This window comes from Salvia miltiorrhiza, chromosome 6, assembly GCF_028751815.1.
Source record: "Salvia miltiorrhiza cultivar Shanhuang (shh) chromosome 6, IMPLAD_Smil_shh, whole genome shotgun sequence".
Lineage (NCBI taxonomy): Eukaryota > Viridiplantae > Streptophyta > Magnoliopsida > Lamiales > Lamiaceae > Salvia > Salvia miltiorrhiza.
The window spans coordinates 20,542,685-20,605,635 of NC_080392.1; the positions used below are offsets into that span (position 1 = coordinate 20,542,685).

At 35.9% G+C, this 62,951-nt stretch overlaps 7 protein-coding genes across 16 annotated transcripts; 5 read left to right on the plus strand and 2 right to left on the minus strand.

Annotated features, from left to right (window-relative positions):
• Positions 1-3,691: 3,691 nt before the first annotated feature.
• On the plus strand, positions 3,692-10,794 carry LOC130987425 (histone-lysine N-methyltransferase ASHH3). 7 transcript variants are annotated; one of them, XM_057910957.1, is made up of 13 exons: positions 3,692-3,963; positions 4,061-4,193; positions 4,312-4,423; positions 4,687-4,786; positions 6,484-6,562; positions 6,632-6,803; positions 6,879-6,959; positions 7,058-7,232; positions 7,955-8,006; positions 8,129-8,219; positions 8,533-8,581; positions 8,665-8,747; positions 10,487-10,794. In XM_057910957.1, the coding sequence occupies exons 1-12, from the start codon at positions 3,946-3,948 to the stop codon at positions 8,734-8,736; spliced, it is 1,134 nt and encodes a 377-aa protein (XP_057766940.1). In that variant the 5' UTR covers positions 3,692-3,945; the 3' UTR covers positions 8,737-8,747; positions 10,487-10,794. The 7 variants fall into 7 exon arrangements, 6 of the variants coding, with proteins under 6 accessions (XP_057766940.1, XP_057766946.1, XP_057766942.1 ...); XM_057910959.1 differs by having other exon boundaries at positions 3,693-3,963; positions 7,955-7,982; XM_057910960.1 differs by lacking the exon at positions 3,692-3,963 and having other exon boundaries at positions 4,055-4,193; positions 4,376-4,423.
• Positions 10,795-15,393: 4,599 nt separating this feature from the next.
• On the plus strand, positions 15,394-21,587 carry LOC130987405 (uncharacterized). Its single transcript, XM_057910928.1, has 7 exons — positions 15,394-16,216; positions 16,426-16,728; positions 16,796-17,079; positions 17,385-18,416; positions 19,251-19,419; positions 19,964-20,121; positions 21,009-21,587. Exons 1-7 carry the CDS (start codon positions 15,658-15,660, stop codon positions 21,249-21,251), a joined length of 2,748 nt encoding a protein of 915 aa, XP_057766911.1. The 5' UTR covers positions 15,394-15,657; the 3' UTR covers positions 21,252-21,587.
• Positions 21,588-31,849: 10,262 nt separating this feature from the next.
• Positions 31,850-44,855, plus strand: LOC130987404 (dual specificity protein kinase YAK1 homolog). 2 transcript variants are annotated; one of them, XM_057910926.1, is made up of 18 exons: positions 31,850-32,487; positions 33,769-33,968; positions 34,705-34,858; positions 34,948-35,057; positions 35,148-35,217; positions 35,305-35,387; positions 35,479-35,557; positions 35,645-35,685; positions 36,615-36,737; positions 37,869-38,019; positions 38,696-38,810; positions 38,904-38,986; positions 40,560-40,634; positions 40,950-41,024; positions 41,110-41,885; positions 42,646-42,804; positions 44,109-44,293; positions 44,440-44,855. In XM_057910926.1, the coding sequence occupies exons 1-18, from the start codon at positions 32,296-32,298 to the stop codon at positions 44,514-44,516; spliced, it is 2,748 nt and encodes a 915-aa protein (XP_057766909.1). In that variant the 5' UTR covers positions 31,850-32,295; the 3' UTR covers positions 44,517-44,855. The 2 variants fall into 2 exon arrangements, with proteins under 2 accessions (XP_057766909.1, XP_057766910.1); XM_057910927.1 differs by lacking the exon at positions 44,440-44,855 and having other exon boundaries at positions 31,884-32,487; positions 44,150-44,189.
• A 942-nt stretch (positions 44,856-45,797) lies between these two features.
• Positions 45,798-48,473, plus strand: LOC130987420 (RNA polymerase sigma factor sigA). 3 transcript variants are annotated; one of them, XM_057910950.1, is made up of 9 exons: positions 45,798-46,061; positions 46,323-46,903; positions 46,975-47,266; positions 47,357-47,485; positions 47,559-47,612; positions 47,703-47,780; positions 47,851-47,913; positions 47,998-48,110; positions 48,188-48,473. In XM_057910950.1, the coding sequence occupies exons 2-9, from the start codon at positions 46,371-46,373 to the stop codon at positions 48,294-48,296; spliced, it is 1,371 nt and encodes a 456-aa protein (XP_057766933.1). In that variant the 5' UTR covers positions 45,798-46,061; positions 46,323-46,370; the 3' UTR covers positions 48,297-48,473. The 3 variants fall into 3 exon arrangements, 2 of the variants coding, with proteins under 2 accessions (XP_057766933.1, XP_057766934.1); XR_009089726.1 differs by having other exon boundaries at positions 45,806-46,061; positions 47,861-47,913; positions 48,188-48,315; XM_057910951.1 differs by having other exon boundaries at positions 45,812-46,061; positions 46,333-46,903.
• Positions 48,320-49,773, minus strand: LOC130987441 (uncharacterized). Its single transcript, XM_057910982.1, has 2 exons — positions 49,439-49,773; positions 48,320-48,816 (listed from the first exon to the last, which is right to left on the minus strand). The coding sequence occupies exons 1-2, from the start codon at positions 49,584-49,586 to the stop codon at positions 48,623-48,625; spliced, it is 342 nt and encodes a 113-aa protein (XP_057766965.1). The 5' UTR covers positions 49,587-49,773; the 3' UTR covers positions 48,320-48,622.
• Positions 49,774-49,785: 12 nt separating this feature from the next.
• Positions 49,786-52,023, plus strand: LOC130987427 (uncharacterized). Its single transcript, XM_057910964.1, has 2 exons — positions 49,786-50,359; positions 51,129-52,023. Exons 1-2 carry the CDS (start codon positions 49,941-49,943, stop codon positions 51,769-51,771), a joined length of 1,062 nt encoding a protein of 353 aa, XP_057766947.1. The 5' UTR covers positions 49,786-49,940; the 3' UTR covers positions 51,772-52,023.
• A 3,604-nt stretch (positions 52,024-55,627) lies between these two features.
• Positions 55,628-57,552, minus strand: LOC130987437 (cysteine proteinase inhibitor 6). Its single transcript, XM_057910977.1, has 4 exons — positions 57,266-57,552; positions 56,988-57,207; positions 56,483-56,628; positions 55,628-56,005 (listed from the first exon to the last, which is right to left on the minus strand). Exons 1-4 carry the CDS (start codon positions 57,464-57,466, stop codon positions 55,871-55,873), a joined length of 702 nt encoding a protein of 233 aa, XP_057766960.1. The 5' UTR covers positions 57,467-57,552; the 3' UTR covers positions 55,628-55,870.
• Positions 57,553-62,951: the final 5,399 nt, after the last annotated feature.

A 62,951-nucleotide genomic window follows, 5' to 3' on the forward strand; every position in this document is an offset into this window, starting at 1 on the left:
AAATAGCCTATAGGTGTATTCCCCCCCCCATACACCTATTCGAGACCCCCCGGACCTAACACTTTTCTTTCTTTTTTTTTCTGCCATATTATTTCATTTTTTTCGGCCAGTATCATTAGTTTTTTTCGGCCAACATCTTTAGTGTTTTTTCGGCCATTTTTTTCCTTTATTTTCGGTTAGTTTGTTTCCTTTATTTTTGAAGACTTTGTTTCCTTATTTTTATGTTTTTATTTTGGAAAAATTTATTATTTATATAATTCGATTTTTTTTTAAAATTTTTGTTCGGTTTTGTTTTTGATTTATTTGTTTTTAAATTTAATTATTGATTTGTTACCAATAATTTAGTGTTTCTTGTTATAATATTTCTAGGTTTGTTTCCAGCTAATTTTTTCTAAATTAATATTATTATTTTTTTCAAAAATTATTTCTCCTAAATTTTGTGTTTATTTGTTTTTTATTAATTTGTTTCAACTAATTTTGTGTTTCTCCTTAAAATAATACTAGATTTGTTTTTGGATATTATTTTTAGTGTTACCAATAATTTAGTGTTACTTGTTCCCAAAACTATGTTTAACAAGTCGATTCAATTATTCATTATAAAATAAATATTTATTAATTATTTTAAATTAAATTAGTGATTTTGAGGAAAAATATAATAAAAGGAGGTGAAATGGTTGATATGAATGTATTTCGTTTGCAAGACTGTGTATAACAAGTCGATTCAACTATTCGTTATAAAATAAATATTTATTAATTATTTTAAGTTAAATTAGTGATTTGAGGAAAAATATAATAAAATGAGGTGAAATGGTTGATATGAATGTATTTCACTCGCAAGACTATGTATTACAAGTCGATTCAACTATTCGTTATAAAATAAATATTTATTAATTATTTTAAGTTAAATTAGTGATTTTGAGGAAAAATATAATAAAATGAGGTGAAATGGTTGATATGAATGTATTTCACTCGCAAGACTATGTATTACAAGTCGATTCAACTATTCGTTATAAAATAAATATTTATTAATTATTTTAAATTAAATTAGTGATTTTGAGGAAAAATATAATAAAATGAGGTGAAATGGTTGATATGAATGTATTTCACTTGCAAGACTATGTATAGCAGGTCGATTCAACTATTCGTTATAAAACTATATAACATATACTTGTAGACAATGTATTATAATATAGTATTGAAGTCGATTTGATAAAAATAAAAATAAAAAATGAACTACTATAGTGTAAATAATGAAGTCGAAATAATTATACTCAATGAAATGAAGTTGAATTAATTAATTGAATTAAATCAGTGAAGTTTTAATAAATAACGAATCATAGGATGGGGTTTTTCTCGGAAAGCTATATAACATATACTTTATTAAAAGCGATATAATAGTAAGAAAATGAACTACTATAGTGTGAGCAATGGAAAAAGAAAAATTAATTCAAGTGAATCATACAATGGGATTTTGCTCGAAAAACTATATAACATATACTTTATTTGAATATATTATAATGAAGTATTGTAATCGATATGATGGTAACAAAATGAACCACTATTGTGTGAGTAACGAAGTCGAAATAGTTATACTCGATGAAATGAAGTTTAATTAATTAGTGAAGTTGTAATAAAAATAAATTTTATAAGATATATATATATAATGAAGGAAATTTTATTAAAGTATAATCAATCCTACGTAGAGATTTTGCTCGGAATCTATATAACATATACTTGAATACAATGAATTATAATATAGTATTAAACGCGATATAATAATAAGAAATAATTATACTCAATGAAATAGAGATGAATTAATTAATTGAAATAAATTAGTGAATTTGAAAAAAAAAAGAATCATACGATGGCATTTTGCTCGGAGAACCATGTAACATGTAATATAATACAATACTTTATTATAATATATTACAATAAAGTATATGTAATATTGTTTTTTGAGCAAAATCTCATCGCGTGATTCAGTTGAAAATTTTCTGTTTCGTTAGTCACACTATAGTAGTTCATTTTCTTATTATCATATCGCTTTTAATAAAGTATATGTTATATAGTTTTCCGAGTAAAATCTCTACATAGGATTGATTATATTGTATTTTTGCTTTCAACTTCACTAATTTATTTCAATTATGTAATTAAACTTGATGAACGTTGAGTTTAATTATTTCGACTTCAATAAAATATTATAATACATTCTCTTAAAGTATATGTTATATAGTTTTCCAACCAAAATTACATTGTATTCACAATTTTTTTTTGAACTTCACTAATTTATTTTAATTAATTAACTAAAATTTATTTCCTATTGTTATATAGCATTTACTGGATTATTATAATACATTTAATCCAAGTATATGTTATTTATTTTTTCAATCGATGCCCCATCATATGATTAATTTTATTTTTCTTTCTAACGCTTCACTAATGCGGTTGCCACTACCGGACAAGGTGGCAAGGTATAACTCAAATATTATTGGTGTCTCAGGTTCAAATCCACCAAACACCTTTTTTCTTGTATTTCGCTTTTTTTTTTTAAATCATCTTCGAATTTTTTTATTAAATATTTGAAAAAAATATAAAATGAAAACAAATCTAGGAATACTTTGAAAGGAATCTCTAAATTAGTAGAAATAAATAAAATTAACATATAATTCGAAAAATAAAAAAAATAAATAAATAAATAAAATAAATGTCGAAATAAATCTAGGATTATTTTATAAGAATCTCTAAATTAGTGGAATCAAATCAAAGATTATTTATTGGAGAATAAAAATCTCTAAATTAGTGGAAACAAATCAAGGATTATTTTAGGATAATATCTAAATTAGTGGAAACAAATCGAAGATTATTTTAGGAGAATTTCTAAATTTGTGGAAACAAATCTTGGATTATTTTTAGGAGAATATCCAAATTAGTGGAAACAAATAAAAAAATATATAATTTTCGAAAAATACAAAAAATTCAGAAAAAATATTTTCGAAACAATAAAAAAATAATATGTGGAAACAAAAAAAAGAATATATAATTTTTGAAAAATACAAAAAATTCAGAAAAAAATATTTTCGAAACAATAAAAAAATAATATGTGGAAACAAAAAAAGAATTTTTTTTAAAGAGAATCATAAAATTAGTGGAAACAAAATAAAACACAATTTTAGAATATAAATAAATAATTTAATCATCAATAAAAATAAATAATATTAATTTTTTTTAAAAAAAGTTGGAAAATATAAGGAAACGAAAAACCGAAAAATTAGGAAACAAAAAAACCATAAATTTCAAAAATCATAACACAGAAAGAAAAAAAATAATAATAATAAAACAATATATCTAATAAAGGATAAATTAGTAAATCAATAAATCACTAAAAACCGGCCCATTTGGACTAGTAGGAAAACTGGCGATTTTTTGGAGGTGTATTGCACACTTAGTATCCAAACATCATTATTGCTTAAAGATTATATCTTAACTATCAAACACAAATATAGGTTACTTATCACTTATTATCTACGATATTTATCTTGATTTAAATTATCTTGTCATATCCAAACATACCTATCAAACAGTATTTAGTAATTTGTATCTAAACAAAAAGAAAAAAAGAAATTAACAATATTTATTGATTTGACCTAATTAACCCCAAGTTCGTGAACCTATCAATACAAGGGTCCTAGTGATACAAGGGACAATAGTGCCTTTTCATCTCTCAATTTTGGAAACCCTAGCCGCCGCACTGCACACGCAGGCCAAATCTTGTGGTTTCTTCGTCGTCGAAGACAACTGTCGGCGGCCGCTCTCTGCCGTTGCCGAGAGATTCGGAGAATTCCAGCGGCGTATTCTTCAATTTTGAAGTGTGCGAGAATCATAAGTGTTTTGCTTTACTTGATGATAGAAATAGCTCTCTGTTACTATTAGTTCCAATCGAAGCCCATGCCTGCAATGAAGAAGGTCTCTGTTTTTCATTTAAATTGACTGCTTATCCAAATGTTCGTGGATCTCCATTGTAATTTTTTCTTTTCTTTTTTGTGTTTAATTTATGTTGCAGAACGCTGTGTGCGTCGGGATTGGGCAGTTATTCAATAAATTGGTGAAGGAGATCGGAAGCCCAGTTGATTTTGAACTTCCCGAGTCTTTCAATAAATGGAAACCGACATCTTCTTACTCATATATCAGACGCAGTATGGCATTATCTTCTTAAATTTTCCGAATGTTCATTAAAGCCTTTTCTTTTCTTTATGAAATCCTCCGCTACTTGATAATTAATTTTCTTGTTGATCTTTTTTTAACCTATTCAAGATGTATATCTTACTAAGAAGATAAAAAGGCGGCTTGAGGATGATGGCATCTTTTGTTCCTGCAGTTCATCAATCGGGACTTCTGGTGCTTGCGGTAAAGATTGCCTCTGCGGGTAAGAACTCTATTTTTTAAATCTAATGTTGTGAGATCTGCTTCATCTCATTGTGCTTTTGATACAAGGTTTATGCTGCCTGTTTGGTCCAAAATATGGTAATAAATGCTATGAAACTCTCACCCCCATTGCTTCCTTTTTCTTTGCTTGCTTTCCTAGTTTGATATTCTAGGAATTTTATAGTAATTCGCCATGGATGTGTTAAGAGTTTGATGTGTCTAATTTGAATTTTTTCTTGACTGGTATGTCATCTCATGTCATAGTATGCTAATGTCGAGCTGTTCTTCGGGCTGTAAATGTGGGAACTCATGTCTAAATAAACCATTTCAACAAAGGCCCATGAAGAAGATGAAGACTGTGCAGGTAATGATTATATAAATGGTAAAAATGCTTTTTGTATTAAGTTATTACATTTGTTGTCTTCTTACATGTTTTCATTTTATGCTTTCTTTAAGTATACTGCTATATCTGATGAAATGTTAATCACTTGCGAGCTGGAATCATTTAGTAGATAACATTGTGAAATTTAATTTGTATCCCACCGATTGTTGATTCTTGCTGGGAAAACACTATGTGATGATCAGTGTTGTCCCCTTTGTGCTTTAAAGTTAATCTAGGAGGGTCTAGCTTGCTTGTAAATGTTTTCCCCTGAACACCAGCAGTATTATTTCCTTGTTCGACATAGTTCTTACCAAACTATTATATGCTGAGCTGATTGTCAGACCCTTGTCTGTTTTGTTTTTGAATGTTTCTGTATTACCTTGCTACAAGCCCTTGATTGTAGTTTATTGGTTTCTTTCTGTTTTTTCCAGAAAAGTGTCTCATGCTGAACTTCAGTACATTATTTTCTTGTATTCTTTGTTAGCATCAGATTGGTGATATGCTTCCTTGGTAGAGCCCTTTATTTTTTCTTATTCCTTGAAGCTTTTGTTTGTAGTTGGGATCTAGGATTCTTTTTGGACGTGAAATCTATATCTATATATTATATAAAAGAGCAGTATAACGGCTACTTTTTCCCACCAAAATTTCTCTCTCCTCATTTTTCTTTTTTTATTTTGATTCTTTTATAAAAATCGTCAACTTTGATTAATAAAAAGATATTCAACATGGATGTTAAATTAAAGATAACGAAAAGATCTTTAATTTGATATAAAAATTAAAAAAAAAATTAAAACGAATGAGTTATTATCAATTAAAGTTACAAAATTATTTTTTTTCTCTCTCATCTTTTATCTCTCCTTTCTCTTTTATAATTTCTTTTAATTATCAATAAAAATCAATTAATTGGTAATTGAACATACAAAATTGAAAATTTATATATTTTCAAATTCGTGTTTTTTATTGAAATTATATCGTGGATAATTAAAATTTTTTATTTAGATTTATATTTATATTTAAATTATAGTATATATTTAATATGCATATTTATTTATTTAAAATATCGTTCAGTTTCGATATTGATCGTGCATCGCACGAGTGGGCGTGTGCTAGTATAGATAGAATCAGAAGATGGAATCATTATGGGTTTGCAATCCTTAGCTGTTGTGTAAATGCTTTCATGCTCCAATAATCTGTACAGTGCTATCTCTCAGTCATTAAGGATCTTGCTTTAACATCTTATGATGCCCAAATGCATCTCTTACCTTAGTTTGTATTCCTCTGATTTCCTGCATAAGTATGAACTCTGTCATAAAAGCCTGCTCTAACAATAGTAGATACTCGCTGGTGTTGGTTTGTTGATGTATTATTATATGTTCTTCTGTTGAAGCTCCAGTCAAGTATATTGAACTGACATGGATTAGTACATCTACTAGCTATATATTCATGTCATTATGTCTGCTAACCAGGCACGGTTTGATTTATTAGTTACCAAAGTACATACACAACTTTGAATTTGGACTATAGAATAATTAGAAAACACATTCAATTGCAGGTCTTACTTTCATGTTTTCAATCAGATATTCCTAGGTTTGATTCTTTTTTATTGGGCTTTCCTTATCATCGTTGTTTTATTTTGTTTAAATGTTCATAAATTAAGTACTTTGAACTGCTTTTTTCAGACTGAGAAATGTGGAATGGGTGTTGTGGCAGAAGAAGACATCAATCAAGGAGATTTTGTGATAGAATATGTTGGAGAAGGTGAAAATCTTAAGTTATGCACACTTATAAAATCTCTAGGATGAATGCAAAACTTTTTTCATCTTGCAGTTATTGATGACAAGACATGTGAGGAAAGACTCTGGAAAATGAAACACCGTGGTGAAACAAATTTTTACCTCTGTGAAATCAATCGAGACATGGTTATCGATGCAACTTATAAAGGAAACAAGTCGAGATACATTAATCACAGTTGTTGTCCAAATACCGAAATGCAGAAGTGGTAGGCTGCCCCGTGTTTCTTGTTTTCCTTCTGAAATCAACTTGTTTCACTTGTATAGTGGTGACCCTTATCCAGGATGATTGATGGTGAAACAAGGATTGGGATATTTGCAACCTGTGATATTAAGAAGGGCGAGCATCTGACCTATGACTATCAGTATGGACACACATAATTCATTCTTAGCTTATATGAATTAATAAGTTCTTTTACTCTTTATAGCTCGTCTCACTGTTCCAGCGTAACGAGTCGAGCAGGTTTGTGCAGTTTGGTGCAGATCAAGATTGCCACTGTGGTGCTACTGGTTGCCGAAAGAAGCTGGGAGTTAAACCCACTAAACCTAAAATACCTTCAGATGCTGCTTTGAAAATAGTAACATGTCAAGTGGCTACAAACTGTCCAAAACTAAAAGCAGTTGTAACAAATAAACCTGTAAGTTTTTTACTTATCTATATGGGGAATAAGTATTACAGGGATCTGGAAATTGTCTCTAGCTTATTCATGAGCAGCAGCATATTAATCTGAGTCCAACAGATATAGATACACTATTATCCTTAGTTTCATTTTGTTGAGACCTGGACAAAATTGCAGTATTTCAACTTAATGGGAGGTCAAGGAACTTGTGAAGTATCTTTACGTCAAGAAAAAGGAACATTTGACTATAAAAAGTGTGGACAAAGACGAGGTAATGGCATAATGCTAGAATCCCTTTGGATGATGCAGCTAAATTAGAGGTCACTGAAAGATGGAAGATAGAGTGTACATATCAGTGTGAATTATTGGTCTCCGTGTGGGAACCAAAGTTTATGGATGCGGAAGCATGATGTTAAGGCAGAGAATGACATTTCAGGGTGTGAGAATAAGAAAAGATAGATCTGGTTTTAGAAATAATTAGAAGACAGGGGAACTAGGAATGTCCTTTATGGTGATACAGAGAAAATGGGTATACTAGTGCTATTACAAAAGCTGATTATGCAAGATAAAAATGTCTGTGGTTACATGTGTTTAAAGTTGAAGCCTTACAATGCGGAAGTTTTGGGGGATTCTTTGTCTTCATTTCCTGCTGTAGGTGTCGAGGGTGTTTTTCTTTAGATTTGACATATGCTCTTATCATTCTAATGACAGTCTTTTTCTCCTGTATTCTTTTTTGGAAGGTCTATATGAATGGAGTTCCTGGTATAGGTATGCTGCTCCAGCTACTCAATGGTTTAACCTTCTTTTTCTTTTTAATTTCTTCAGATTCTTATTAGTCCTATATTCTTCCAAGATCAAAATTAGTTTGCATTCAGCATTGCTGTATAGTTCAGGTTGTCATGATTTGTTTTCAGGATGTCTAAGTCAGGATCCTTCACAGTGGAAAAAGAGGCGTCTGAATTGCATCGGTTCAGTAATTAGAATTGATCAAATATCAGATAGAAGGTACTATGCAATCTTACATATTGGTGTAACTGGTAGGATCGGTAATAGTTCTTCAAGTTGGTCATTGAAGTGAATATGTAGTTGCAGTTGCTAACAGTTATGTCTCGTATATTTACTTTCTATGTCATATATGCATGATACAAGTGTCTTCAGTTGGAAATATGAACTCCCTTATCATGCAATTATGCCCTGCTCTATGATCTAAAAGAATGAGACTTGATGAATATTGTATTTGGTGTCAATGTTCTCAGCTGCCACTTTGCGTTTATTTTTTTCACCAGTTTTCTGAATACATATGCTTTATCTTGTTCAGGTCCTTTGGGATAATAAGACGCTTTGATAGTGATACGAGAAAACATTTGGTGAGACGGCGAGTTACCCGTGCAAAACATTTTTTCCAACTTGCATATTTCTTTATTCATTTTTGTTCTATTGTGATCTACAGATCATGTTTGAAGATGGAAATTCTGAATTCCTGGACCTGTCAAAAGAAGAGTGGGAATTTTGTAATTTCTGAACATGATTCAGGTAATTGCCATCCTTGCTCATCTGAACAAAAGGGATATTGTAGTTGATGGAGTTTTGAGTTAGAAAGAATTTTTGTCGAGTTTGAGTTAAAAAGAAAAAATTGTAACATACATGTAAATTACAAAATGTTAAGAGGTAATTACCATCCTTGCTCATCTCAACAAAAAGGATGTTGTAGTTATACGGAGTTTAACCTTGGATTTTGAGTTATAAAGAAAATTTGAAACGTACCACAGGTAGATTACGAAATGGTTACAGGGGTTAAGTGAAGTCAGGATAAGTTTTATACTATTTAGTATTTTTTGCGTTAAAACCAAAAGCAAAACAATATGTAGTTATTGCATCTGGTGAACCTATAAGTAGTACTGAGCTGGTGTCTGGTGATGACGCTTAGGGGGAGCTTATAAACTCCCTAGGAAACCATATAAAGCTTCATTAATAGTGTTTGGCAAAATAAGCTCCATGAGTTTATATAAGCTATATAAGAGGGTCTTTCAGTTAGCTTATAAGGTGTTGATAAGTGTTTGGCAAAATAAGTTCCTAAACATCTTATAAAGCTCCAATAATTTTTATGAACTTCCAAAAAATAAGTCCCACAACCCCCAACCTATTTTTCCATAATCTTACGAGCAACAATTAATTTACAAAAATAACCCTACTATGGTTTGTTATTTTCAATATATATTTCATTTCTTTTTAATTTCTTTATCAAACTAGGAATTTTTATTCTCTAACTGACAATTTTATCTCTAGCTCAATTATCTAAACACTTCGACAATTTATAAACTCTTAGGGGATGTTCAGTTTGCATGATTGATAAGATACATGATTGAGTATTTTTATCCTCAAGAATATGATTTCTCTAATCTCAAACAAAACTATAGCTCAAATGATAGAAATTATCGAGGGTTTTGAGATATTCCAAAGTTCCAATCCATCTTAGAGGGTGTTTGGCTGAGCTTATAAGCTCCTAAACAGCTTACTTCAAAGTGTTTGGCAAAATAAGCTCCTAAAGAGCTTATAAGCTTAAAAAATAAGCTCCAATAGCTTATAAGCTTCCCAAAAAATAAGTTCCTCTACCCCAACTTATTTTTTTATAATCTTATATGCAACAATCTTTTTACAAATATTTTTCAACTATAATTTATTATTTTCATCATATATCATTCAAATTTATTTTTCTTCGATTTTCTCTCTCTAGCAAAATAATTATCTCTCTAGCTTATAAGCTCAATTATCCAAACACTTTGACAACTTATAAGCTCTTAAAAATTACATCTTATAAGCTCTTGAAACATCTTATAAGCTCCAAGAGCTTATAAGCTCTTTGAAATAAGCTTAGCCAAACACCCTCTTAGTACACACAAGATATTAGCTTTTTTTTTTTCTCTTATCTATCTATGGTAATCCTAAAAAAGTAAACGCCTCCTTGAGATATTACATTGTATAATCTCTTGAAATGTCTTATACGCTTCTTAAAATAAGCATAGCTAAACACCTAAATTCTCGCCTTTGCATATGCACCGGCTAGCTTACAAGATTGGCATTTGCGAAATAAGGTTAATATTCGCGGGAATCTCTTATCATAGTATGAATGTTTAAGACTTGTGATTAGTCTCAAGTTACTTTTTATTACTGGCAATAGTTTTTTTTATGTATCTCATGATATTATTGGTGAGATTTAAGTGTTTTGTTTGTTTTTGGTTTTTGTTTTGTTTTGTTTGTTTTCTTTTTTTCAGGAGAGCTTCAACTATTTAGAGTAGATGTTGGAAGATTGTTATACACATACGATATGTATACTGTGGGCTCGTGAGGCCCTATTTTCTAGTAAATGTCGATTTTCCAATATGTTTCCATTGTTTGTAATAGCATCTGCAAGTGTAACATTTTCAATTGAAGCTGCATTATCAAGATTAGTTTCATCGAATAGTATAGTTTGAATGTTGACTTTATGATCATCCAACACATTTTATGGGAAAATCATAAATGTAAGTTAATTTGTACAAGTGACTGTTACCTTTATTTATAAAAATTGTTATTTTTACAATTATTACTAGTAAGAATTGTTATTTTTATTTGGAATACAATGTTATGTTTATTTCAAAATGTTATTTCTAATATTATAACACTGCTTTTTTCTTTTTTTTTTATTGACTTATATTATGACATGTTCCTTGAATTTTTAGAAGATCTGCAAGATCCTGCTATGTAAAATTCAACGATGAGCCATTTTATTGGAATTTTAGGTGAACTTTTTTTCCTCTTCACTTAATAAAACATTATAGTTTCATCTAATAATCTAGTCCACCTCATCCAATAAAATACCGCCATTTTATTTAAAAATTTGATCAGATGATTCATTATTACTTCGCTTGATTTTATATAGTATTTTCTTTGTCTAGAAGAGTGTACATGATTGTTGTTGAGACATGTTTTATGTTAAGTGAGTTTATAATAAGCCTCTAATCGAGCCGATCCAGCCGAATATTAGTGGGCTTGAGCTTGACTCATTTAAATAGTCAGGTGTTCGAGCTCGGCTCGAGCTCAATTCGAGCTTTTATCTTGTTGTTCGAGCTTGAGCTCGGCTTGTGTGATACTCGATAATGTCAAATTCGAACTTGAGCTTGAGCTTGATTTGTTAGATCTTCGTATACATGATGTTTGAGCTCAAATTCGTAAAAATTTAGGAAAAACTTCTGAAGTAATATGTTACTCGAGCTTGTCTCGTTTAAGACTTGTGTACTAGCTCTATTGAAAGTTAGTGAACAAATTCACAAACAAGTTTACGAATAATCGAATCCGAACATGTTCGCAAGCTTAACGGACTGAGTGCTGCCAGGCTCGAGCTCGACTCGATAAATTGTTTTAATAGCATAGTTTGAATGTTAACTTTATCGAGATTAGTTTCATTGAATAGTATAGTTTGAATGTTGACTTTATGATGATCATCCAACACATTTTATGGGAAAACATAAATGTAACTTAATTTCATTATTTTCTTGGAACAGTGTTATATACGTATTGCAATCGTACAGAAAAGCTCTTGTATGAGCATGGTGTTTCGGGAAAAGTGAATTGTCATGAGTAGACATTTAAAGGTTGTCTTACCATGTATTCGAATTTTGAAATTTTGGTCTAGTCATTAATCATTATATCATTAGGTCAATTTATACAAGTGACTCACTTTTATTTATAAAAGTTGTTATTTTTACAATTATTACTTTTACTCATAAGTAAGAAAGGGTTAACACCGCTAAATATGCCAACTATTTTTATTTTCGCATTTTGCATTAATTACAAAATTTCAGTCACAATGTCGAATTGGATTGATTCTCTTATGAGATTTCTTTGGAGGTTCCCCTACGGCTACCTTGTTACGACTTCACCCCAGTCGAAGACCCCACTGTGGTATGTGCTAATAAGCCCACCAAAAGCCTTTCTAACTCATAGATAGACATCCACAGGAGTAGTGGCTGGGTTCAGCATAACAATCTTTCTCTCGTTGGGCTAGGTCGTTGCGCTCCTGCCACCTCTTGTCAAAGTAGGCTGATGGGCAATGGCTTCGGTCAAAGCGGGTAGCCAAAGAGCTATTTTGACAGAGATGGGAACCGGGCTAACCAAGTATATCTTAATCAAACTATTAAGCGGTTTTTGAACTCTATGTAAATTTCCGGCCAATTTGAAGCTGACTTGGCAGTCGAAAGTGTGTACGTGTAACTAACTTACGATATTCTAAACGTCGTCATTTTATTTCATGTTTAATTTCAATAAGCCAGTGGAAAACGTCATCGTTTTGCTCTAATTCGATTTAGGGTTCTTAAATTCTAATTAAATTAAAAACTAACCCCCTCCTATTTTAGAAATTGCCGATCGAGGAAATACCCCTCTCTCTCTCTCTCTCTCTCTCTCTCTCTCTCTCCCCCCCCATGTCGTCTCTCCCCCTCCCCCTCTCGCCCCTCCGCCTCCACATATCATATACAGATTTCGATTATGATAAAATCTGTAAGCAATCATTATATAGAAATGTATTTGTATATTTGTGGAGTAAGAATGCTGATGGAGTATGTCTGTAAGGAAGATATATTTTTGCGGTGAATTAGGGCATCTCTAGACAATAGCTATGTGCGCTATTAAAAAAATGTTATTTTGCAACAAAATGTAACAAATTGAATAATTCTAAAAGCAAGGAGATTTTCGATCCTAAAAAGTAGAAAGCGAGCAATAAATCAACAGAGTCGCTGGAAAATCTTTGACCTAATTGCTTCGCAAAGTGTGTGAAAGAGATAGAGATAAATTGTAATACAGTAGAATTTTTGTATAAGAAATGGAGAGATTGAGATCGGATGAGAAGATTGACCTGTCCTTCAAGGAGGCATTGAATAAGGTGGTTCCCGCCGTGGAGGTGAAATAGGGGGAGCATAGAAGGGGGGGACTAGTGTAGAAAGGGTGAAAACAGTGAAATGGGGGAACACGGGGAAACGACATCGTTTAATACCAAGCAAAACAACGTCGTTTCAATACACGTAATTTAAAACTAATAAAAAAATCCACGTATTTGACACGTTGTCCAATTTAAGCCAAGTCATTTAAAATTTTAACACGTGGATATATTACTTCCCCGGAATACTTCACCGGATGTAAAAATCGCTTGATAGCTTAGATGGGATATACTGTGGCTGAAATTTTATAATTGATGCAAAACACGAAAATTAACATAGATGGGGTATTTAGTAGCATTAACCCCTAAGTAAGAATTGTTATTTTTATTTGGAATACAATCTTATGTTTATTTCAAACAATGTTAGTTTTAATATTATGACTGTCTTTTTTTTTTTAATGACTTTTATATTATGGCAAGATCCTTGAATTTTTTGAAAATCCGCAAGATCCTATCATATAAAATTGAATGATGAGTCATTTTATCGGATTTTTAGGTGGAATATTTTTTTCCTCCTCACTTAATAAAAAATCATAGTTTCATCAAAACATCTAGTCCACATAATCCAATAAAATACTGCCGCTTTATTTAAAAATTTGACCAGGTAATTAATTATTACTCACTCCGTCCCACTCCAATAGGCTCGCTTTCCTTTTTGGGACGTCCCACTCCAATAGGCCCAGTCTAAAATTGAAAATAATTAGGGCTTTAATAAAAATCAATAGTTACTTAATTAAAGGAGATATACCCCCTAATCTACTCATTCCAAAAAATTTCATCCTAGAAACTTCCCCTCTCTCTCTCCGGAAACCTTCCCCTTCCCCCTTCCCTCTTGCCCTTTCCATCAATTTCCCCTTCCCCTTTGCCATTTCTGTCACCGCCGCCCCCTCCCCCTTCTCTCTCTCTCTCAACGACGGGCGGCGCCGCTGACTCTCCAGAGCTCCGGCCACACAGATCCGCTGCCGCCTCAAGTCTACAACCTCTGCTGTGCTGCCGTCGCCTCTCCTTCGTCGGTGGATGGTTCGGAGCCCCCACCACCGCCGTTCACCGCCGCCGCCTCCCCCTTCTCTCTCTCTCAACGACGAGCGGCGCCGCTGACTCTCCAGAGCTCCGGCCACACAGATCCGCCGCCGCCTCAAGTCTACAACCTCTGGTGTGCCGCCGCCGCCTCTCCTTCGTCGGTGGATGGTTCGGAGCCCCCACCACCGCCGTTCACCGCCGCCCCTTCCCCCTTCTCTCTCTCTCAACGACGAGCGGCGCCGCTGACTCTCCAGAGCTCCGGCCACACAGATCCGCCGCCGCCTCAAGTCTACAACCTCTGATGTGCCGCCGCCGCCTCTCCTTCGTCGGTGGATGGTTCAGAGCCCCCACCGCCGCCGTTCTCCGTCTCCGCCTATAAGTATAAGCTCTTGATTTAGGGTTCTTCATTTGCAGATCTTGATTTAGGGTTTTTGTTCTTGATTTTTGGAATTTTATTTTCTCTATCAGATTCTGCAGTAGCTATAGTTTCTCTTCGATTTCTGCAGTAGCTATTGTTTCTCATGAATTTTTGTTGCTTAATTCGTGCAATAAGATCTTGATAATGAAGCAAATATGATTGCTTAATTTGTTGCTTAATTCGTGCAATAAGATCTTGATAATGAAGCAAATATGATTAAGCAAAAATAAGGGAATACTTAAAACCTTAATTATTGGTGGACCACACAATTTACCTACAAAAAAATGAGTTTCTTAATCTCCGTGCCGAAAGGAACTGGGCCTATTGGCCTGGGACGGAGGGAGTAGTTCGCTTGATTTTATATACTCTCTCTCGTCCCAATAAAATAGGCTCATTTTTCATTTTGAGTCAAAAAAATGTATTTAAAATATTTAATTGGTATGGATCACACTACTTTTCTAATAGTTTTTTCCTAAAAATAAATTTCTTAATCTTGTTGTCCAAAAGAATTGAGCATATTCACCTGGAATGGAGAAAATAGTATTTTCTTGGTCCCATAAAAATGTGTATAATTGTTGTTGGCATGGATTTTATGTTAGGTAGTGTATAGAGAGTAGATAAATGAGTTTATTTTATTGTAAAATAGATGTAAGAAATAAGAAGATGATGATACAGTATCCAAAAATAATAAATGCATATTTTTGTGGGATATCAAAAAATGGAAAAGTAAGGCGTAGAATTGAGAATTTTTCTTTAAAATGTTGAAAATTGAGAATTTTTGAATAGGAAACGAAAGTTAAAAGATACTCCATTTTTTGGACAATAGTGAAATATTTGAAAATGAAGAATTAAGCAAGTCTGAGTTTGAACAGCTTCTGGTTCTGAGTTGTGCCAACAAAAATCTGTACGTTGGTAGCTTCCGCACCTCCAATTAATAATTTGTCGGCAAAAACAAAATGCGAGTTGTTTTATTCTCGTCCACAAGATTTGAGTTTTAATTGAGTGATTAGGGCCGAAGTTGGTGGATAGTTAGCATGGAGGCGTCGTGCATTTCCTGCGGCGGCGTCTCGGCCTCCATATTGGGTTTACGCCGGCAGTCCATTTCACTTTGCCAAATCTCCAATCGTCGAGTGTGCAGCAGTAGCAGCACTCCCGCTCCAATCGTCAAGACCCGAAGAAGAAGCCGAAAGAGTGCCCTAGCCAAAGAGACTGCCAAGAACGGAGACCCCCTGGGGCGGAGGGATTTGGGCAAGGCGGTGGTGAAATGGATCTCCCAGGGCATGAAGGCTATGGCTCTGGATTTCGCGACGGCGGAGATGGAGATGGAGGAGGAGAGTGAGTTTGCGGAGCTGATGCAGCGGATGGGCCCGGGCCTCACCTTTGTTATTCAGGCTCAGCCTTACCTCAATGCGGTCCCCATGCCTGTGGGGATGGAGGTCATCTGCCTCAAGGCCTGCACTCATTATCCCACCCTCTTCGATCACTTTCAGAGGGAGCTCAGAGACGTTCTTCAGCAGCTCCAGAGCAAGTCTCTCATCCCTGACTGGCGTCACACTAAGTCCTGGCTGCTGCTCAAGGACCTCGCCAATTCTGGTTCCTTTTTTCACCTCTCTCACCTCTTAGTTCTCATTTCATTTCATTTTGCACCAGAAATGGTTGATCAAGATATTCGCCACTTTACAATTACATTAAGGGGCTATTTATAGCAACGGGAAAACCTAATCTAACTTGAATTCCTCCAAATGGAATCGAATTCTAATCTTATCAGACTCCACAATCCAACAGATTTGATGCTTTTGCAGCTCAGCATAGAGCCATAGCCCGGAAGACTTCTATTCCCAAGTCCGCCCACGGGGTTCTTGGCTTACAGCTCGACAAGATCAGAGCCATTCAGGCCAGAATCGACGACTTCACCCACCACATGTCCGAACTGCTTCGCATAGAAAGGGATGCCGAGTTGGAATTCACTGAGGAAGAGCTCAATGCTATTCCAACCCCCGATGAGCACTCTGCAAAGCCAATTGAATTCTTGGTCAGCCATTCCCAGACAGAGCAAGAACTATGTGATACCATATGCAATCTCAATGCCGTCAGCACATATACTGGTTGGTTGGTTGGTTAAATTACTAACTTGGTCACAATATACTTGCAACTCACACCATTTTCTTGCAGGATTAGGAGGGATGCATTTGGTTTTGTTTAGAGTTGATGGAAACCACAGATTACCGCCCACTAACCTTTCCCCTGGAGACATGGTTTGCGTGAGGATATGTGACAGTAGGGGAGCTGGCGCAACATCTTGCATCCAGGGCTTTGTTAATAATCTCGGGGATGATGGATGTAGCATTACCGTTGCTCTTGAATCCCGTCATGGGGATCCTACATTTTCAAAGCTGTTTGGCAAGAATATCCGGATAGATCGCATCCAAGGATTGGCTGATGCACTCACATATGAGGTACTAAATACATCTCTACCTATGGAAACTGGAATATCCGCATAGTATGTTTCTTATTTTATGGCATGGGTCAGCATACATATGGTGTTCTGTACCCTTTAGTTAGAATAATTAAAAATCATTTTTAGGCACAGCAGTACCAATATGCCCCATATGATCATAAGATCATGTCAGGAGGAACTTCTCTTGGTGTTGGTGGTATGCGTCCTTCTATGTGAAACTGGTTGGACCTTTTACTTTTGTTTTCATATTGTTTTATTTGAAAATGCCACTAGTTTGTCACTTCCATTGTCTACTCTGTGCAGCGTAATTGTGAAGCTCTAATGATGCTTCATAAGAAAGGCTTACAAAAAAAGAATTGTTCTCTAGCAGTGGTTTCTACAATTTTTGGAGACAAAGAAGATATTGCATGGCTCGAGGACAATGACATGGTAGATTGGGGTGAAGCAGAATTGAATGGGTTGTTAGATAATGAATGTTTTGACAAATCCCAGCAAAGAGCAATTGCGTTAGGTTTAAACAAGAAGCGTCCTGTACTGGTAATTCAAGGGCCTCCTGGAACTGGAAAGAGTGGGGTGCTCAAGCAACTAATTTCACTTGTTGTTAAACAGGGTGAAAGGGTACTTGTCACAGCACCTACTAATGCAGCTGTGGACAATATGGTTGAGAAGCTATCTGATATTGGAGCTAACATTGTTCGAGTTGGTAATCCAGCAAGAATATCGCCTACTGTAGCTTCCAAATCATTGGTTGAAATTGTAAATAATAGACTAGCCGATTTCAGATCAGAGTTTGAGAGGAAGAAATCTAATTTAAGGAAGGACCTTAGTCATTGCTTAAAAGATGATTCCTTGGCTGCCGGCATACGTCAGCTTCTCAAACAGTTAGGAAAGGCAATGAAGAAGAAGGAGAGGGAAACAGTACGAGAAATTCTTTCAAGCGCTCAAGTTGTGCTTTCCACAAATATTGGAGCAGCTGACCCCATGATTAGATGGCTCGACTCATTTGACTTGGTAGTCATAGATGAAGCGGGTCAAGCTATCGAACCTTCTTGCTGGATACCAATACTTCTTGGAAAGCGCTGTATACTTGCGGGTGACCAGTGCCAACTTGCTCCAGTGATCTTATCTAGAAAAGCCTTGGAAGGTGGTCTAGGAGTATCTTTCTTGGAAAGAGCATCAACTTTGCATGAAGGGGTTCTTGCAACGAAATTGACAATGCAATATAGGATGAACAATGCAATAGCGAGTTGGGCTTCGAAAGAGATGTATAATGGATTACTCAAGTCCTCTTCCACTGTTACTTCTCATCTTCTTTCTGATTCTCCATTTGTCAAGGTAATGTTGCTCTATGAAAAATGTTTAATTCTTTGCCATTATTGTATTCAGAAGATTAAATTCATCTGCATTTGACATAATACATTATTCTATATTACAATCCATGGATTTCACTCATAGAAACTTTAAACTATCATATAGGTTTTCCCAAGCTTTTGGGAAAGCTTACATGCTAATGCCAGATATTCATGTTCAATGAACATTTCTGCAGAATTAGAAAGAAACTTTTTTTGTTTTCCTGAAGTGGTTTCATTTAACAGTGATTTCTTTGAAAACCTAGGCAATCAAGCTGATTAAGTGAAATATGGCATTTTGCTTCAAGAAAAACATTATGTTCTTACTCAAATTTTAGCATAGACTAAGGCTAGCACTTGTGCACCAGAATTATAAACCATCTCTCTGTAAATCTAGAAGGACGCAGCACTTGTAGGCCGCTGGTCCTTTTTGTAGATGCTACTATCAGGAAGGAGTTATGGGAGTTCCTCCAATTCCTGGAAACAGATATTCTCCAATTCCTACATGGGTTTATCTGTGTGCTTCAATTTATTTATCAAAGGAACCAAATTTAAATCTGGGCTTAGGCCTTGTTTTTTCCAACTTGTCTCTCAACTATTATATCAACTTTCCTTTTTCTTTGTTAAATTTAATAGTTGAAGTATGGTCATAAATCATTCTTATCAAGAAGACAATTTAATCCTTATCTCAGTTTTCATTATTTTATATGTTATAGGAGTTACATGGGTACATCTGTCTTGAGCTCGTCTATAAAATGATAAGCCTATCGCCTATCTTTATTTCATGTGGGAGACTGATACTGATCTATACTTATTGCAGCAAACGTGGATAACACAATGCCCTTTGTTACTGCTCGATACGAGAATGCAATATGGAAGTCTTTCTGTTGGCTGTGAAGAACAACTAGACCCTGCTGGTACAGGTTCCTTCTACAATGATGGTGAAGCGGATATTGTTGTACAACATGTGTTTTCCTTGATTTATGCTGGTATGGACCTTACAAGTATCTTCTCATTCAATTAAACAATCTTTTGATTCAACCAAACAACATATCTGGATTCTTGAATCCCCCAATAAACATACTTGGATAATAACTAACAGATCGAATGCATGACCACCTCTATGCTTTTAAACAAGTCAGAAGCTTTTTGAGGTGCCATGAAGTGAGAGATCAATATCTCAAATCATTCTAAGGATAACCATTAAAGGATGATACATCATAGGATGAGCTTCTCTTGAAAATGACATTAACTTAGCAATGCAGGGGTAGACAAAACAATTGTAGGGTTTAAGTAAGGCAATAATTGGCATGATATATATTTGAAGGGTGTTAATGCAAAAGAATTAATTGTGGAAATATTTAGAAAACAGAAATTTGAGAAATTACTTGTAAGATAATTATCCTAGATTTCACAAGCCATTTCATCCATCAAATTCAAAAGGTAATATCCTTCTAATTATTTGACAGCTAACATCCAAGGTAATTTACAAATATCTTGGTCGTGACTTTCCAAACATTTAACTATTTGTAGGTGTTAGCCCAAAGAGCATAGTAATACAGTCTCCTTATGTTGCTCAAGTCCAACTACTAAGAGACAGGCTGGAAGATATTCCCCTTGCTGCAGGTGTTGAGGTTGCAACAGTTGATAGTTTTCAAGGCCGTGAGGCGGATGCTGTGATTATATCAATGGTAAATTTTATTGGTTTTGTCATATTTATTAAGTGGTGAAATGGTACATAACCTATTCGATATTGCCTTTATTTAATTTCAACAAAAATACAACTCCGAAGAATTCTAACATTGTGACATAAGTTATAATTCATTAGATTAGTAGCATGTCCTTCACATAGAGTGCACAAATCCGTAAGTATCACTTTTGTCTGCTACCATACCATTAGACTAGTGCTGTCAGAGTTCTTCGTTGCTCAATCCACAATTGGTCATGGTACATGTGAGTTATACACATATCTAAAGGGAAATAATTGTGGTCCTCTGGAAAAAGGGCCATTAAGTAATAAATGACTTGACTTACGGTGATCAATAGATGCTAACTAGTTGAGTTAGCTAAAATACGCTTCTCCTTCATAATGCAATCATTAGGCTGTCATATTATTGGACATTAAGAAGATTTTGGGGTTTGTTTGTGTAGTTGGTAAAAAGCAAATTCCATAGTAATGCTGAATTGTTCCATTTCTGCTTTGGGAAATTGAGACTAGTGTAAGCATAACTTCTTTCTTTTTTCCCTTTTTGGGAGTACTTGGAGGTGGTTATGTGATATTGACTAATCTGCCATTACATTACTCAAATCAAGATTCTTTGTTATTGTTGTTGTTGGTGGTGGTGGTGGTGGTGTGTCCCTTGTATGTGTGACACTTAAGAAAATCTATTAATGGACTGTGGAAGTAAAAACCAATCTTTTTTGTTTGGTTAGACCTTCTTCTTGCCAATTTATAAGATACATGCGTATACATGTTCAATGAATTAGTGCAGCACCCTGTTGAGATGGATGCTGAACTTAACAAATGCTAATAGAATGAACTTCAAATTGCCAAAAGTCATAGCATTTGTTGTCTCAGGTTCGCTCAAACAACCTCGGAGCTGTTGGATTTTTAGGAGATAGCAGACGGATGAATGTAGCGATAACCAGAGCACGTAAACACGTGGCAATTGTTTGTGACAGCTCCACAATATGCCATAACACGTTCTTGGCAAGGTTGTTGCGGCATATTAGATATTTTGGGCGGGTGAAGCATGTGGCGCCAGGTGAGTCTGGAGGATCTGGCCTAAGTATGAACCCTATGCTGCCTTCAGTTAGTTGATAAATCCTTCCTGTGAATATTCACATAGCTAGTCCACTTGGGTGGCGCTGCACATCTGTATATAAAGGTATTCCAGCAGGTCCCCAAAGCAATCCCCGTATATGCTTATTCATTGCTGCTGCATCACTGCATTTGCAGTGTTTCAGTAGAGGACTGCATGTTGGGCAGCCCATGTAAAATTCATTTCTGTTTGGATATAGGTAAATGCAGCATCATGTTCTCTAGTCAATATATTGCAATTTTCTGCAGCTGACTTTGTGTGATTTTTTAACATTGTGATTTGCACCCATGAGTTGGTGGGTGTTAGTTAAAAAGTTGAAAAGGTTGTTGGGGGCATTTTGAATTGGCTTTGTTTCTTTGTCCTCTATCTTTCATGTGGATCTGCCTCCACTGCTGTTAGTGATGATTGTAGCTTCTGAGGCTTGTTCTGTCTTGACTACTTCAAGTTGTGTGCCTTAATTTGTTTGGATAATCCTCTTATTTTGAGATGCAGAATGAAATGAAGCCTCAACATAGGCTTCTTTATCTTCATTTTGTTTTTTCTGAAAGTATCAAGTTTTCCTCTACTTAGAAAATAGTGGTGAATTTATGCTACTCTTTCACCTTGCTGCACAAATTTGATCCTTCTTCTTTGCTAGCAAACCATTGACTACTATATTTGGTAAATCATTTCCTATGCTTAATCTACAATTGTCTCAAAAAATACCTCAATGTTCTTGTCTTAATGTCTTTCTTAAATTTAAAAAGCCTCTTACTAATCACCCCATATTCTCTATTCCCGTATTCAATACGTTCAACTTGTATTATCTTATTTTCCAAAAAAACAAAAAAAAACTTGTATTATCTTAACCTTCAAACCACCTTATATCTAGTTTTTCCAAAAATAAAATAAAATAAATCATTGTAGTAGGATATTCTTTTAAGGAGTATTGGCCTATAAATACATTAATTTTCCTAATTTTCTAGAATTTAACACCATCTTTAGTTTCTGCCCCATAATACACAAACTTTACTATTCTTCTGGTTTCTCCCATGACCATCTTCTGAAAATTCTAAAACTATCCCCAACATAATAAAAATTGCAGAATAACCCCAACAAATTACAAACCAAGACAAAATACCTTTTTATTGTTTTTAAACAGTTTAACACATAATCAGGCCCAACATGCTTCCGTAACACTTCAAAATAAATCTTAAATTAAACCAACATTATACCTTTATCGACTGGTCTTCTTCAGGAGTCGGTCTTGTTGCGTTTTACGGCTCGTCTGCCCACCCGGCACGCACCAACCACACACTCGCAAGAGATGGTTGCAACCCTTCTCCTTCACTAAGTGTCGACTAAATACTTTGTTGAAAAAATAAAGAAAATATTTTTACTCAACCCGGAATAGTTGGACAAAAACTAAGCGTTTATAGAGGAATTATATAATAATTAATTTATTTCATAAAATACTCCCCAAGGGAGGAGACTAACTTGTTTTAGCTACTCATAGTAGCCAATACTTGTGTACATAAAATAAAAAGAACAAAAAACTAAAAACGAAAAACTTTGGAAACAAAATAAAAAATTACAAAGATAATTTTCTAGAGAGAGGAAGTGGTGTGTGAAATTTGTTCTGATTTTTCGATGATCTTCTTCTCTCCAGCACTTGCGTTTATATAGAGGTTTGATCCCCTCTATAATTGCTTGGTTGTTGGCCTTGGATTCCATCCTCGTGGCCAGCTTGCTTGAATATGACATCCACCTTCTTTTGTCGGCCTTGATTGCCGACACTTGTTAGTGGCATCACATGGTACTGGACCCTTGCTTTATCGCCTTGTGATAATGCTGGTAGGGGCCGGCTTCTTTTCTTTCCACTCACATTTGTCCTGAAGCGTTTGGTGAGTGGTCCTCCTGTTCTTCCACCCACTTTTGTCGTTTCTTTTGTGGGTGCGATCCTTGCTGTGAATCACATGATTCACTTAGCTTTGTCGGCCACCTTCCTTTTTTGGTGCTCGAGGTGTCCTTCCCTTTGGAGTCTGATGCTTGTCATGTTCATCAGACCGGAACCTCCTTTTATCCGGCTTTGGAAAGAATCCTTTGCCGAATTCTGGCTCCTTCTGCGATGAGCATTGATCGCAGACTTTCTCGATCCAATGGCCCAGATGAGCCATATTGCAAAACTTGCGACGAGTCTCCTGGCTCCCCGCAATCTTGTTCTTCCAAATCATTTGCCGTTTCTTCTCGAAGGATTCTTCGGCAAAAGGAGTTGTTGTTCCTGTCATAGTATTAACTAGGAACGTTCCCAGATCCGAGCTTTGATAGAACTTGAATCTGGACTTCATTTTGTCCATCTCTGTGAGACAGACCCATAGACCCCATGCTCGTCTAGTGGAGATTTGTTCCTCCGTGAATGTTGAGACGATTGCGGCCTGGAAGTCGGGAACTTTGATCCTGTTAAGGGCTCCCGTATCAGGTCTCCGAAGCTTAATGAAGTGGAAAGCTTCACGGATTCCTTTTCCGACTGGCTCTGGTGCTGCACTGAAACAGTACAATTCCAGAACATCTCCCCTTTTGAGGGACTCGTTGTTCTCCCATGTGTCGAACACCGTTTTCTGGATCCATTTTGGCAGACCCTTGATTTCGGTGAAGGCTGGGGCGGTGGTATAAACTGAGGCCAAAGCCCCAAACTCATACCATTCCTTGACATCGTTTGGATTGGCTCATGGAGTCGTCCAAACCCTTGGATATTTTCCAGCAACATCAACCCGGCAATTTCCCGGATTAATGCCCTTTCTGGTGAGAAGTTTCTCCCACCTGTCCTGGTACATCTGCCAAGAAGGAGAAATTTCAATGAAGTCAGTATCAACCTTAACTTGGCCTGTCATGGGCCTAAGATTGATCTCACCCTCTTTTACCCCAGAGGTGGAGGGTTGACATGTTGATTCAAGGTGTGACCCCTTAACAACTTCTTTTCCTCGAGAGTCTGGCTGTGAAACCATTGTCTCAGGACTTGTGCTAGGGGTACTTGAATCCCCTGCTACAGGTAATCCGCCCTGTACGGAAAGCATTGCTTTAGCCCGATTTTCACGGACAGCGTGCAAGAGCGGCTTGTTGGTTGCTTCCTGAAGATTGAACATCCTCATGAAACAGGCATCGATTTGGCTAGATACTTTGGCTTCGTCAGCCGCTTGTATCTTTCCAGCTTGTTTAGTGTGTAGGACACACTTTTGCCATTCTTGTTGTAGCAGCTCTAGACTTTCAAAGAGCTGCGCCTGTTTTGCCTCGATGGCCTCCACCTCAGGGAGCTCCATCCCTTGTAAGGAAATCTGCAAGAACATTCTGATCAGATTTCAAAACGACAATATCATAATCATAATATTGGCATTCTGCTTGCCATCTAATCAATCTAGCCTTTTCAGGTTTAGATTCAATCTTTTTAGTTAAGAAAGCTTTAACGTTGGTGTTATCTACTTTCAAAACAAATTTTTTAGCAAGTAAGAATAGCGGCCATTTTTTGAACGCTTTCCTGACTGCAAAAAACTCTTTTTCGTTTATGTGCCATCGCACAGCCTCGTCGTCGGAGAAAAGACTGCTACAGTATCTGCAAGGTTCCTCTCCAAAAGGGGTGATCTTTGTAAGCACTGCTGCCCACCAGAAATCACTTGCGTCGGTGTAGAGGACCAAATCATCCTCGTCTTGTGGTATTGAAAGTTTCGGGAGATTTTTACAAATCTCTTTCAACTTCTTCATACCCTCCCGATGTTCCTCCTTCCATATGAATGGAACATCTTTCTTCAGTAAAGGACTGAAGATTTTTCGGTGCTCTGCAAGATTTTTGATAAACATTCCTGCAAAGTTAACAACTCCGAGAAAGCTTTGGAGCTGCTTCTTTTCTTTAAGATCTTCTGGAAATCCCTGGACTTTTTCCACAATATGATCTTGTAGAATTATCCCAGATTCATCGATCTCGATTCCCAGAAACTCCATCTTCTGGGTGGCTATGACTGCCTTCTTTTCTGACAGCACTAGTCCTTCTTGTTGACAAACATCCGCAAAGATCTCCAGATGCCTGACATGTTCATGAATATTTTTTGATGCAATAAGGATGTCATCAATGTAAACAAACATAAACGAAGAATAATCTTTGAAGAGATTATCCATCTTCCTTTGGAATATCTGAGGCGCGTTGGCTAACCCCATTGGCATGACATTCCAGACATAATGTCCCTGTGGAGTTGAGAAGGCTGTGAACTTCTTACTCCCTTCCTCCATGCGAATCTGGTAGAAACCTGATTTGCAATCGAATTATGAGAATACCTTTGCACTTCTGATGCAATTGATGAGGTGTTCTCTACTTGGGATGAAGTATCCGTCAAACTCAAGAATGTCATTAATCCCTTTATAATTGATGACTAATCTTGGCTTTCCTCGCTTGATCTCCCCATGATTTCTCACCAGAAATCCCGGACTGCTGTAGGGTGATCTTCCTTCTTCGATCAGCTTTAAATCAAGGTGTTCCTTGATTATACCCATCATATCATGTTGATCTCGAGGGTTCATCAGGATAGGTCTGAACCTTACGAACTCATGCTCCTTTCCAGTTTTAACTTTCAAGATTGCTCTGAGCTGGTTCTTGTCCCACCATGCCAAAGGATTCTCATGGTAACACCTCTGAATCCTCCTTTTGACGTCGGCAATGGACACATGTTCTTCTTCCTTGATATCTTTGTGTGATATCAGGGATACTTTGAGGATTTGAGTTTCTTCCTCAGAGAGATTTGGGAATCCCTCCGTTCTGCATTTGAGCAAAACTTCTCCGAATCTCCTTTGATCCTTCATTTGAGGTCTCCGGAGTCTGCCATCATCACCACGCTTGCTGCGGAATTTGATTGGCATTGAGCGATGAAAAGCTCCATTGAGCCTTTGCACAATGATTTTGTGATCACAATTGGTTGTGAACACTAGCCTCCTGGCTTCATTGTCCTGTATGTATCTCTTGAAGTTTTGCAGAAAATTATTTCCAAATAATATATCTGCTCCAGTATCATGGAAATATATCGGTGGAGTCTTGACCTTGTACCAAGGTGTCTGCCCTGCACCGCCGATCAATATTTCTGTCTGTTTTACTCCTTTTGATAGGAGTAAAATCTTTTTGGATAAATCCCTTCCTGCAATTCGAGGTAGATCTTCTTCCACTTCTGCTGGAAAGACTCCTCGTTTTGCTGTACAGATTCCTGCTCCTGAATCCACATAAGCAGCAAAATATTCTGCTTTGTATTTCTCGTATAACATCCCTACAGAGATGTATATTGAGAATGGACTTGTCATTGGATCATCACTCTTTGGCGTCCAATTGTGATCTCCATTCTTCCTCCTTTCCATGACCATGGTTTATATTTGTCAAGGAAATCTCGTCCTAGGATCAGGACATCCGCTTCTTGTCCGGCTTGGCCTTCGGTCTGAATTTCAAAACCTCCAACCTCCAGAGTTCCGATGTATCGGTTGTCACCTGGATTTGCCAAATAATACAACGAACTACAAGGAAACTGATTTTCCCTGCTTGTTGTATCAAATCTTGTGGAAACTTGTCTCCGTCCTTCGGGACATTTGAGCTTGATTCTCATGTCCTGAGCTGGTGTTTCCTGGATCGTCCTTCTCTCATATGATTGAGAGAAACTCCTTGTTATAGGCCCTGAAGTTAGCCTATTTCCTTGGAATGATAGCCTTGGTGCTCCTAGTCTGAGACTCTGAGTATGGCTAAGCACCGGCTTGTCTCCAATATCGATGTCGATTTCTCCGATCTGAGGAATCTCCACTCGGTCTTGACTGACTGCCTTGGCAACCGCCTTAAATATTTCTGGAATTTCAATATATTCTTTTCCCAGAAATAATTCTGTGTGATGAGAATTTGATAAGGCATACGAGACTTGATAAGTCAATGAGTATGGCCTATTTCCATTCGTCATATACTCCTTCTTCTTGTAGTCCTGATAAAGAGTCAGGGCTCGGCTGAAGGATGAATCTTGCAGATTATAAGCGATTTGTGGATAGAACTCGGTTATAATCTTCTTGGCATAGAGATTGCCTGAGAAAGCTCCAAGAATTGAATTTCTGGCATCTCTGACTCTTTTGTCGCAAAGTGCAACATCAATTGGTTGGTCTGTCCCCGGGAAAAGGGAGGATTTGATTACCAACTGAATTGCTCCAATATGAATCCATTTCATCGTATTTGCGACTTCTGGCTTCATTTTCTTGAGATCTTTCTTAATATCTTCAGCTGGAACCAACTGGATTTCCACCTGATTACTTGTGATCTCAATGGGAAGCGCCATTTCTTGGCTTGTGACGCCAAAATAGACATGATGCTTCCTTTTGGTTGGAATCAAGCTATGAAAAACTCGATTCAGTCTCCCATTAGAAAACCCTTGGTATGTTTGTACCTCTTCGGTTTCCTTTTTGAGTTTTTTCACGAGCTTCTTCACCACTTCTTCCTGTGGAATCAGAAAATGGCTAGTGAATCCATTCTGATCCTCTTTCTGGGTGTGGTGAACCTCGTGCTCTTCTTTAGTCTAACTCGTCTCCGGTTGATCCATCGGTCATCTCCGAATCTTCAGAACTAAAGACTTCTTCTTGCTCATATATGCTCTCATCAGAGGATATATCTTCAAACTGATACACGGGTATCAGATTCTGGTAAAAGATAGCATCTTCGATATCCTGTGTGGATTCGAATCTTTTTATCCCTTTCTTCTCGTTGTCGGGGCAATTGGTAGAGATATGCCCCTTTGCACCGCACGACCAGCAGTTGCAATCCTTGAAACTTTCATTTGCTTTGGCCTGAGTACGCCTGAAAGTTTTTCTCGCCGGGATTCTCTTTTGATTTGAGAATCGGTTTCTTGATGGTCCGCTCCGTTGGCCTGATTTGTAGGAGCGTGCCTTTTGTCTAGTCCACATAGTTCTTGGCTTCCAAGAACTTCTTCTGGACTTTCTTTCATAGGGTTGATACCTATGTTTCTTTCTGCTTCTCCTTTGATACAGCAACTCAGCACCAATCTCTGTTGGAAGATCGATGTTGTCGCACATCAATGGGGATTTCTTGTTGAGTCTCCTCAATCTCTTGAGATTCCTCAGGTCCGCCGCCTTCTGGCACCATTCGGACAGCTTCTTGTGGACATAAGACATCCTTCTTGAAGCACTGTCAAGTGGATATCCTCCTGGTGAAACATACTCATTGATGAGCATCTCCCTCCATGGACTTGGAAACTTTGGAAAAAAGAGGTCCATGGCCTTCTGATCTTCCACTTCCCCCATATGGACATATAGGGTGTACAAACGCAGAAATTCATCGAGAGCTTTTGGCTCTAGCACCATCAACCTTAGATTGTAAAGTGCCTGTTGATATTTCTTGCGCTTCTCCTCTGCGGATCCTTCGAAAAAACCCATTCCCAAGAAATGGATTTTAATCTGTTTAGTAGTTTCCTTAATGATGTCATATAAGGACGTGCTACTAAACAACTCCTCCCTGGTCATAACTTCAAGTTTTTCCCAGTATTGTTTTGCCATGCCTGCTAAGCTAGCTTCGAAGAATCTGGCAAATTCCTTTTTGTCGTAGTCAATTGTGGCAACCACGACTTTTAATGATGAAGCCCATTCATCAATGAGTCCCTCCCATTCTTTGAAACTGGCTTCGTCAAGATTGAGAATCAATCCGTATGGATGGATTGGTTCTAGTGTGACCTTTCCTACAGGAGTATCCTGCATCTGAGGCCTCCGTCGCCTGGTTCTTTGGAACTGGCTTGCATCGTCTTGAGCTGACCCCTTTTTTGACGATTATTCTTCTTGAGGCTCGGTTTTAGGAACCTCATCTCCTTGGTTCATCTTTAGATCAACCATATTAAGGTTAGCAAAAGATTCTGCTAACTCCTGTAGATCTTCTAATCCGATTCTGTCAAGGCTATTCATGATATTTGCCCTTCATGATTCGGATTATGTCCTTCGGCTGCAACTCCTTGGGTGTTGCATCAAATATGGATGGATTCGTCGGGTCTTTGGACCATTGATTCCGAATTTTTCCGGAACATGGTTTTCGCCTTTCGATCTTCTCCAATCTTTTCTGGATATCACTTAAGAGGGTTAGTATTTCCTCTTGTTTGAGTGATATTTTGCTCATCTCCATCGGTAGCTCATACAGTTTGTTGCCGTAATACTCCACCGTCTTTTGAATCTCCCGTAGGTTGACATTCTCGGAAGAGTCTGGCTCGATCTTGTGGTAGCTTGGATAAGCTACTCCCGCCTTGTTTTTTGGTTCCATCAATCGTGTGACTGATGGGCCTCGTCTCTCATTTGTTCTATCGCCGCTCTGGTTACGGCGAATCTCGTGAGGTGCTCGTGGTAGAATTGGATACTCGCGATAATCTCGCGAATAAGCTCGATATCTCCTCCTCGTCTTAAGTTGGTAACGAGGGCTCGATTGTTCCATTTGAGATCGCCTATTAGGCGACTGGTTTCTTCCTCCAAGTCTTGGAGAGGAATCCTGTATCGTACACATCTCGGACACTCGTCCGGATCCATATTTTTCAGTGGAGTCTCCTCCCACATGGGTTAATCTTAAAATAAATTAAAAATTATATAATTCCTCAATAAAAACCCGCTCTGATACCATTTTAAACACAAGGATCTTTTTAAACTGTTTTTTGCTTAAAAGTACGTGGCGTTGTCTCACAGTCCAGACCCAGATCACAAAGTAATCTATCGGGCACGAGGAAAGTTTCCAGCCGATATACCATTTAAGCCCAATCTCATTTTAGGTATAAATTGTCCTTTATTTCCAACTAAAAGTTTTTAGGGGTCAAAGTGCAATAAATTTTATAATGGGGTAATTTTCGAATATCCATACTTTGGGCATGAGAAATTCCAGAAAATTTTGAAAGTTTATGTATTATGGGGCAAAATCTAAAGGTGGTGTTATAAACTAGAATTTGGTCATAGTTTGTGTATTTAGGGGCAATAACCCCTTCTTTTAACTCGAGATTAGATATAGCTGTACATGTTTCAAATATGAATTGAGTGAATAATTTATCAAATTCGAAAGTTTGCTCCTAAATAGGCAATCAAGTTTAGTGGAGTGATGAAAACATATCTGACTCGAGCCTTAAAAAAGGGTCACAACAAATTGCACTGTTTATTCTCTACAGTGAAAAATAAATTAGCAGTGAATGCGTTCAAATATGCTCCCTCAGTCCCACTATTATTGTTCTAAAGTTTTTGGGCACGAGAATTAAGAACAATGCATAAATTGGTTGAAAGTATTATGACTCACACTTTTTGAAAAAGTTAATTATTACTCCCTCCGTCCACGAAATGAGTACCCATTTATGGACGGCACGAGTTTTAAGAAATGTATTGAGTGTGGTGTGAATAGAATAGAGGTCCCACCTTTTTTAGTGTATTAATTAAAGTATTGTGTGGGGTACACTTGCCAAAAAGGGAAATGGGTACTCATTTCGTGGACGGACGAAAATAGAAATATGGGTACTCATTTCGTGGACGGAGGGAGTACTACCTTTTATGGAAATGAGACAATAATAATTGACAACCTAAAATAGTAAATGAGACAACAATAGTGGGATCGATGACGTATATATAAAGAGATGCTTGCTCAAACAAAGAATTTTCTAAATATCAAATTGTCGTAGATTTCTTACATTTTTTTTTTTGGATTTCTATATTGTCCAACTTTATTATCAAAATTATTAACTAATACTAATAAACAACTTTAAAAAAAAAATGGACGGCCATTTTCTCGTAAGCATTGTCTACATTAATCTATAATAAAACTGAAACCAATTTCAGAATTTAGTGGCATTTTGTGATTATAATAAATTAAAGTTTATTTGTAAATTATTTAATTTTTTTATTTCGTTTTTCTTTGTGTTCTTATTTTTTTGTGTTTTTTTTTTAATTGTGAAATTCGAACTAAAATCATGACTAGAGCTTAATTTGAGTATATTTTATGTAATATTAGATTTAAATGTAAAAGCTACATTTATTTACAAATTAAAACTTAACAAAATTCTCTTTCCTCTCTCATCTTTTTTTTAATAAATCTATTTTTCAAATAATTTTTATTTTTATTTTTATTTTCATTTACATATTTTTTCCTTTAGCTTATTTTATTTCTTAATTTATTTTATTTTTTTATAATATCAATTTTATTATTGTGAATTCTTCTTTATTTTTATTAATTTCTATACTCAACTCAAATATATTCAGATAAAATTATATTTCTATTATATTTATAGATATAATAATTAAATCAGTATCATTTATATATATATATAGAAAAAATATTTTTTATTACACGGGTTCAAATGCTAGTTATTAAGCTATTAACATCTTTATTATTTTTATTATATTAGTATCATTTCCCTAATGTACATTAAGTTATTAAAATCTTTAAATTGAGAAAGTTTCTGAAAAAAAAAAAGAGATTAAAATAGTACTAATAATGGGGAAATTAGAAAAATCGGGTTTAACACTTGCTCGCTGGCGTTGGGACTGTAGTTTTACTGCTGTTAATATTTGCTTGTAGAGTAACAGCAGTAGTTAGTTTTGCGCTTCTTTTCTACGAAATTACTGCTTTCCGATTACCACAAACATAAACTAATACGTATTTCACAGCTCCTGCTTCCCTTCTCTCCTCTCAATTCGACTCCCCTCGCCTCTGCCAATTCAGATTGATTTCAATCGATTTTCACTTCATCGCCTTTGCTGATTTCTTTGTTTTGTTTCCGTTGAGGCCTCAGCTGGATCGATTGGCTTCACACTCTGTCGTTTTGCCCTTCCCATTCATTATTTTTTCTAGAAAAAAATAAATTTTGGTATTTGGGTTGTTTTTTATGTGCCTAATTTTGAAGATTCTTTGTTGAGTGAAGGAGGATGGGATTGCAATCTTCCGGTAAATTCCTCGAATTTGCTGGAGGAGTAAACCATCCCAGTTGCTGACTTTCAACTGCATCTTTAATCTATCTATCTCTAGAATAGAGGGAGGATTGGGTTATGGACGAGGTCTCTACTGCTGCTAGTAGGGAAGCTGAATCCCCGCAACTCAGCGAGAGTTCAACATCTTCGTCTTCCTCATCATCCAGGCTAATATCATGGCGCCCTAGGCCGCTTGCCTTCCGCCCTTATTCCTCAACTCTCCACACTAATACCAAGCCCCAACATTTACGGGTCGTCGTCAGAAGACCGGTATGGTATTTCCGTTATTGTTTTTCATCTGTCATTGCATAAACACAGCACACTCCCACTTTGATCACTATGATAGCTAAGTGTCTCATACCTGTAAACCACATGGCTACGATTTGGAATCTCAAAAGTGGTCTCTGGAGATACATATCTTAGTGCCTATTTCTTAACAAGTGCTTGATTACCCATGGCAATGATCTGGTCAAAGAATGTGGGGCTTTTAGAGGCTGGTTTGGTTCATGTTACATTTCCTCTTTCACCATTGATAATGTATGACAAGGATGTCATCCGGTTTGGCATGCTGCACACATGGAATGCATAGGTGATAGTGAAAAATAAATGCAACAGTAGATTATTATAGATCAAATCAATTTAAAGGTTGCAGTGAGCATCAGGCAAGATGACAAGAAAGTAATAAGGAAAACTAAAGATGAAGAAAATATTAATGATGCTTCATATATGTAAAAGTTACCCTTGGAGGTTGGTATTAGATGCTGCTGCAAGTGTTTGCGAATTCTGCTTTGACCAGAATCATCATCATTTTGACTGTAGTTTCTGGACCCTCTATATATTATCAAATTATTGTAACAGAAAATCAACTTGTATTAACCAATTAAACTTGTTAAATAAATAGTAGTCGTTGTATCAGTATAAATTTGAATATTTATAGATAAATTCAAATTAGTAGGTCTGCAACAGGTAAGGTATGAATATGGTTGCAAAACACAAGAAACCAGAATATTTTAGTCTGTTTTTCATAAATCAATTCCAAAGTATAATTACATAACTAAACTATGCTTTTGAAGAGGATGAAAAGTAGTGGTCTTGGCCGTGGTTTGCGGATAGATCACTTCGTTTTGTTGAGACAGATGGAGAGAAAGTAAGAATGAATTTATGAAGCCTTAATAGTCAAATCCTTACATTATGTTGTTATTGGTATGTTTACATGAAGAAAGGCAAGAAATTTTTCTGACAAAACAGAAAGTCCAATCAATATTGTCACTGGGAAGGAGGTCAGGAGATCAAGATATTCTGATTATATATAGGGGACCGATTTGCATATTACAGGGGCAGGTCATGATAATCAATTTTATTGTCATGATGATATTATATTGTATATCATTTATTGAGGAATTGATCTTCTTTCGTTTTGCTCTTGTTTTTCAACCCAACTATATTTTTGTTGGCATGCTGACCTTTTCTGTCATTCTTTGCTTGGAATTCATGTGCTTTCTGTAACCTTTGTTGAACTAGTAGATCCATTAGATTTTTTCTTGGTTGCAGTTGGTTGCGCGCTTGACTAAGGATATTGTTGAGATATATCAAGTATGCAACCCTCAGTTCCGTTATTCAGAAGAATTGAATCTAAAGAGGTTCTTGACATCACCATCTACTGGACTTTTGAACGATGGTTGCGATAATGAAAACTCAGACCTAATCCTTACCGTAAATTATTGCCTGGTTAACTCAAACATAAATCAAAGGTATGCCTATCCCAATGTCTGGGCAATTTGCTTAAGGATCTGAAGGAATATACGCCTTTTTAGCAACTTTAAGCATTGCATTCTGATTCCATATTTAGATATTAAAACTCAAGATGATACATTTTGAACCTGTAGTGGTAATTGCTCAATGCAAACACTTATCAGCATATCCTATTGTAATTTGATTTTTTTATGACAAATGCGCTGACCTATAATTTCTGGTCGTATTTCAAGATGCCACTGGTGTTAGACACATATTATAGGGTTCCAATTGTTACAGTTAGTTTACCTTGTCATGCCAATGGATTCCCATGAAGATATTTTTTGCATTATTCAACATAATTGTTTGAATGAAACATCTTCATGTCATTAATTTGCCAAAAGTTAAAGGCTTGTCTCAAAGACAGCCTAATATCATGGAACAACGAAAATGGCTAAATAAATCAAGGAATGGCTCTCAATGATATAAGTTCTGTTGTAAGAAAAATCTCACTGCTATCTAATCCTTGGTCAGTAATGAAGACAAGGTATGGACTGTTCATCTTGATTTTGTCTTTCTGCCCGTATGAATTGCAGAAAAGGATATTCCTTTTACTAAATTTTCTTTTGCCCATCGTTACATAGCATGAATAATTATTTGATTTCTGCCATTTTTTCCCTTGTTAGTGTTTCTGCTTCTCACTGGCATGTAGCATTGGATGTTGGCAAATGACTTGCCATCTACTTCTGTATGCAGGTACATTGTGAAGGATGTTCTTGGCCAAGGCACATTTGGGCAGGTTGCTAAGTGTTGGGTAGCAGAAATGAATAGTTTTGTTGCTGTCAAGATAATAAAAAATTTACCTGCTTTTTACCAGCAGGCACTTGTTGAAGTTTCTATCCTAACAACAGTAAGCCTATTCTGGACATGATTTTGTTATTTTCTGATTCAACTAAAACTCTGTGTTGTAGATTTTCAGCCTTTTGTTTCTTTACGCAGTTAAATAAGAAGTTTGATCCTGAGGATAAGCACCACATTGTTCGGATATATGATTATTTTGTGCATCAGAATCACCTGTGCATCGTCTTTGAGCTGCTTGATGTTAATCTGTGAGTTATTGGTCCACAAATGTTCCATTTAGTGATGAGCCTTTTTTGCTTGATAATACCTGGGAACTTAGCTGCGTTGCCTTGTGACAGATATGAGCTTATCAAGTTGAATCATTTTCGGGGATTGTCGTTGAGCATTGTGCAGTTATTCTCAAAACAGGTGAGACATTTTCCTTAAGGAAGTTCATTCATGGAATGGCTGTTGAATTTGTCATTGTGTTATAAGATTTATTTCTTATCATTCTAGATATTGCGGGGGTTGGCTCTTATGAAAGATGCTGGCATAATTCATTGTGATCTGAAGCCAGAGAATATTCTGTTATCCACAAGGTGAGCTACTCCTTGATGACTTTGGACCCCAAAAAAAGTATGCATCTTATTTTTATCTTATATCTAAAGTATTAAGTCATGAAATTCACAGTGTGAAGCCAGCAGAAATCAAAATCATAGACTTTGGATCAGCTTGTAGAGAAGACCGTACTGTTTATTCTTATATACAGGTAAGCATTTCTCAATTTTGGGATTTATAAATTTGTTGATACAAATTAGTTTAGTTTGATTAGCTATTAAACTTATTTTTTTTGCAGAGTCGGTACTATAGATCACCAGAGGTTCTTCTTGGATACCAGTATCCTTGAAAATGATATTAACACCCTCCCCCCCCCCACCCAACAATAAATCCAACTTTTGTTGGTAGACCATGGACCTTGAAGCTAGTCGTCATCATACACTTCTGATTGAGAAAAGGAACAAGTCTTTAATAAGTAACATCAATGTCGTAAAAGTCCTAAGATGTATTTTGAGGCATTTTGTCTCGGCGACGTGAGGCGTAAGCCTCAGACTAAAGACAAAAATGTTCATAAGAAAACATAGATAACAAACCAAACATTAAATTTAATTGTTTAGAAGTCTCAAAAACATCAAATTAAAGATATAAAGTGTTCATAATATTGTTTTGTTACTCAATAATAAGATCAAATCATAATCAAACATCATAGTCATCTAACTCATCATCAACAACACCATTAGAGTCCTCATCAATACACATCTATATCCAATCTTGTTCGTTGCATCTCCTCAACAATAGGAGGATTCATGTCACTGCATAACTTTCTTTTCTTTTTTGGTTTGTTAGGGTAATAATTAGTATTTGACTTTAGACGGGTTTAGAGTTTATGTTTAGTATTTATTGGGCATTCAATTTTTATTGTTTTTTAATTAGTTGAATTAGTTAGCCCAAAAAAACCCAACCCAACTTAAGCCCAATCACCTTGAATGCTGCTTTTTGGTGAGGCGGGCTTCACGCCTTGGGGTATTTTACCCTGAGGCGTACACCTCAGCTTGAAAAGGTGTAGGCCTCACCAGCAGCGACGAAGGCGTAAGCCCTGAGGCGTTTTCCGATAGCCTCGCTCGAGGCAGGCCTCAAGGCGTAAGCGTCAATGGATTTTTCCAACACTGGAGTACATTTGTTTTCTTCCTCCACTCTTTTATCATCACTCATTTAACAGATTCTTTATGACGCAAAAAGATGCTTTTGTAGACCTTAACCTTGCATAGGTACACTACAGCTATTGACATGTGGTCATTTGGGTGCATCGTTGCCGAGTTATTTCTTGGGCTACCATTGTTTCCAGGAGTTTCAGAGTTTGATCTGTTGCGGAGGATGATTAAAATTCTAGGGTACGATACGTCCTCTTTCTTTCTTGGAATTTCATTAACACATACTTTTAATTAATCTTTTGACAAGTGGAAAGCAAAGGTTGAGGTTAATGCTTCTTGAGATGTTTATATATGGTCCTTACGTCTCTATTTCAGTAATTATTTTGTTTGACCATATTTCATTTTTATGAAACGAATGCCCCTATGTACTCCTCAGTCCTCAGTTATTGAGACCTTTCAACTATCAATACATCCTTTAGATGATATATTTCGGGTTATCTAGTGATGTGTCTTTGACTTCTCTGTTACCCCACTCGATAGGATCCTCCAACTCTCACATCATCTTGGCCATCTCAATACATGCTAGTCAGTAGGGACGTTATTTGCTGAACTGTAGTCATTAACTTTAATAATGACTTTATCAGCCAACCAGAAGATAAAGGGAAAGAATAATCAGGGATTCAGGAGGACATTCAATAGTCTTTAGGCATTCACGTCAAGGAAAATGGGAATACTTTTAAGTGAGATGAATCACTGGCTTCTGCTAGTTAATCCACTTGCTAAAGTCCTGCTCTAGGGATAAAATATATTTAACTCAGGACACATCTTGAAAAACGTAATGAGAAGATAGTTGCAAATGATGTTAATTAAAATTTTGTACTCAGGATTGAAACTGTTGTTCAAATTTCATTAACTAACTTTGCTCTCCAGCCTTGTCCAATTCAAATTGCTTAGATCTAATATATTTTTATGGTCAGGGATGTAAAGAGGTGCAAAATTGCTTAAGATTGCCTACAATGAGATCTTTTCCTCGTTCTTTCCCCACTCCCATTTCAGAGATCTGTAGATCTAATTTGCGTCAAATCTAGTTCATGGTTGAATTTTAACCCCATTCAGAAGATGCTACCCTCAATCTGAAGTTCAGTGCTAAAAACTCCAAGTTTAGATATTTAGGCATATTTTCTTTACTTTATCTCTTAGAATGCATTATCAAGTTGAACATAATCAAAGGTTGGATTATCTTGCATTAATTGGATTAGAAACAAACATTAACAACAACAAATAACATGTGGGGACCTCTACCTTGTGCAAATTTTACTTTGCTCAGGTGTTAGATATCTTGCGAGTTGGCTTAGTCTGCTAAATTTGCAGGGGCCAACCTCCTGATTATATTCTAAGGAAGGCAAAAAATACTAGCAAGTTTTTTAAGTTCGTTGGGAGCATCAACCATGATGACAGGGAACAGAGTCATAGAAGCAATTGCAGCATGTATCAGGTCTTGACCGAAGAAGAATATGCAGCTGTAAGTGCCTTTTCAAACTTGTAAGTTACAGCTTGGTGATTTTTGATTGTTAGGGTTTTTGTGTGTTTTCTAATATGTACAGGTCCTATGTCTTATTTATCTGTATTTGTGTGCATATAATCTCTATGAATTTACATGTATAGTATATTTATTTCTAGGTTGTAGCTCTCTATATGAATTTTGAGGTCTGCTTGTTAGGTTCCGTTTATATCAAATTTTCCTTTGTACTACACCTTATTTTTTTGATCGTATGTTTATTTCTATATTTAGAATTTAAATTGTTGTTTGGGATGTTAATCTCACTTTTCCTAGTTCAAAGATAATCTTCATGCAATTTTAAAAGCTTTCATGCATCCTCTTTAAAAATACTGGATTGTCTCGAAGTCTTCTTTCATTTCCTTCAGTTCATAGTCTGATACAAACTGTATCTTTTGTCATGTCCACAAGAAGGTAAAGGCAAAATTCCCAATCGAACCATAGTAATGAATTGTCTGTTACTCCTTTGATGCATTTCCACGAAAATAATGATGCTTATGACATACTTGCATCATACTTATGGTGTGTCCTGGTGTAATATTGTACTAACTAAGTCAGCAAGTTCTCCTAATTCTCAGCCCTTGAACTTTCATTTATGCTCTTACTAATTCTTTATTATTCTAACGCTTCTTTGTTTCAGAGGGAATCAAAAAAACCTTCAATTGGAAAGGAGTACTTCAATCATATGAACCTTGAAGCAATTGTCACGAAGTACCCTTACAGGAAGAATTTGCCAGAGGAAGAAATTCCTAAAGGTTATCATCATACTCTTCCAAGAAGCTACCTGGAGACATACGATTCTTGTGTGACTTTTTATTTGATACATTATTGACTGCCTACTTTTACAGAAAGTCAAATACGATTAGCGCTAATTGATTTCTTAAAGGGGCTGGTCGAATTTGATCCGGAGAAAAGGTGGTCGCCTTTGCAGGTATTGAACAACTTTGGCATCTCAATAAATATAGATCTCTAAATTGTGGTTTTAGCTGCTTCAGGGATCCTTTTCCTTTGTCATCTTGTTTCTTTTCCTACCCTATAAACTAATATTTTGGTAAAACCTTTATCCTCAATTAAAATGGTGTTGTTCAAACTTTGAATTCGAGGTGATTCTTGTCATTTGATTATGACATTACCAAGAAATCACAAACTAAACTAATAACATAAGTTGCAAACAATAGCAATACAAAATTACAAACAAACCGATTGTGCTTCAAACAAATCGATGAGATTTTAGAATGAAAATAGATGAAATATGTAAAGAAGAATATAGAATTTTAGTGTGTGAGAAATATAACAAATGTGGTCTCCATTTATAGAGAAATCAAAATTATGAATTTTGATATATATATATTTTTTAATAAAGTATGTAAAAGTATTTAAATTTTATCTTAATATTCAAAATAAATATTTAGAATCAAAGAAGCTATGACAAGTGGCAACTTTTAATTGGGAGACCACATGGTCTCTTTTGTGTCTCCACGAGACCACGTTCTGTCTCTTCATGGTGTGCTTTAATTTTATTTTATTTTTAATTGCATTTTGCTTAGGTGGCCGGTCGACCTTCTTCCCCAGGTTGCTGTTATTTGTAGTCTTAAGGATCTAGTTTATTTAGACCACTACCATTCCAAATAAGAAATTATATTTCATGTTATTTCATCTTTAATGTGATACATTGTTCTTTATTTTTATCCTTATAAATGAGCTGAGCTACTTGGATATTGGCTCGATAAGAGCTCATTTAAGCTTGTAAGCTAAAGGGGCCAATCTTGCTGAGCTTGGTGGTACTCGGCTCATTAGCTTGTGAGAAAGTTCGTTAAGTGATTTAGTTTGAAAATATAAATTATTAACTAGAGACATTTATATTTCTAAACTATAATTAGTAATAACTGTATTAAGTTTCTAGCTAGCTTTATTTGTTATACTTAGCTATAATAGGCAGAGTAGTTTTATCCCATTTGCCTAATATCGAGTCGGCTCTATTCAGTCTCAAAACTTACTTATTGTTTTATTCATCAGTTAGGTTTATGTATGATAATCTGAATGTCTAGAATTTTACTGCAATTATGTTAGAATATTAGGCTTGCTTTTTGGACTGCAGTAAGTTCTATAATGCACTCTTAATATATCTCTGTATGAAGGAGAAGAACACAAGGATTGATTTTTCCCAAATTTTGATATTCTGGAAGTCTTTGTAAAAGAGATGAAAATGCTGGGGAAACAGGATCTTTCTGGTTGGGTGAAAGCTAATAGATGAAGACTTGATATGAAAAAGTTCTTTGTTGAGGACTCTGTTATCAACTCAATAAAGTATTGTCTAGTGATATCATTTATCATTATTCACGATATAGTTTGTATTCATCAGTGTTCCGTTACATTCATTTTTTTTCTCTGATCATGAGGTAGTTTGTATATCCCTTACAATGTTCAATTACATTAATTGTGTTTTGGCTTGTTGAGAGTTTGATTCTCTTTGTCTAATAGCATTTGATTATTAATGTTTTTAGGCTTCAAAGCACCCTTTTGTTACTGGAGAACCTTTTATGTGCCCTTATAAACCTGCTGCAGAGACCCCGCACATGGTGAGTAAGTATGGCTGAACTGCCTTCTATATAACTACATCACATGTTTCTCTTCTTTCTTTTACCTTTTGGGGAAAAAAAAATCTAGACCATTTTTGTTTGTGTGAGTTAAGAGGGTTGCCCGTGATTGATAATCCTCTTGTAGTCATTGTGACAGCAATTGGCGAACATCTTGAATCTTGATAGTCATTTCTTTCATATAGAAATATCTTGATTCATTCATTGATTTGTATCAACCTTTGGTTGTCTACACGAGCCTTGCTATCTCTTGGATGGTTTTATTAAAATTTATGTACTTTTTGCTTCTGTTGTCAGCCCGTTTCTCAAAATGTTAAGGTGGACCACCATCCTGCTGGGGGTCATTGGTTTGCTGCTGGTCTCTCCCCTAATGTGAGCAAATTTCATTCAATATATTCTGCAGTTTCTTTTGTTTATCTGGATGCAAAAATTTGACTTTGCAGGTCTTCTTATGTAGATATCAGGAAGGAACAGAGCTATGATGCCCAACAGCCCACATTACCAATTTATGCCATATGTGCATGCAGGTAGTTATGGTAGCTTGGGAAGCCATGGGAGCTACAACGATGGCCTGGGGCTTGGAAGCAGTTATGGAAGTTTTGGTGACAACAACAATTTCCATGCATTTTATTCTCCGGCAGGTCCTTCTGGAATGAATCTCTATGCACAAAGTGGTAACTCACTTCTTGGGAATAGTCCTGATACTAGGCGCATAATGCAACTACCGCACGGGAGTGGTATTGGTTTTAGCCCTGGAAATTTTGCACCTATGTCCCTTGGTTCTAGCCCTTCGCAATTTACTCCTCCTAGCTCCTATGGTCAGATTTCAGCAGGTTCGCCCAGACATTATGGTCCTCCTTCTCCTGTAAGAGGGAGTAGTCATGGATCTCCTTTAGGAAAGATGGCATCTGGAAGCCATTACAACAGAAGAAAGAATTGGTCCTATCATGGAAATTTTCATTCCCAAGAGACTGCATCATCTTCTAACTGTCAAGGAAATGTCACCGACAACAACACCTGCCAGCCTGAGGGGAACTCTCCTGTATTTGTTGGCTCTCCATCTCATCGACAGCCCAACTTAAATGCATCAACATGGAGACCACAACAAGGAGGGAGGAGTGTAGCATCAAGTTACTCCTCTTCACACATGCAAACTGTCCAAGGGAGTGCAGTTGAAAAGCATGAGGCTAGTAACTCACTGCCTGATCCTGGAGACTGGGATCCCAATTATAGGTAAGCATGTAAATGCAGTAATGTATTTTGACATAAGAAACTTCACTTATTTGATGGTTGAGCTCTATTCATATAGATGTTCTGATTATATAAGTGCTTATTTTTCTATAAAATTACCAAATGGATGACATTGCACAGTATTACTCCTCCCACAGTTCTAGAGAATGTGCTTTAGCATCTCATTAGATGAAGTAAGGCAGTTTAAGCAATAAGTTCTCCAAATAGTACTTGTGTTTCAGTCACTTATAATGCTGCGGTGGCTGTGGTTTCTAATGAATGATCATTAAGCCTCTTTATGTTAAGTATTATACGTCTGATGATCCTACTGGTTGTTGGGTGCTGATGGAGAAAACACATTCTATTTGCCTATTTGGACTAGACACTATTGATGAATATCTGGATACAGATTTTGATGCCTTAACTTTTTTTGTCACGTCATAATTATAAGGGAACTAAGAGCCTTCTAGTGCTCCTTTTCGACTATTTAAGCAGATCAATACCATCATGTGCTGCATCATAATTATTTTACAACTGCATCCCCAATAACAGTTTTTACATGCATCCAAAAAATTAATGAAGTACCACACCTTATCAGTCCGAATTTTCTATAAGAATAGTTTGATCTCTCTTCCAGTTCCATCAACCATTTCGTGTATTTGGCATGTAATAATGGTCAAATCAAAGTGGGAGATGAAACACTATTTTGATCCTCTTGTAATCTGTACATTGTTTTATATTGCGTTGTTTTTCTCTTTTTCAGTGAAGAACTTCTTCTGCAAGAGGATAGTTCAGATGTGAACAACATGACAAATCAATTTATCAAGGGGATGGAATTGGGCCAACCTTCAATGTCCATTGAACCGTTGATTGGACCTGGAAATTCAAGTCACATCTCCAATGCCACTCTTTCTATGCAAAGGTATCTTTCATTAATCAATTTAACTGCCTTACCTTATCATATTCTCCAATTTAGCTTTCAGCACAGTGGAACTTGAAATACAAATTGGTATGAATTAGATCAAATCTAAAGTTTGTTGGTATTATCACCAGATGATAAATCATTGACAAATAGATGCCAGATTCATTCATTTATTTATTCGTAGTTTTTTGGAAAGTGGTGTATGAGTTTGAATGCTGCCTTTTGGATTTCAAAAGCTAGCACCACAGCAAACATTTGCAGTTATACTTTAGAAGTAAAGAATCATGATGATAGTTTCATAAATTTCACCATGCCAAAAGGTTATGGATGGAGCTTCTGGGTTTTGAGTTATATAGCATGGACCTTATATGTTAATATTACTTGTTTGCAACTTCTGGTACTTGGGAGGAGCAGAAACTTGAGAACTGGTGCGTAGAAAAACAATAAATTCCTTGTGCTGAACTATGTCTAGTTATGTGGGATTTGAACTCTTGCTCGCTGCTGAGTCAATTTACGAAAATATTAGGTATAAGAGGCCATAACTACGAAATACATGGGATTCTATGTGAACTCTGCAGTCAACTAGAGCAATTTAAGAAGCTTGCATCATTTAGTTTCTTGTTTCAGTTGCCTTTTCACGATAGCCAGAGGCCCAGAGCTGTATACATGATTGCTAGTAGTATCAGATGTACACCTGTTTCATCACTTATTTAATACTCCCTCCGTCCCGCCCAAGATGCTACATATTCCTTTTCGAGCCGTCCCAACGAAGATATTACATTTCTATATTTGGCAAAAATAAGAAATTTTAAACACTTAATTAACACTAATTAAGTATTTCTTTATTACCTTATCTCTCCTACTTTATCACTTTATTACCTTCTCTTTCTTATTTTATCACTTTATTACTTTCTCTCTCCTACTTTATCACTTGATTATTACACACTTAAAACATTAATTTACAACTCCTTAAATTCCGTGCTGAAAAGCAAATGTAGCGTCTTGGCCGGGACGGAGGGAGTAATAAAATTGCAAATCATCTTTAGTTAGACTATATCTGATAGTTGTGGACAAATACCTTCCACGACCATCAAGAATATCAGAACTTTGAACTGCGCTTGTAAAACTAATAATTAAAACCACGACACCCTTGATTTGATGTCATTGGACAGTAAAGTATGTTGTGCTAATGTTCAGGAGCTGAGTGGAACTATTAAAAGATGAATATTTTTTTCCAAGCTTTCTTGTTCTTCGTTGTTAATTGAGGCTCAGTTTAGTTTTTCTGTTGTTGTATCACAATTTAGGCATGATGGGCCTATTCAGTCTTTTTCTCTTGGCGAAGCAGGGAGTAATCCTGCAATCCATGGTTATGCCCACACAAGCAATCAACCATATTTAACACCTCATTTGGCGATAAGTTCTCCCAGCCGTTTGGGGCAGCAGCCAGTCCAGCGGCACAACATAGGGAGATCAACTCAATTTCATGACGGTGAGTACCCCAATGATCTGGTCTACATTCTCCTGGAAGCAAGAGCGTATATTCTGATGCCTCGACCCCCTCTCCTTTGGTTCAGTTCGAACATCTTGTCTCCTTTCCAATATATTTTAACACAAACTTGGTATATCTACTTACAGGACATAGAGGCAACTACTCGGTCTCCAATACACCTCCAGCTTTTCATGGAAGAAAAGATTACAGAAGGAATGCTTAATGCATAATGTGAAATGTTATGATGGGAGGAGTCCTTGCAAGGGAGAAGTCATCATTATTTATGCTAGTATTGCATTTCCTGCACTTGTGATTTGTTCCTCTTTTTTTCTTTTTTTTTTTCTTTTTTTTTTCTTCTCTCTTTTTCTTTGTGTTTCTGAGAAAAGAATTATTATCGACGTCTCTCTCTGGTTTCAAAAGGTTAAAAGAAAGAACTTGATTTGAGGGTTGATATTGCTTAGTGATTTATAAGAATTAGTGTAATTGTTGATGGGGGAATGCTCTTCCTCTGTCTGCACCAGAACTTTACCTCATTAATCCTCCCATTCTTTTTTTATTTTAACTTTTGGAGCACAACGGACCAGGACTGCTTATAATTTCACGTTTTTTTTATTGTTTCTCTCAAAATTGGAGTATTAGAAATTAAATATAATTGGCAAGTTTATGCAAACAGTTCTCATATTTTTGGGAATGGTCAGATTAGTCGTCCTTTCCTCAACTCATGTAATCGACTAATCCTAATTACTTAAAGAAGAGATTACCCGTTGTTTTCGGCTATACTTATTTTCAAAGCAAATCTATCATATAGCTGATGTAAAAACTACACTAAGTGCATATTTAGTAGGTTTTATAAGTCTTGATATTTAAATAATTTGAAGTTATATATGCGTTTGCTATCCAAAATTATTAATTAAGAGAGCTCGAAATAAAATCAAGACTCTTATTTTACTCCCTCTGTCCTTGAAATAAGTTCTTATTTTTCCTTTTTGGGACGTTCCTCAAATAAGTTCCTCTTTTTTTCTTTTCATTTTTGGACAATTACCCCACTACTAATAATACTTTATTTATTCTTACTTTTTACTTTTTCACTACTCCCAATATTAATTATAACACTTTTTTACCTTTTCACCACTCCCAATACTAATTATAATATATTTTTCTCCACTATCAATATACTTTACAATTTTTCCTTAAAACCGTGCCTTCCCCAATGAGGAACTTATTTTGGGGACGGAGGGAGTATTATTTTTCTGACCTTGGAGATAAATTGATCTTATGGAAAAAGTAACTATTCATTGTATTATTTATTTTATTTTTATTAATAATTTCATTTTCAAATATGGATACCAAACCGGTGCTAAAAAGAAATTGAACCATTAAGCCACTTTAAAAATTAAAATAAATAAATTAGCGAGTGGTACGAAAATGGTTGAAATGAGAAGAGGAAGGGGGAGCCCACATGAGTTGGATATTGGAAGTTAAAAAAAGCAGCCCAAAATGAAGTTGTGGGAGAGACATGGATGCACATAAACCACTCAAATCACCTCCAAAAATCTAAACCAGCCAATGGCTGTTGGCCTCTCCCTTTTTCCATATCATATCCTCAGCCCCAAGCCCCAGCTAAATAAGTAATAATAATAATAATAATAGTAATAACAATAATAGTCCCTTGCTTCTCTAACAAATCAGAATAATAAAAAACAGCTGAGGCTGAATTGTGTATTGCAGGAGCTTCTCCACCAACACCATTTCCTTCTTCCCCAAACAGGTAAGCTAACTGTTGAGTCTTGACGATTTAATTCATGCCATGCACTGACACTGTGCCAACTAGATTTCTCCATAATTTTTGTTTTGCGTATTCATCGATCTTATCGAAACTAACCAACCGAAACCAACTAGTTTCGTGGGCTTATATATATATATATATATATATATATATATAGGAGAGAGAGAGAGAGAGAGAGAGAGATCTAGTTTTGTTGAGCTGCCATGCGCCTAATTCGAAACGAAAACATTAACAATCGTTTAGTTTTTGGCAGCGTTGATCGAAGCGAATTAAGCGTGTGATGGTGTGGTGATGATCATGGCCACTGCCGTCGTCGGACTGAGCACCGGCACCGGGAAAAGGCTCCTCCGCCTCGGCGCCACCTCCTACTACTCCGATCTCTCCGCCGAAAGACTGGCTTGCTCCGCCGATCCCACCACCACCACCTCCTCGTCGTCCTCCTCCTCCATCATCTCTGCGAAGAAATCATGGTCACGACGGCGCCCGCACTCCATCAAAGCCCTAAAAGATCCTCAGCCGTGTCTCTCTGATCCTGATTATCTGGTGGATGCGGTGCTTCTACTGCAGAAATCTATGCTTGAGAAGCAATGGAATCTCTCCCCCAAAACAGAGGAGAAGGAAATAGAGGTGATCTGTTCGGGGACCTCAGCCCGGCGGCGCAGAATGGAGTCGAGAAAGAGAGTTGAAAAGTCGGTTATGAATGTAGACGACGAGCTTCTTCACAAAGGTTGTTATGTGAAGGAGCAGCTCCTCACTCACGCCCAAGTGGTGCAGCTTTCACACAAAATCAAAGCAGGGCTGGCCTTGGAAGACAGGAGGCAAAGGTAAGTATTGATTATGGATTCATATGAATATGATTAATTAGATAGTGATGATCCTGATCCATTTCCATCAGGCTGAAGCAACGATTGGGATGCGAGCCCTCGGATGAGCAGCTTGCGAGTTCCCTGCGGATGAGCCGTGCTAATTTGCAGTCGAAAATGATAGAGTGCTCGCTGGCCAGAGAGAAACTGGCAATGAGCAATATCCGTCTCGTCATGTCTATTGCTCAAAGATATGACAACATGGGTGCTGAAATGCCTGATCTTATTCAGGGCGGCCTCATTGGATTGCTACGAGGGATTGAGAAATTTGATTCTTCCAAGGGATTCAAGATCTCTACTTATGTCTATTGGTGGATTCGACAGGTAATCACTCTACTCTATCAAATCAAATCTCTTTTATTGTAATTTGTATCAACATTACCATTACCATTAGCTGCTGCTGCCTGCCTGCAGGGTGTTTCAAGAGCTTTAGTGGACAGCTCAAGAACCCTAAGGCTGCCAACCCATTTACATGAAAGGCTAAGTTTGATCAGAAATGCAAAGACTAAGCTCCAAGAAAGAGGAATAACTCCATCTATTGATGTAAGCCTTGCATCCTATCTACTAATTTCCATCTACTATTAACATGTCATGATTCACTCGATGCCCACTGCAGAGAATTGCTGAGACTCTCAACATGACAGAGAGGAAAGTGAGGAATGCCACTGAGGTAGTCAGCATATAAATTACTCCATCATGTATCATCATTCAATTCAAATGGGTATTCTCCTAATAAATATGCATGTATATATATTTGCAGGCAGTGAGCAAGGTTTTCTCCCTTGACAGAGATGCATACCCCTCTTTAAACGGTCTTCCTGGAGAAACCCTTCATAGTGTAAGTACATGAATGATGTGATGGAGCATTTGGATTTTGTGTTTTAACTCTAATTTAAGAGCTTATGCAGTACATTGCAGATACCAATGTGGAGAATAACCCGTGGACTGGAGTTGATGAATGGGCACTTAAGGTACCAAAACCAGAAGAGTGATATATAATCATGGCATCAGTTATGCCTCTTTTCTCATTCTTGTGTTGTGTTTGCACTTTGCAGGATGAAGTAGATAAACTTATTAGTGTGACGCTAAGACAAAGGGAGCAGGAGATTATCCGACTCTACTACGGCCTAGATAATGAATGTCTCACTTGGGAAGACATTAGCAGAAGGTCAATTTTCTTCCACTCTTAACTAAATTGTTTCCTTCAAATTACTATTATTATTAATATTGTTGGTGATTTTTCAGGATGGGGTTGTCCAGGGAGAGAGTAAGGCAGGTGGGGCTTGTGGCGCTTGAGAAATTAAAACATGCTGCCAGGAAAACTGGATTGGAGGCCATGTTGCTACAACATTGATACCTAAGCTTATAATGTATATATAAACAACACAAAAACAAGTCATAGATAGAGAGGATATGCAATTTTTACACAACCATGGTGCTACAATTTTTTGTTCTTCTCCTCACTTTAATTATATGTAACTGGATCTCATACCTTTGATTTCATACAACTACTAACCACATTCGCTTCTCATCGCCAGCACAAAATTGTAGGAGAAATATGTACAAATAGTCGAGGTTATATTACGCAGAACATAACAGAACGTTAAGCGTACAAAAGAGTGAGTTTTAGGTAGAAGAAACCAAATGCATCAAGGTAGAGAAACAGCAGCATGTGGAGGGCTAAACACGAGCATCCCACAAGCACAAGTAGTTAGCTTTTTCCATCCTGAGCAGGTTTTCAACTTGTGCAGGAGGGTTTAGACCCAATTTATTAGCTCGCTCCCAGCGCTCCAGTCGGTTCATCCCTATGCAAGGTCCATAAGCCATGTTCATGTCGAATTGCCTCAGAACCTCCTCTTTCTCATCATTCTCTTCTGCATTATATCAAAATGCATCGCATCACAAATTATCTTCAAAAATGCAACCAACCTCTTCTCAATACACAAAACAATACTGTGATCCTTCTTTCCAAATAATGACCTTCTATACATATTGGTTGGCAGAGGCGCCCAATTTTGACCACAACAGTGATGACAGAAATATTGCAACGACAGCATAAGGAACACAATTTCTAATCATTTGGAAGCTCCACATGACCCATCTTTTAAATGTGCTTCAAAAGGATTTCAGTTCTAGGTTGTATGTACTCAAAAACACATCACATTCATGCTATTCTACTATGATTTATAATTGAAAAGAATAGAATTAAACAAGCAGCTAAACAGATAGTTGAATCTCCAATCAAATTGCCAAAAGAATCTTGTATTTTGAAAATTTAAATAGAAATTCTCCATAAGCATAAATATGACGGATTTTTTTTTAAAAAAAAAAAAATCAGAAATGAAAAAACTGAATAAAACTAGAGCGATTAATTGAGAAAGCCAATGCAGTAGCAAAAGTTACTAAAACTCAAACAATTTGCAAATTAGGGTTTACGAAATCATGGATACTACTTGTTTCCAAGCAAATAAACATGCGAGTGAGAGAGCAGGTGACCTTGAAGATCGAGAGTAGCATTGGAGATAAGAGCCGGGGGCTGAACGACGTCGGAGCCGCAGGAGGCGGAGTGTTTGCCCTTCTTCGCCGCTCCGGGCTTTCCTTTCTTCTTCTCCCGGAAAAATCCTTTCACTCCTGCCGACGCCATTTAATTGGTAATATTATTAGTGGCGGAGGAGATGGTGATGGAAGTGGTGGTGATGGTGGTTAAGGAGGCGCACCGTCGTAGATAAGATTCGAATTTGAAATTTGAATTGAGGGATTCGGGGTTTTGTTGAGAGGGGGACGCGATGCTACGAACAAGGCGAGATAATGGGCTTCAATAATTAATGGCCCATATGCTTTACTGCCACTCTAGCTAAGCCCATTTATAAATGCCCCAAGGCCCAAAAAAGCAAGAAACTTCTCTCTCCTCTCTCTTGAAGAAATTGCTTTCTTCTCCGGCGTGATGAATGATTATTAGTCAAGTAAAATGGGGCATAGGTGGTGGTAGCTCATTACAATGGAAGACAACAAGGCGGCGATGGCGCAGCAGCAGCAGCAGCAGCAATTGTTGCAGCAACAGCTGCTGATGCAGCAGATCCAAAGGCAGAAGGACGCCATGTCCCGGTTCCCCTCCAACATCGACGCCCATCTCCGCCCACAGGGTCAGGGTCAGGCTCAGCACCCCTCTCTTCTTCACCCCCGCCCTCTCACAAACCCTAATCCTAATTCCGCTCCCCAACAACCGAATCAGCTCCATCCCAACCCCAACCCTAACCCTAATCCTAATTCTTCTTCCGCACCGACTACGAATATTGCTATGAGCCAGCAGCAGCAGCAGCACAAGGCCTCTCTCCAGCTTGCTTATCAAGACGCTTGGCGGGTCTGTCATCCCGACTTCAAGCGCCCTTTCTCTTCCCTCGAGGACGCCTGCGAGAGGTTTTTCTTGCTCCTTAATCCTTTTTTTCTGCAAAATGTCTTGTTGCTCGTTTATTGATGTTCACTCTTACAAATTGTGGCTTTTCAGATAACCCTTTCATTTATCTTGTTATTATACTACTTATCATTGACACAATCTTCAAGTCGTCCTCATTCATAATGAACAAACAAAATGCTTCAGTAAACAGATTCCTGAGCTATGGTTATTCTTCGTGGTTTTGTTTTGTGAATCGTGATCTGTAATTCACCGTGGGCATTAACTTGGGAAACTTTCGAGTTGGTACTGACTTTTAATTTTGAATCAATCAAGGATAAGATTCTTAAAAGGCTGCACCTTTTTGTATACTTACTCCTTGTAAATATTTATTAGCTGTTGTTTTGTATCCTCATCTGCAATTGTTGCCTTGATCTTGTTTGGCTTATCAAACATTGAGCTTAGTTCAAGTTAGAGCATCTCCAACAAATGAGCTCTAGTAGAGTTTTATATCCAACTTGTTGATGGTCTTTCATGCCACATCAACAGAAATAAACCCCGCCGACTTCCTTTCGAACAAAGAAATTAAACTTGGGTTGGATTCTTATTTTGTAAGTCTCACATTTGACCCACTTTCACTTCAACTATAAGAAAATGAAAATGAAATAAAGCACAAGGGGACAGCGCATCGGGTGCTCTTCTTTAGCTTCTCTGATGGTATATGATCCCGAATTTGGGTAGCCCACTGCAGCATTACAACTATTTAACTAGGCTTCTCTCTTGAATTCTGTATAGGCTATTACCATACCATGTTGTGGCAGACTATGAAGCAGAGGAAGATGACAAGATCCTTGATTCAGCCACCACAGGCCAAATTCTTTCTCGCTCTCAGCAGTGGGACAATAACATTGCTGCAAAAGTAGCAGAATTCACAGCTACATTCGAGAAGCAAGTCCTTGCATTCAACATTATTTCCCGCAAACGAGGTCTTGGTGAGTTTCGGACTGAAGAAAAGTTGATGATGGAGCAGTTCCTCTTGCAAGAGGAGAAGCGGTCACTACTTGAGTTAAGGGCTGAAATGGATTCGAGGCAGAAAGCTAGTCGAGAAAGTCATGAAGCAAATATGCGGATGGCAGCCATGGCACATGTGGATCACGCTCGTGCAGAATCACAAGCACATGCTGAGATGATGGCACGTGCTCCAATAAGAGGAAGTGCCCTTGGGTCTCGTGGTAATAGTACAATTTGTTCTGACATGGGTGAGCAAGAGCAGGATTTCCATCAGGATGAGATTATGAATGGGTGGGGGAGCAATGCACAGAAAGATGATAAGGAGCCATCTGAAGACTTTTTGAATGACGATGAAACAGAAAATGGAGATAATGCATTGCAAAGTGAGTGGCCTGAAGGAGGTGAGTTAGATCTGAATGCGAGATAAATCTATTCAACCTGAGAATAACACTTCATTTTGCTAGATATAGAGTTCATAGTTTGTGGTTTTAATATGGCACCACTACGGTTCCGCCGTTGCTAAATCAATCATATCCATCAGCATTGTAATCATTTTTCTAGTTTTCTTTGACATTATGATTGTGGTTGTTTGTGAGTAACAAAAGAGATCATAAAAGCATGTATGTTGTTAATGTCCAGCAGTAAATGTCCTTGTTAGGGGCTGAGATGTTGTTTGGTATACCAATGATCCTACTAACATCTTGAAATGCTCGCCATGATATTTTGCCCACTCCTCGACAATATATGTTGATTGATGTTTGCCACACCCTTGGTTTAAAAAAGCCCCAGGCGCAAACTGCCCCGGGGCCTAGGCTAGGCGTAGGGCTTTAACTGCAAGCGCAGGCTTTTCGTAGGTGAAGCGCACTTAAAGTATAAAAATATATTTATCTATAATAGTATATTTTCTACTTAAAACATAAATACTTAGAACACACAAATACTTAATTTAATACACCTAAATACTCAAAAATCTGAAATATAAATAAAACAATATATAAGAATTTATCACTTGAGCTAAATTATTACTGTATTTTGTTGAAGTTTAGTTATTTAAAAAAAAATAGTTAATTTTATACCTTAATATATTAATTAGGATTAGGAAACCTTTTGCTAAAAAAGTTGCGGCTGATGGGCTCTTTTTTTTTTGAGTGGATTTTGAAAATGGCCACTTTCATATTGTAAAATTAAAATCTAGCCTATGAAATAAAAACATAAAAAAATGGCCACTGTTACCAAAATACCCTTCCACATTAAAAATTAAAAAAATGGCCATTTTACACCACCCCTTTAAAAAATCCCGCAATTCACAACCAGTGTGAATTCACAACCAAAATTTTTTGGTTGTGAATTCACACTGGTTGTGAATTGAGAATTCACAACCAGTCGAATTCACAACCAGAATTTTTTGTTTGTGAATTCACAACTAGTCGAATTCACAGCCAAATTTTAATTCACAACCAGTCGAATTCACAACAAAAAATTAATTCACAACTAGAATTTTTTGGTTGTGAATTCACAACAAACGAATTCACAACCAAAATTTAATTCACAACCAGATTTATGTTGGTTGTGAATTCACAATCAGTAAAATTCACAATCAGAATTTAATTCACAAGTAGAATTTATTTTGGTTGTGAATTCAAGTAGTTGTAAATTTGAGTTTTTAAAGTTTGAATTCACAACTAAAACTAAAATTTATTTTGATTGTGAATTCGAGTTTTAGTTGTGAATTAATAGATCTGATTGTGAATTCAAGAATATTAAGTTGTTGATTGTGAATTCGAATTTTAGTTGTGAATTAATAGATCTGATTGTGAATTCAAGAATATTAAGTTGTGAATTCATAGATGTGGTCGTGAATTCAAAAACATTAAGCTGCTGTGAATTCATAAATTTGGTTGTGAATTTAAGAACATTAAAAAAATAATTATACAGCTCAATCAAATTGCTGTACAACACCAAAATACAACAACTCAATCTACCATCAAAATACATCAATTCCTCTAAATCAAACTAAAATTAAACTCTCGTACAAAGGTACAAAATTTCAAAATAATGACAAAAGTAAACAAGGATGAAAAACTTAATTTGGTTCAATTCAAATGCAAGCAGAACTGCAAAAGCACGATTTGAAAACAATCAAAACATTTTCGTAGAAGAGCTAGTTATTTTCCAAGAATAAGTCGCAACACAGAACTCTAAACCTTAACCCTAAATCCCCAATTTGGAGTAATTTTCGTTGCAAATTCCTCAATTTGCCGTCTTCGCCGCCTTTGACTATAACCAGCAGCGGCAACAACTCGCTGGTGTAGGTGGAAATGGAACAGATTTGCAGCAGATGAGCAGATCTGTCGTCGCAGCCGGATGAGGCGGCATGACGGCAATTCGCAGGCGGAGAAGACAGCGCGAGGGACGACGATGAAGAAGCAACCGGAGGCGGCGGCGCAACGGAGATTTGAAGTTGGAGGAGGCGGCGGACGCAAAATCGAGCTCCAAAATGTCCAGATCTGTCGACGGCAACAAGAGAGAAAGCCGACGACAGCAGCAGCGAGGGGATCGGCGACGCGGCGTTGGAGGTGGCACGACGGCGGACGATTTAAAGAGAGAGAGAGAGACCTGGAACCCCGGCGGTGCCACGACCACAAGCCACCACCGTCGGGATTAGATGCGCCGCTAGAATCTGGATGGGCGGCGTTGTTTTCGGCGCTGCTATGGGCGGAGACGACGAGGCTGGGGCGGCGGCGCTTCGCCGGAGGAGAGAAAGAAGGAGGGAGGGAGGTAGGGGGAGAGAGAGAGAGAGCGAGAGAAGTGAGAGAGCGCAGAGAGAGAAAGCGAGAAATAGCAACTATTTAAGGAGGGGCATTTTAGTCTTTTCACGCAAAAACTGGCTAAAATTTTATGTTTTTATCCTATAGGCTAAATTTTAATTTTGCTATATGAAATAGGCTAGTTTCATATATTGACACTTTTTTTTTTATAAATAAATTATATAAGTAAATAAAGAAATTTAAAGACCGTGCGATGGAGGATTGGAATCAAGACCTCAAGGTCTTGAGGATTAACCTCCTACCATTAGGCCAACACACGCACATTAATTCTAAAAGTTGCGGCTGATGGGTCCCTTAATTTTAAAAGTTGGGGCTCTAATTGAGTTTTTGAAATAAAAAATATACTCCTATATTATAATAATAACAAATATTGCCCTTTAATTGTAAAGTATGGCACCACCTCTTCATTCACACCGTAAAACGCAGAATATCATGTTCAAGTACATGATCAGAACGCAGAATATCATGTTCAAGTACATGATCAGAAATTCAGAATATCATGTTCAAGTACATGATCATACATTCAGAAACACTCAGAATTCAGAATATGTGTATGACAATGTGAATTATTTGCATGTTTAAGCGTATGTGAATATTTGCATGGCTTCTCACTGAGTATATTTTCAATATGCTCATCCCTTATCTTCTCAGTTTTGCAGTTATGGAGTTGAGGTGGCCATGGAAGTCGAGAATGACTAGAGATTTAGTATTTCCATAGAATTTTAAGTTGAACTTGTTAAGTTTTAATTTATTGTTTTATTTTATTTTTTTTCATGTTACTACTTTAGTTTTAGCAAGTTGATTTTAAATTAGTTTAAATTTTGATAGTCAAGGAATTTTATTTTTAACTATTAGTTCTTCAAGATTTTAGTTTAAAAAGTTTATGAAAATTGGGGTGTTACATCGACTAAAGCTAGGCGCGCGTTTTTAAATCAAGGCCATGCCTATATATCAACTACTAGAGCCACTCATAAGTTAGCCAAGTTTGTTAGGTACTTATCGCGGATAGCGACTAGTGTTCTGGATAGCTGATTTTCCTAGTTGGCTGAAGAATATTGTTAACAGATGAAATTGTTTGAGAACATGTTTTAAATGTATTGGTTAATAGGAAATGAATTGGAGCCTGTCTAAATTTTTTACTGAATGGTACATTAGTGTGTATCTTGTTTGTAAGAACCACAGGATTAGGAATCACTGAAACAGTACTCTTACCTTAATTGGTTTAAAGGGAGGAATACCATCTATCTCTCTTCTGAATGGAGCCCTTTTATCTTAGAGGCTTCTGAATGGAGCCTTTATTTCCCTATATCAACTCAATATCTAAAGGTTTGGCGATGTTTGTAATACAGTCTCAATCTTTGAATAATTCCAAATCAATCATATTATTATTTGAAAAACACACACAATTGTGACATCGCAATGCAGACGCCATAAAAATTTAAAAAAGGTTCAAAATAGCCTCAACGAACGCTTTGCCCTTGTATAATATTCATATGCTACTAACTTCCAACTCAAATTACATAATCCAGAGACACAACAAAACATACTGAGAGAGGTAGACTAGACATACACAAGTTATTACAAACCTAAAAACAAACAAAACAAAACCAACATGGGCAAAAGTAAAACGCCTACACAGGGCGCAGGTCACGTTTGAAGTTTATATAAGATCATCAACGCTAACAAAACAGCAAAGAGTTAGTGATCAGCATCCATCTTGTTCAACTGGAAACCACCTTCATTGTTCCTATGCACCTCAACCTTCAACTTCTCTTCTTTAGCCCCTCTCTTCACTTTCAGAACCATCTCAAATTTAGCAGATGATTCAACAACCTATCCAGGGGAATCAAGTTGGAGACTCATTAGTTATATTAAAAAAAATGGCACAATGACAAAAATATATATGGGTTTGAAACAAGAGTAAATCTGGTTAGCATATACACACATCCCATAGTAAACAACATCATTGGAAATGATCTTTGCTAAGCAAGCACCAAACGACTATGGCATCACCTTGAACTTTCATGTGCCAAAGAAACTCATCAACTCATCTAAAAAAGACTATCATTAGAGAACCCCCACAGCCCTTAAAGTCACAATTGCAGCCCCAAACTCATACAGTGAATTGTCATCTCAATAAGAAGTGATGAAATCTTTCAAATAGATTGATCAGTCTGAGGTTATCATCAAAGAAGTTTATGAGTCCGAGACCTACATCTATGAATTGAAAGGTTTCATGTTCCTCTAGCAAATTATGAATACCTTCAAATTTGCCACTTATACTATACCAATCAATCAAAGAAAACTCACCTCTGCATTGGCATGGACAATCTCACTCAGTTCATAAGGAAATAACGAGTTAGATCTCTCCTGGATGGTCTTGACAGCATGATGAGCAGCATCTTGAACAACAGGATCGTGCACCGGCACTGATTTCCAGCCAGCTTCCCCTTCATCTGATAATGAAAACCCAAGTCTTGGAATTTCAGAACTCAATTTCAAACATAAACCTAGGCAATATCTTGATAGCTTATACACATAAAAAAAGAAATGGATCAAACTTGAATCAACAATCAACCTATAATCAAAGAGTTAGAGATTAGAGTACATTAGCACGTCCCTATGGATTGAATCTAGTCCAATCTTTCTAAAACTACACCACTACCAAAAGATGAGTGTTTTCTCCAACAGGCAGTTGTCAACTTGAGAAAAATTGGGAAGGAATTAATTTCATAACCTCAAAGAGAGAGAAAGATGCAGATAAATCAAGTTCGATTGAGAAACATAGATTGTAAAGTGGGAATGGATTAGGTACCCTTCTTAGCACCGAGGTCCGATGAGGTGAAGGAAGGAACGTCACCAACATGTTTGAACTCTTGAAGCTCCATGAAATCCTCCCATGGTTTTACCCAGATTTTGGCCTCATAAAGCTTCTTCTTTCCAGAGTCGATGACTTCGAGAGTGAGATGATGGAGCGTGCCAGCGACCACTTGCTCTTGCGCCTTGACGACCCTGACTAGCTCGAGCAGCGCATTCTGGAAAAAGAAGAGAAAATGTGAAATTGAAGAGAGGGAGAGGGAGGGGCAGTAGTACCTCTTTGTTGTTGTGGTGATCAACAGCAAATTTAGCAAGAGAATGGAGGTCGGCAGTAGAATCGCGTGGAGCACCGAGAGTAGCCATGTTATCGTTGAGTTGATCGGAGCAAAACCCTAAATCGGAATGGGGAAGCGAAGAAGAGAGGAGGAAGAGGGAATGAGCACCGAATACGAAGAAGAAGAAGGAGAAGTATGTCATTGTGATTGGAGTTGAGATTCGTACGCGTGTTTATTATGCTTAGCTTAACCTCTAAGACTAAGCTCCACTATTTCTTTCAAATTCCATTTTTTTTTTACATCACACACTTCAATGAAATCCGTACGTGAATATTGATTATTGATTTATTGTGATATAAGAATCTAACTAAAAAGAGGTCGGTACACCCCAAGTATGGTTTGTTATTACTCCCTCCGTCCACCAAAAAAACTCTCATTTGCGGGTTCGACAGTCGACACGGAGACTAAGAAAGCTGAAAAATATGATGTAAAGGTGGTGTAAAAGACTAAAAGAGTAGTGTTTATGTATTGTAATTACTTTTACTAATCTTTCACTAGCTATTTGATAATAATAATAATAATAATGACAATAATAACAATAATAATAACAATAATAATAATAATAATAATAATAACGATAATAATAATAATAATAATAATAATAATAATATAATAAGGAAAATAATAATAATAATAACAATAATAATAACAATAATAATAATAATAACAATAACAATAATAATAATAATAACAATAACAATAACAATAATAATAATAATAATAATAATAATAATAATAATAAAAATAATAATAATAATAATAATAATAATAATAATAATAATAATAATAATAAGGATAATAATAATAATAAGGATAATAATAATAATAACAATAACAATAATAAGAATAATAACAATAATAAGAATAAGAATAATAATAATAATAATAATAATAATAACAATAATAATAATAATAATCAATAATAATAATAACGATAATAATAATAATAATAACAATAAGGATAATAATAACAATAATAACAATATAAGAATAATAACAATAATAATAATAATAATAATAATAATAATAATAATAATAATAATAATAATAATAAGGATAATAATATAATAAGGATAATAACAATAATAACAATTACAATAATAATAATAATAATAATAATAAAATAATAATAACTAATAATAATAATATAATAATAATAATAAGAACAAAACAAGAAGAACAAGAAGAAGAAGAAGAACAAGAAGAAGAAGACGAAGAAGAAGAATAAGAACAAGAAACATAACAACAAGAATAACAAAACAAGAAGAAGAATAAGAATAACGAGAAGAACAAAGAACAAGAAGAAGAAGAAGAAGAAGAAGAAGAAGAAGAACAATAATAAGAAGAACAAATAACAAGAAGAAGAACAATAAAAGAAAAAAGAATAACAAAATAAAATAATAATAACAATAATAACAATAGAAAATAAAATAATAATAATAATAATAATAATAATAATAATAATAATAATAATAATAATAATAATAACAACAATAAGGATAATAATAATAATAACAATAATAATAATAATAATAATAATAATAATAATAATAATAATAACAATAATAATAATAATAATAATAACAATAATAAGGATAATAATAATAATAATAATAACAATAATAATAATAATAATAAAAATAATGATAATAATAATAATAATAATAATAATAATAATAATAATAATAATAAGGATAATAATAATAATAACAATAACAATAACAATAACAATAACAATAACAATAATAATAATAATAATAATAATAACAATAACAATAACAATAACAATAACAATAACAATAATAATAATAATAATAATAATAATAATAATAATAATAATAATAATAATAATAATAATAATAATAATAATAATAATAAGGATAATAATAATAATAATAATAATAACAATAATAACATAAGTAATGATAGAGTAAAGTGGGGCCAATAGGTAAAGGTGTACTAATTTTAAAAGCAAGGGAGGGTATAATTGTCCAAAAAGTAGAGTAGGAATTTTTTTTGGTGGACAAATATTTAAGGGCAAGTAGGAGTTTTTTTGGTGGACGGAGGGAGTATATATATATATTTTTTTTGGAACAATGTGGTTTGTTATTTTAATAGTTCCTTTCACACACAAAAAAAAATAAATTGAACTACACAAATTTTAATAAAATATTAATAAAATAAGGATATCACTTTAGATATAAATAAAATTATAAATAGAAGTGACAAATTTTTACAAACGAATTAAAAAAAATATGATAAATTTTTCATAAACAACAAAAAACATCATAGTATTATTTATCTAATCCTATAAATCAAATTAATTTAGTGGATAAATGATGGAAAGAAAACCACAAACGATTTTGAATATATTAAGTACGCAAATTCTTAGGTCGGATCGGTTGCACGGTCAGACGAATCTGACCTGCGCCCGATCCGACCCAAAGCGAAAAAATATAAAAGGTATTTTTTCAATTACTTTTCACTTTTTTCACTTTTTTTTTTACTTCCGGTTTCTTTCTTCTCCCTCTAGCGTTCTCTCTGTCGAAAATATTTCTTTGTGTTTTTCTTCGTTCATCGGTGTGATTTTCGACACGATTTTGTTCGTTTTCACTGATACTCGTCGTCTTTTCATTTTTTCTGCTTTGAATATCTGTGTTTAGTTTGTTCTAACTTTGTTTTATTTTATTTTTATGAACATAGGTGTGATTTCGTCTTTTGTTGCTGTCATCGTCCTCGATTTGCTTCGCTACTATCATTATTCAAGGTATTAGGGTTTTTTGTTTTTTGTTTTTGTTTTTGTTTTTTTTTTCTACTTTCATTCTCTGTGTTTACTTCGTTCTAACTTTCTTTCATTTTGTTCTTGTGATCTTATTGTGCCGATCTCGTCTCGTCGTCATCGATTTGCTTCAATATTAGAGATTTTTCTAGTTGAATTATTTTGTTTTCTCGCTTTAGTTCTCTGTTTGTTAATGAACTTGTTGCTCAATTATTACTATTTGATTGTATGAAAATGATTATATCTTATCTGTTTCTGCTTAGATCTATTGTGTTTTGCTTTATGTTTATGAATTTTTGAAAGTATATATTTATGTGAACAAATGTATACTTTATAATAAACATATGTAATTAAATGTAGTCAGAAAAATATGCTTTATTTTCGACTCTTACTTTTTAATTTCTTAACTATTTCACTTTAAAATATACAAGTATTACTCCGATGCACGGTGATAGATACTTCATTAAAATAGTAAAAAAATTATATTTTTTGGAATGTTATATTTAGAAAATAAAATTTTATAAGTTACTTATATTTATTAGATATTTATGGATGGCCACGTCAGCAGCAGTTTAGCAAGGCCACATCAGCCTGTTTAGTTAGACGGTTAGCATTAGTTTGTTAAGCAAGAGATATTTTCTGTGATTTCGTTTCCATCTTTTCACGTGTATAAATAGATAGGATATCCTGTAAAACAATTTCAGTTTCAAATCAATAAAAAGTTTCAGCACAAATCCTCTCTCAAATCTCAACTTAGGTTATCCTTTCATGGTATCTAGAGCCTGATTTTTTTGGGAGATTTCATCTTTTCGATCCAGATTTTTTTCTCTCTGCCGCCATGGCAAATGCTTCTGCTACTTCAGTGTTACCCAATCTTCATCCTATGGTTCTTCGCCTCGATCGAACTAATTACGCATTCTGGCGTATACAGATCTTATCTACCATCAAAGCTCACGGATTTGAGGATCTTATATCTTCAACTGTTGCAGTTCCTTCAGAATTTCTTCCCTCATCAACTACTCCAAATCCTAAATATGCGAAGTGGATCTGCAAGGATCATTTTCTGATGAGCTGGATGTTTTCCTCAATAAGTAAATCCATGCTCGGTCACATTTAGAACGGATTTGGCAAGTATTAGAACAACTATTTCAATCACAATCCAAAGCTCGTGTGCTTCAACTGAAAAAGATGATTCATACACAAAAGAAAGGTGCACTCTCTGTGGATGAATATTTCTTAAAAATGCGCAATTATGCTGATCAGTTATGTGCTTCTGGACATTTCATCTATGATGAAGATCTTGGTGATTCTCAATGGCTTCGGACCTGAATATGAATCCTTTGTCATTCATCGAATGCATCATGTTGAGTCTCCATCTTTGCATGAAATGCAATATACTTTACAATCTCATGAGATTCGATTGCAGCAAAACACCTATTCTTTTGTTGAACCTATGGAAATATGTTCAAAGAGAAAATGGTCGTGGTGTTGAGGTCGTAGCATGATCAGTAAAGGAAACTTCAAGTTTTCTGGATAAGCTCATATTATGTGCCAATTGTGTGGCAAAACAAGACATATTGCTCTCAAGTGTTACAAACGATTTGATGTTCACTTTACTGGTGCAGATAATTCCTCCAACAACTCCAATCCGCAGACATACATAGATGATAATTCCTCTCAAAGTGAGTATGAATATGATGAAGAGGAAGGAGTTTGGTATGTGGACAGTGGAGCTACCAATCATGTCACAAACAACTTGAATAACCTGCAACTTTCCACAACCTACACTAGTACAGAGGCTCTCACTGTTGGAAATGGTAAGGCTATTCCAATCTCTTCTATAGGCAAAAGTCAAATACCTTTTTCTTGTTCTAAATCTTCTCTTCTACTAAACCACATTTTATTTGTTCCACAAATCACCAAAAATTTGATGAGCATTTCTCAATTCACTAAAGATAACCATGCTATTTTTGAATTCCATTATTCCTGTTGTCCTGTGAAGGACAAAACTAGTCACCAAATCCTACTGAAGGGGATACTTCACAAAGGCCTATATCAGATTGATCTCTCACAACTGTCAAGTCGGTTTGCTCCCCCAATTCCTAGCTATCCCTCTGTAAATTCTACTGTTGCAAGCTATGCTTCAAGAGATTCTGCTGTTAAGTCTTTTCCTTGCTTTCCAGAATGTAATCTTCAATCTACTTGTAACACTTCTACCAAAACTATGAATAAAATTGATGTTTGGCATAAAGGTTGGGACATCCTCAGTTTAAGGCTCTTGCTCAAGTTTTTAAAATACTACAAGTACCTGCTAATAAATCTTTCTTAAGTTTTTGTGATGCTTGTTGCTTAGGTAAAATCCATCAAAAACCCCATATTACTCAACCTAATTCCACTACTCATAGCTTTCAACTTATACACTCAGATTTATGGGGTCCCACATATTCTCCATCATCTCAAGGGTATAGGTATTATATACATTTTAGGGTAAATATCACTTTAAACCCCGAACTATTTCCGCACTATCAATTATACCCTGAACTATTGAAAATAGTTTTTTTAACCTTCAACTATTGAGTTTGTATCACTTATACCCCGTGTCCATTTTCCGGCGCCGAAAAACTGACGTGGCTCGCCGGATCGCCAGAGTGTATTTTAATTTTTGTTTTAGAATGATGTGGCATTTCAACCATTAAAATGATGTGGCATTTTCAGCCATTAAAATTTAAAAAAAAATACCCATTTACATTAAAATGATGACACACCTCGCCTAAATAAAAAAAATGATGACACGCCTATCTATTAAGTTTTTGGAGTGGATAAAATAAATATAAAATTCCTTTTAACT

What these genes read in the sequence shown, in the direction of transcription:
- LOC130987425 (XM_057910957.1), top strand. An exon ending in AATACCGAAATGCAGAAGTG is followed by an intron (nt 6,804 to 6,878) that starts GTAGGCTGCCCC and finishes ACCCTTATCCAG; the next exon opens with GATGATTGATGGTGAAACAA. An exon ending in GCTGCTCCAGCTACTCAATG is followed by an intron (nt 8,007 to 8,128) that starts GTTTAACCTTCT and finishes ATTTGTTTTCAG; the next exon opens with GATGTCTAAGTCAGGATCCT.
- LOC130987405 (XM_057910928.1), top strand. Translation starts at nt 15,658, where the DNA reads ATGGAGGCGTCGTGCATTTCCTGCGGCGGCGTCTCGGCCTCCATATTG. An exon ending in CTGATTCTCCATTTGTCAAG is followed by an intron (nt 18,417 to 19,250) that starts GTAATGTTGCTC and finishes TACTTATTGCAG; the next exon opens with CAAACGTGGATAACACAATG. An exon ending in GTTTTCCTTGATTTATGCTG is followed by an intron (nt 19,420 to 19,963) that starts GTATGGACCTTA and finishes AACTATTTGTAG; the next exon opens with GTGTTAGCCCAAAGAGCATA.
- LOC130987404 (XM_057910926.1), top strand. Translation starts at nt 32,296, where the DNA reads ATGGACGAGGTCTCTACTGCTGCTAGTAGGGAAGCTGAATCCCCGCAA. An exon ending in GGGTCGTCGTCAGAAGACCG is followed by an intron (nt 32,488 to 33,768) that starts GTATGGTATTTC and finishes TCTTGGTTGCAG; the next exon opens with TTGGTTGCGCGCTTGACTAA. An exon ending in AATATTCTGTTATCCACAAG is followed by an intron (nt 35,388 to 35,478) that starts GTGAGCTACTCC and finishes TGAAATTCACAG; the next exon opens with TGTGAAGCCAGCAGAAATCA.
- LOC130987420 (XM_057910950.1), top strand. Translation starts at nt 46,371, where the DNA reads ATGATCATGGCCACTGCCGTCGTCGGACTGAGCACCGGCACCGGGAAA. An exon ending in GAATAACTCCATCTATTGAT is followed by an intron (nt 47,486 to 47,558) that starts GTAAGCCTTGCA and finishes TGCCCACTGCAG; the next exon opens with AGAATTGCTGAGACTCTCAA. An exon ending in TGGGAAGACATTAGCAGAAG is followed by an intron (nt 48,111 to 48,187) that starts GTCAATTTTCTT and finishes GTGATTTTTCAG; the next exon opens with GATGGGGTTGTCCAGGGAGA.
- LOC130987441 (XM_057910982.1), bottom strand. Translation starts at nt 49,586, where the DNA reads ATGGCGTCGGCAGGAGTGAAAGGATTTTTCCGGGAGAAGAAGAAAGGA. An exon ending in TGCTACTCTCGATCTTCAAG is followed by an intron (nt 48,817 to 49,438) that starts GTCACCTGCTCT and finishes GATATAATGCAG; the next exon opens with AAGAGAATGATGAGAAAGAG.
- LOC130987427 (XM_057910964.1), top strand. Translation starts at nt 49,941, where the DNA reads ATGGAAGACAACAAGGCGGCGATGGCGCAGCAGCAGCAGCAGCAGCAA. An exon ending in CTCGAGGACGCCTGCGAGAG is followed by an intron (nt 50,360 to 51,128) that starts GTTTTTCTTGCT and finishes AATTCTGTATAG; the next exon opens with GCTATTACCATACCATGTTG.
- LOC130987437 (XM_057910977.1), bottom strand. Translation starts at nt 57,466, where the DNA reads ATGACATACTTCTCCTTCTTCTTCTTCGTATTCGGTGCTCATTCCCTC. An exon ending in GGACCTCGGTGCTAAGAAGG is followed by an intron (nt 56,629 to 56,987) that starts GTACCTAATCCA and finishes TTTCATTATCAG; the next exon opens with ATGAAGGGGAAGCTGGCTGG. An exon ending in TTGTCCATGCCAATGCAGAG is followed by an intron (nt 56,006 to 56,482) that starts GTGAGTTTTCTT and finishes TCCCCTGGATAG; the next exon opens with GTTGTTGAATCATCTGCTAA.